Source organism: Moschus berezovskii, chromosome 7 (assembly GCF_049115385.1).
Source record: "Moschus berezovskii isolate FMDL1 chromosome 7, NW_MosBer_1.0, whole genome shotgun sequence".
Lineage (NCBI taxonomy): Eukaryota > Metazoa > Chordata > Mammalia > Artiodactyla > Moschidae > Moschus > Moschus berezovskii.
Window position 1 is genome coordinate 117,444,380 of NC_142466.1, and position 51,762 is coordinate 117,496,141.

The 51,762-nt window shown below is 44.3% G+C and overlaps 2 protein-coding genes across 2 annotated transcripts; one reads left to right on the forward strand and one right to left on the reverse strand.

The window, feature by feature from the left end:
• Window positions 1-11,827: 11,827 nt before the first annotated feature.
• On the reverse strand, window positions 11,828-46,132 carry FBXW2 (F-box and WD repeat domain containing 2). Its single transcript, XM_055427766.2, has 8 exons — window positions 46,012-46,132; window positions 45,801-45,909; window positions 39,823-40,332; window positions 30,436-30,630; window positions 28,321-28,454; window positions 23,608-23,694; window positions 22,820-22,989; window positions 11,828-17,075 (listed from the first exon to the last, which is right to left on the reverse strand). The coding sequence occupies exons 3-8, from the start codon at window positions 40,310-40,312 to the stop codon at window positions 16,787-16,789; spliced, it is 1,365 nt and encodes a 454-aa protein (XP_055283741.1). The 5' UTR covers window positions 40,313-40,332; window positions 45,801-45,909; window positions 46,012-46,132; the 3' UTR covers window positions 11,828-16,786.
• A 3,456-nt stretch (window positions 46,133-49,588) lies between these two features.
• On the forward strand, window positions 49,589-50,731 carry B3GALT9 (beta-1,3-galactosyltransferase 9). The gene is given in 1 exon segment (XM_055427735.2): window positions 49,589-50,731. A coding segment is annotated over 1 exon segment (1,143 nt).
• Window positions 50,732-51,762: the final 1,031 nt, after the last annotated feature.

The following is a 51,762-nucleotide window of genomic DNA, read 5'->3' on the forward strand; positions in this document are numbered from 1 at the left end:
GCCGTATTTCGTCATGTATTCCTGCTGATGGACTTTCAGGCCGTTTCTACCTTTTGGCTACTGTGACTGATACTCTACAAGTACCGGCATACAGGCATCTGTGTCTGTGAATGACACTCTGAGTACCGGCATACTGCATCTGTGTGCTATCTGCGAGGCGTCTGTGAGCCTCTGCTGCAGCTCTTTTTGGTGCTCACAGGAGAGTGGCACAGGACAGCACCATGTGGTCCTCCCCCCCACGCCCCCTGCCCGCCTTTTGACTGTGGGAAACCTTAGTCAAAGATTAAGTTCAATCAGACAAATGAGAACATGTGGAAATAAAGGAAAAGTCACGCACTCATTAAGTACAGTCAAGGACCTTTAGTTACTTCTCAAGGGCCGTGCGTACTATTCTGAGCCATGTCCTGTGAGCTCTTATAGACGCTGAGACACCAGGCGGGACAAGGTAACCACAGGAGGACCAGACTACCTGCCAGACACGAGCTGCCACAATTCTAAGAACCGGCCTCAGGAAGAATGGGAACAAACAGACCCTGGAACTGATGATAAACTGCACCTGGAAGAATCACAATGACGCTGGTCAGACCACCGATGACCAATCTGAAGATGACTGTCAGAGCTGCTTGTTTCTGCATGAAGTCCCCCTCACCCCCAACAACTCCGTGTATAAAAGCTCTCACCTCCTGCTTGTTGAGGGGACGGGGAGTAGGCCTTTGGACAGATTCCACCTTCCTCCCCAGTTGCTGGCATCTCAAATAAACCCAGCTTTCCTTTCTACCAACCTGGCCTGATTTTTGGCTTTTGAATAGCGAGCAGCCGGACCCCACACCTTTTGGTAACAAGAGTGGAATTGCCAGGTCATATGGTGGTTCTATGTTTAAATTTTTGAGGATTCTGACCAGCATGTTTTCATAGATGCTATACCATTTCACATTCCTACCAGCGATGTCCGAGGGTTCCAATTTCTCCAGCAACTTCTCAACACTTGTTATTTCTTATCTTTTCAATAGTAGCCATCCTAATGAGTATAGGGTAGTGTCTCCCTTTGCTTTTAATTTACATTTCCCTAATGATTAGTGATGTTGAGCTTCTGTTCATTTGCCTATTGGCTATTTGAATAGCTTTTGGGGGAAATATCTATTCAAGTTCTTTGCCCATTTTTAACTTGGTTGTTTGAAATTTTCCTATTGAGTTGTAAATGTTGAGTTTCTATTGTAAATGGAGTTGTTTTCTTCATTTCCTTTTAAGACTGCTCATTGCTAGTGTGTAGAAATACAACTGATTTTCATGTGTTGACTTTGTATCCTGCAACTTTGTACTCATTTATTAGCATTAACAGGTTTTGTTGGTAAGTGAATTCCTTAGGGTTTCCTAGATATAGTTTCTAGATATAGTCTTCAAATTTAGTTCAGATGGCTTTTATTTCATTTTTTTGCCTGACTGTTCTGGCTAGAACTTCCACTACTGTGTTGAGTGGAAGTATCACGCCGCCTTTGTCTTACCCCTCATCTTAGAGGAAAAGCTTCCAGTCTTTCACCATTGAGTACGAGGTTAGCCTTGAGGTTTTTTAATTATTTATTTTTGATTGTGCTGGATGTTTGTTGCGGTTTTCTCTAGTTGCTGTGCCTGGACTTCTCCTTGGGGGCTTCTCTTGTTGTGAAGATGGCCTCGGGCGGGGGCTTCCAGCAGACGCCGCTCTCCGACTTAGTCGCCCTGCAGCGCGTGGGATCTTCCCGGACCAGGGACTGAACCCGTGTCCCCTGCACTGGCAGGCGCATTCTTATCCACTGGACCACCAGAGAAGTCCTAGCTGTGAGTTTTTCATAAATGCCTTTTGTCACAGTGCAGACGTTCCTTTCTATTTCCAGTTTATTGAGTGTTTGGTTGTTGCATTTTTAAGCATGAAAGGTTGTTTGATTTTATCAAATGCTTGTTTCTGTATCAACTGAGATGACCATGTGATTTTTCCTGCTTCATTCCGTTAGCATTATATATATATCGCATTTATTGAATTATGTATGTTGGACCACACAAAAAAAATTATATAGATTAAAATCTATATCTTTGGGAACTAATAAATTATTAAGTAACGCTTGAGTTTAAAAGGAAATTAAGAGGGGTACTAAAAATTGACTGATAATTAAAACACAACAGGGTTTCCCTGATCGTCTAGTGGTTGGGAAACCACCTGCCAGTCTGGGGGGACTAGGGTTCGATCCCTGGCCCAGGAAGATCTCACGTGCTGTGGAGCCACGTGGCCCAGGCAGCACAACTGCTGACATCCTCGTGCCAAGATCCCGGGCTCTGTGACAAGAGAAGTCACTGCAAGAAGCCACGCACCACAAGGAAGGGTGGCCCCGCTTCACTGCAACCAGAGAAAGCCGGCTCACAGCGACAAGTCCCAGGGCAGCCAAAATTAATCAATCAATGTTTTAAAAATATAAATAAAGTAAAACACAACAAGTTGAAATTGGACACAGCTAAAGCAACACTCAGACCAACAGAACAAACACAAAGAAACAAGAAAGAATGAAATACTAAGAAGCAACAGAGAACAACGGAGAGAATAGTAAGAAAATCCAAAGCTGGTCTACTGAAAAGGTTCTTAAGAGAGACAGACCATCATCCAACTGACCAAAGAAAAAAGAGAGAGAAAGGCTACCCAAAAGCTAAAAAAGCAGCAGAACGGATAAATCACTGCGGACACAACAGATTTAAAAGATCATAAAAGGGTCAGAAGAGGTGCTGTGCTGTGCTGTGCTGAGTTGCGCCGACTCTTGGTGACCCCATGGACTGTAGTGCATCAGGCAACTCTGTCCATGGGGATTCCCCAGACAAGAATACTGGAGCGTGTTGCCATGCCCTCCTCCAGGTTATCAGAGGTATACACTGTTAAATGTGAAAACACAGATGAAACGGACAGAACACTACAAAAAGTAAAAAGTGATCAGAACAATCATCTGGTAAAGGGCTGCGCCACACGGATGATGCTGAACGCTGGCTGTAAACCAGGGACAGAGGCAAAGCACTTCTCTGAGTGCACCCAGGACACACAGGCGGCCTAGGGCGGGAAACGCCACTTCTTAAGGGGGAGGATCAAGGATTCGTTGACATACGTTAAAACCATCCCATACAATTGCACAGAAGCAGGCGATTCCAGAAGAGGAAACCTAAAAGCCCAACAGAAGGCAGTTCATAAAGACACTCAGTGTCACTGAACGTCAGAAGAATAAATAAAGCAATATCACTGTCACTCTACACCTGCTGGGGCTGTTTGCACTGTTTACTTACTAAGTCATGTCCGACTCTTTGAGACCGCATGGACTGTGGCCCTCCAGGCTCCCCTGTCCATGGGATTTCCCAGGCAAGAATACTGGAGTGGGTTCCCAATTCCTTCTCCAGGGCAACTTCCTGACTCAGGGATTGAACCCGGGTCTCCTGCTTGGCAGGCTGTTTACCACTGAGCCACCAGGGAAGCCCTTCATACCCCTTAAGCAGGCAACAACAACAACAAAAATGAGAAAAGTTGCTAATGACAAATGTTGAGAAGACTGTGGGAACATGGAAACCCTCACTCATTGCTGGTGGGAGAGGCGACGGGAGTGCCACTCTGGGGTAATCTGACAGTATTTAGTCACACGAGGCATTCACGCCACCCCTTGCCCCAGCCTCTGCGGAGAAGCTGATTTGAGCCCTGGGAAGGCAGCAGGCCCGAGACCCAGCATCCAGGGCCAAGAGAAACTTGGGCCAGAGCTGCTCTCTTGGCCCGCAGCAGCGCTCCACCCCGGTGCATCCTGTCTTGGACAGTTCTGCTTCCCCAAGGGGCACCTTCACCTCTTACCTGGACCACACCATCCCGTGATCTCATCCAGGTGCTGGGGGGAAACATCGTGGCGCACAAATGCCCGGGAAGGCATAACAAATCACTTCTGTGATTTGGAAGCCACGAGACAGATCGAAAAACCTCTGGCTTGCAGATCAACAGATTTCTGCTCACTAGTATCCCCTTGGTCTCAGGCAAACTGAGCTCTCTGAGCCTCAGTTTTCCAATATTAATGGGACAAAACATAGAGGTGTGTGACTCAATCCTAATTCTGATGACCACATTTTTGACACTCTGGTGCTGAATATCTGGGGACACAGGCTCCTTTTTCTTGTTCCCCTGTGGGATAGCTCTAAGCAGTTTTTCCTATGCTAAACCCAAATCTACCTTCCCTAATGTTAAAAAATTTAAATAATGTCAAAATAAAATTATAGACAGCTTGAAGAGAAAAAATAGTTCTACACTCAGAATAAACGCATTTAGAAAGAAACAATACATTTGGAATAAAACCAGTAGTCTCTGCCCTGTTCTTTTCCATCCCTGAGGTCTGCTCTACAGAGCCACAGAGCTGATTGGCCCCTCTCCCCCTCGTTTAACTCTGTATTTTAAAGTAATGTGTTGCTACTGCTATTTCTTTCTTGGCAGTTTACCTCCTGTGTGAGGGTTTAGCGCAGCTGAACGAGCTGTCCCTTGAGCACCCTCATCCCCTAAGTCAGCCACCACCCTTTCACTCACTTCTGCTCTCCGTATCCAAAGTATCCCCGCCAGTCTCTCATTGATGGGCGCCTCCCCCTCAGCTCCCTTTGCCCTTCTGTGTTTCTATACTGTTTTTTGTTTTTTCTAAATTTTAACTCCTTTACTATCTGCTGGGTGTATAGAAGGGGAGAAGACAAAGGCAAGACGAACTTGCCATCATTTTAAGCAGATCAATGAGAGAGCTTCTTGGAACCAAACTTGACTGAAAAAAAAAAAACTAGCCATTTTCGGTCAGTAGTTGATTCTTGGTCATTACATCTGAAACTGTGGTTAAAAATCCTTTGCCCTTGCTGAATATGTACATGTGAATTATTCTCCAATCTTGTTAACATTAAAACTAAAAATTTGAATTGGCTTACTGATGAAGAATTTATCTTCATCTTAAAAAAAAAAAAACAACGAAAATGGAACTGAACATTCCTTTAGTATTATCTGATCTAAACAATTTCTTCTCTTAAGGAACTGATTTTCAGATATGCATTTTTGGTGACTGATTTGTTATCACTTGCATTCCACTGGAACTTAATATCTGTAGTTTAAGTGAATAGCCCTATTTGAGTCCTGGGCTTCTCAGGCAGCACGGTAGTCAAGAATCTGCCTGCCGGTGCAGGAGACACAGGAGACCAGGATTCACTTCCCAGGTGGGGAAGATCCCCTGGAGGAGGAAATGCCAACCCACTCCAGTACTACCGCCTGGAAAATTCCACAGACGGGGAGCCTGGTGGCTACAGTCCATGGGGTTGCAAAGAGTCAGACACGACTGAGCATACACTCTTATTTCTTTTTAGAGGCTTCTAACTTTGGCATTTGCCAAAATCAGAGATCATTTAATTTCCTCCAGGCTAGACTTTTAAAATTCTTTTAAAGTAAGGAATGGGGTGGAAATATCAGGACCTCAAGACATTTAGAGAGTTCAAGAGTTTTCTATTGCTCTTTTTTTTGGGTCTCACAGTGAGGCATGTGGGATCTTAGTTACCCTGCCAGAGATGGAACCCATGACCCTTAGAGAGGAAGCAGAGGGTCTTAACCGCTGGATTGCCAGGTAAGCTCCAGGGGTTTTCTATTACTTTTTATTCACTACCCAAAAAAATTGTTTTGCAAGAGTCAGATATTATCTCATTGGATTCAGCCCTCCTTTGGGAGAGGTTTTTTTCTCCATATTACAGCAGACCTTTGATCAGTTTCGAGGAGAAAGTCAGTTTTGTCAAACAGCTTCAGAATTGGGGGGAAGGGCCCTGGCCCGATTTATAACATCAGATGCAGAAACAGATCTTATTCAATCAAGATTCCATTATTTCATTTCTGGCAGGTTAAATGGGCAAGCTGTCCTCTGCTGTTTAGTAGCAACTTTAAACAGTAGGCAGCCACAATTTGGGGGTTAAAATTTCTCACAGAAACTTTGCAAACACTACATGTTTGTTTATTGCAATGATGTAGAATAGATCTGAGAAAGGTCCATGTGTATTTTTTATTTTGGGATTACAGCTTTCTTTTAAGTAAAGTTATTTTACAATGTTGTGTTAGCTTCATGTGTACAGCCAAGCAATTCTCACACACACATTTTTCAGATTCTTCTCCCTTATAGGTTTTTACAAGATATTGAATCATGGTGTGCACCTTTTATAATTCTTTTTTTTTTTACCTTGCTCTTGCATTTCCCCACAAATTATTCTTCATAGCACTATTTGATACTGTGTATTATTCTAGTGTATGGTAAGATAAATTCTGTACAAAATTAAAGGTATTTATTTATAAAACAATAGGGAAGTTTATGGAGTTCGCCTGCTGAGGTCTTGACATGAAACGCTCTGTAATAGCTGAATGTAAAGTAAGGCAACTCTAGTCTCAGAGCACGTTCAGAGCGGCTGTAACTGTAAGTGCAACAAACTCCTTGCTGTGTCAGTCACTCAGGTGTGTCCGACTCTTTGCAGCCCACCAGGCTCCTCTATCCACGGAGTTCTCCAGGCAAGAACACTGCAGTGGGTAGCCATTCCCTTCTGCTGGGGGTCTTCCTGACCCAGGGACTGAAGCCAGGTCTCCTGCATGGCAGGCAGGTTCTTTACCATCTGAGCCACCAGGAAGCCCTTCGGTTCGGTTTGGTTCAATCGCTCAGTCGTGTCCAACTCTCCGCGACCCCATGAATCGCAGCACGCCAGGCCTCCCTGTCCATCACCAACTCCCGGAGTCACTCAAACTCATGTCCATCGAGTCGGTGATGCCATCCAGCCATCTCATTCTCTGTCGTCCCCGTCTCCTCCCACCCCCAATCCTTCCGAGCATTAGACTCTTTTCCAATGAGTCAACTCATCGCATGAGGTGGCCAAAGTTTTAGTCTAATTCAATTTTATTCAACAGCAACAGAATTCTTTCTACTCATCACCAGATGCTATTCCTAAGAATTCCACTAGGTGGCAGGACAGGCCAGATAATAGATAATAGCCATGGTTCTCAACCTTTGTAGGCATGGGAACCACCTGCCCAACTCCAGCCTCAGAGTTTCTGATTCATTAGTCTGCAGTGTGGCCCCCAAATTTGCATTTTTACCAAGTTCCCAGGTAATACGAATGTGCTGGAAGGATATCACACATGTTGGGAACACGGGATTATAGAAATCGATGTAGACCAATCCTGGGCCCATTCACCCACACGTCCATCCAGCCCCTCCCTCTGAGTGTATGCCAGTTCCAGGCCACACGGGCACAGAGAGGAGTGAGACACTGCTCCTGTTGGCGAGACACGGCCTTATGGTGGAGAAAAAAGAAACTGAGAAAGCAACACCGTGTTTTTCCAGCTTAGGCTGGCACAATATTCTTCCTAAGTGTTCTTTGTTTTTCTAATTCCATCTCAGAGTTCAAGCAGGAATTCCCTGGCAGTCCAGTGGTTATGACTTGGAGCTTTCACTGCAGTGGCCCATGCTCAATCCCTGGTTGGGGAACTAAGATCCCACAAGCAGAGCAGCACAGCCAGAAAAAAAGAGAGACAGAGTTCAAGCTTTGTGCCCTTAAAGCTTGAATGATCAACCAGCTTGAGAGTCACCTCACACAGCTAAGTCTGCTGAACTAGCAAAACTCAGGAATGTTTGCTCTCCTGCAAAACCTCACAGATGGAAAATTTCCTCTTTGAACTCACAGAGGCCTGAAATAAAAGGCACGCCTGACAAACCCTCCCTGACTCTGCATTACTGCGTAAAATACTAGGGCAACTATGCTCTTAGAATCTGCACTTGGTTGCCCCTGAATTAGTTCCTTAAATTTCAACACATTAATTTTGGGAAACATTTTTTTGATTCATGATTGCCCACATTTTCCTATAAATACTATTAATCACCTGTTACACATCTTCAATAGGAAAAGTTTAAATTAAAAACACAGTTCTAGGACTCCCCTGGTGGTCCAGTGGTTAGGATAGCACACTTACAATGCGGAGGGCCCAGGTTCAATCCCCAGTCGGGGAACTAAGCTCCCACATGCCATATGGCGTGTTCAAAATAAAAGACACTTCTATGTATCCTGGACTGATGACAGGTTGACGGCCAGCCCTCTTCTCAAGTACTGGGACTAGACCTACTTTGACAGGCAGTGCAGAGTTTCTGACACAGCATGTGAAGAAAAACCCACTCCAGGACTCTTGCCTGGAAAATTCCATGGATGGAGGAGCCTGGTAGGCTACAGTCCAAGGGATCGCAAACAGACAGACACTACTGAGCGACTTTACCGGTTCACTGGATGTTAATTACTGGGATATAAACAGTGATTGTTGAAAGGTTCACTTGACATCAATCTTTTTTATGGACAGAAAATTTCAATGTATGTCTTGGGTTGAATTCTTACTTCTAAATTAGTGATGCCTAGATCAGTGAAATTTTATTCGTGACTATAACTCATCTCAATGTTTCCCAAGTTTTTGAAAATGTAATAAAAAAAAATAAGATGGGTAAAAGAGGAAAACAGAATTCAGAAGAAATACAAATAAGCACACATAAAAATATCTGGGGACTTTCCTGGCGGCCCAGCGGTTAAGACCTTGCCTCTCAACACAGCAGGTGTGGGATCGGGCCCTGGTGGATGAGCTAAGATCCCACATGCCTCATGGTCAAAAAAACATAACATAAACAACAGAAGCAATACTGTACAAAATTCAATAAAGACTTAAAAAATATATATATCTCCACATGCTAAAGAAAAGACAAAATTAAAGCGACCTTGAGATACCTTCTCTATACCTACTGAATTGGCCAAAGTTTAAAATAACTACTCAACACTGACGACACTGTGTTGAAACAGGTACACTCAATCCGGCAAGGTGACAACACCCTTTAACTCATTTGGAAAGCATATGACAAACATGAAGCAAAAGCCATAGAAGTGTTACTTCCTGGAAACAGAAGAGGTTTCTGGGGAGCCAGAAATACTCTTTCTTGACTTGGAGAGTGGTTATACAGCTGTTCACTCTATAATGACTCAATAAATTGTGTGTTTTATGCTCTCTTCCATGTCTATAACAATTTTTTATAAAGTTAAGAAAAAAGGTTCCTTTGGTTTTACCAATCAGTCATCTATTAGGAACTTGTTCTAAGGAAATTATGCACAAAGAAATTCTCCGTAGAATTATCTAAGAAGCAAAACTGGAAACTACCTAATTATCCACCCAAACAGGAATGGTTTAGCAAATTATATGTAATAAAGGAATATTACAAAGTATTATGGCAATTGCAAAGACTGAGAGCACAATTCTGACAGCACAATACAAAGGAATGATTTGCAATTACATAAATCTACACATACATGCGGAAGAATTAGAAGAGTAAAGACCATTATGATAAATGAGTCTGAGTAATTTTCTCCAAAAGTTTCTGTTGTTGGATGAGCTCTGCCACAGAGAAAAGAACACGTGGTTAAAATGCAAAGGAGCGGAACATCGCACTGGCAAGGACTTCCCACGTCTAACCAAAGAGTGATCACCAAACGTCCTGCTCTGATGTACTCAGAATACATGTTTATAGAATATGGCAGAACAACGCACCCTACGTTCACAGCAGTACTATTCACAACAGCCAAGACACGGAAACAACCCCAACGTCCACGGATGGAGGGAAGGGTAAAGATGTGGTAGATATCCACACAGCCACATAAATGGATGCAGTAATTATTTCAGCCATTTGCAGCAACACGGACGGGCCTAGAGAGTACACACCAAGTGAAGAAGTCAGACAGAGAAAGACAAGGACCCCATCCTACCACTTACACGGCGAGTCTAAAATACAATCCAAAAGAACTTCTGTCCGAGACAGACACGGACTCACAGAGAACAGGCTCGCAGCTGCCAGGAGGCGGTAGGATGGGAGGAGGATGACTTGGGGGTTTGGAATGAGTAGATGTAAACTGTTTATACAGGGGAGACACACAACAAGGTCTTATTGTAAAGCACAGGAAACTACATTCAACATCCTGTGATAAACTGTAATGGAGGAGAATATGGAAAAATATATAACTGAATCACCTTTCTGTACAGCAGAAATTAATACAACACTGTGAACCAACTATTCTTTAATAATAAGTGAAAAAGGACATGGCAGAACAGGGAATTCTGAAAAGGGAGGGCTGTGTGTAACTGGTCCTTCACTTTGCTTCCGTGCTCTGACATCTTCAAGTTATCTTTCCTTCGTAACACACAGATTATCCATGAAATTTATTAAAATATTAAGACTGTATTGAGCATCACGTAAGAACACAATCTTAAATGGTTGCTGGCGAGCCAAAGCATTCACCTAATTTTGAAAAATGTACAGATCAAGGGTAAAAGCTAATGGTTTGCCAACTGCAGAAGGTACTACGTGATGAATTGCCAAATGAATTGCACAACTAAGTACTCAGGAACAAAACACTGAGTCAGGCCCAGCGGGGGTGTCGGGGTCAGCAGACTAACCGCAGTGGGCGGTCAGTGGGATCCTGCGGGCTGGCCTGAGGACAGATGGAAAGGGCACAGAGGGCTTCCCCATGAGGACGCGGGGAGACCCACGGTGCAACGACGGGGACAGAAAGAGCAGGAACTGCCCGAAGAGGTGAGTCGGGCCTCAGACCACACTGACAGCCCTAGACGCCTCTGGCTGGCAACAGCGGCCACTAAGGTTGCTGGGCGGGGCTACCCAGGAGGCTCAGTGGTAAAGAGTTTGTCTGCCAACATGGAAGGCCCAGGTTCGATCCCTGGACTGGGAAAACCCGCTGGGGAAGGAAATGCAACCCACTCCAGCGTTCTTGCCCGAAGAAGTCCATGACAGAGGGGCCTGGTGGACGTGGTGGTGTCCTGCAGGAGTCGGGCATGACGTAGCGACTGCACAACAAGGCTGCTGGACAGAGGACACGCGTGCGCGAAGGCGAGGTTGGGGAGACGCCCCAGCAGCGGAGTCCACGGTGGCGCAGGGGTGCGCATGAGTGGTGAGGGGGCTGGGCAGCGGTCCAGGTCTGGGCTGAAGAAACTGGAGGAGGCAGAGAACGGCAAGAGAAACAAGGAAAGGCAGGAGAAACCCATGTCTGAGAACGCCAGACATCAGGCCTCATTGTCGCCACTCACTACTCCTGTAAGCAACCAGCCACCCTTCCAAGCCTCAACTTCTCGCCTGTGAAACAGAAGGGCCCCGTGTGGCCCTGCTGGGGAGCAAAGGTACAGGGCCATGGATGATGACAACGAGCCCTACGCAGTTACATCAAGTAGAAAGGACAAACCAACTTGGGGACGTGCTGATCCTCAGGTTGGTTCAGAGGAGCCAGAGAGGATTCCAAGGTTTGGACTCTGCATCAAGGCATTTTCCTCCCCATTTCCATCTATTCACGAAGGTCATCAAAATCCTTCCTTGCATTTTGCTTTTAAATTGATTTCCACTCTTGGACCTCGTTCAGAGATCATTACGTTGTTAGACTGACATTCTAGAACATACAGAAACTGCAGCAGAACGGATTCGCTTTAGATCATTTGAGGAGCAATTCATTTCAAACACACTTGCTTTTGAAAAGCTTCCTTGGAATTGGTTGGGGGGAAAGGTTGGGGGTGGGAGGAGAAGGGGACGACAGAGAACGAGATGGCTGGATGGCATCACCAACTCTGTGGACATGAGTTTGAGTGAACTCCAGGAGTTGGTGATGGACAGGGAGGCCTGGCGTGCTGTGATTCACGGGGTCGCAGAGAGTCGGACACGACTGAGCAACTGAACTGAACTGAAAAAAACAAGAAAGTAGTCTTCATTGCAGAACGTAATTTTTAAGGAAATGCAACTTTATTTCTTTCAAGTACAAACAATAACTTGGGCTTGGCAAACCAAATGTTGCCTGATCAAGGGAACCTGCTTTCATGTATGGAGATAAATGATTTCTAGTTAGCATAATCACTCACAGGTGGAAGAATGCTTCTGCGACGCATGAAAATAACTTCTCATCTTATGACATGTTGTTCCACAGGCACTCCACTATTTGCTTAAGCGACCCCTTCTCCACCGCCCACCCACCCCAGACAGTGCCAAAATAACCTTCACCTCACTCCCCCGAGACCACAACATACATCAAATAAGTGAAACAGAAGTTCCACGCTGCCACAGTTGGACTGGTGAGAACAGCCTGTTTCAACCTGAGCATTCTCATCAAGAGAACTAAGTCTAAATGAATGAAATGTGTCTGTTCACAATGTCAGTATATGGACTCCAACAGCAGTGAGGTTTTATCATCTGAATTAATAATCTGCCAGGTTTAAATATGCAAAAACACATTTTTATTTGAGTACATTCATGAAGAGGAGAAGTTAGCTGGATTTCTTAAGCTGCAACCATTAAGCATGTCACACTAGTCAAGACTGTAATACAAGTTGTAAGCAACTGGGGGAGACTGGAAACACACTGAAACAACTTGGCAGCAAACACCTTTTTGCACTGAGCACGGCCATTCGGCCTCATCAGGCTGCAGGGAGTGGTACAAAGATAACTGGTAATCCATTTGATGATTTACCCTGAAAGAAACTCAATTTCCGAAAGTAAGCAAAAGGAGCTGCAGATCAGGAAACAAAGGTGGCTTGCAGGCATTTCTGTCAAGAGTGCTAACCTGTCCCCTCCGTCAGACACTCGATCTAGGGACTGCAGAATTCTCAAGAAGGTCGTGGTCATCTTAAACATCTTGGCAAGCACCAGCATAAGCAGGTAGGAAGGCTGTGCCTAAAGGACAGACCGGGGGCCTCTCCCCTGTGCTGACAACCCTATGGGCTGAAGGCAAAGAGGAGCGTGTGCCCTGGCCCAGGCTGTTCCCAGGACAGGAGTCTGACTACACACTTCCCTACAGACAACGGCAAGCTGTTCGGACACCAGGGCCCGGCAGAGGCCCAGACAAGGAGGCACAGAGAGCTAGGAGCGGGACGGAGGGGAGACCCACCGTCTCTAGGCACCCCAGAAGTCGGGGCAACAACCACGGCTTCAGGCGGTTGGCTGGGTGAGGTCGAAGCAACGTGTCAAGCTGGGCTCCACTCTCCTTAGCCATTCCTGTTCAGTTGAAACGCCTCACCTAGCAGAAAAAATTTCTTCATGACTAACGTAATACTGTTTGCAGAAGTATTTCTGTATGACAAATGCAGAGCAGTAAACATTCTCCTGAGAGCAAATACTGGCATGATCATCTAATCCTCACTCATGTTTTCCTGAGCATTTCCAATGGCCAGAACAGAGTAACTTTGAACTATGAAAAAGGAAGTGAACACCTTAAAACCGAATAACAATATTCCATTTCTTCCACTTAAAAGCTATTCAAACATGTGTACTTCCTGTGGAACTTGTTCAAAGTCGAGCCCCTCCCCTGGAAGAAGTCTTTCTTCCTACTTCTCCAACGGGTCTAAGAGGTCAGGTGAAACCCAGCTGTGACATCACTTATTATAGTCTTCAAATACCGGGGTGTGCTGGGGGAACCAGCTTCCTTTGGAATGGGAACCGAGTCTGCTGGAACCTCACACCCCCTCAGCTCTCGGGCCCCCTCCTCTCCCCAGAGCCCCAGGTTCTTATGAGTCCCTCCACAGACCCGAGCAGAGAGGTATCCACCTTCTACCACACTAGGGTCACCGGAGAAATCCAAGGCTTGTGAAGACAGACGGAGTCTACCTGCTCGTGACCTAAGAATTTTTCAGAAAAGAGAATACTCACAAAAGAGGCAAAGGCAAATCCCTAGCCTCTGAGCTACGGAAGCAGAAGTCAGTGTGCGGGAAAGAGCGCCCCCGACTCTGCGAAAGAAGCCTGAGTTATCCCTACCCACTGCGCTCACCAACTCCCCACCTCACTTATTTTCTTTCCAAAGGATGAGTTGGTTTTCCATTTTTACAGAAGCTGCTGCTGTTCAGTCACTGAGTCGTGTCCAACTCTTTGCCGCGCCACGGACTGCAGCACACCAGGCTCCTCTGCCCTCCACTATCTCCCACGGTTTGCTCAAAGTCACGTCCACTGAGTCAGTGATGCCATCAAACTATCTCTTCAGCCCACTTCTCCTTTTGCCTTCAATCTTCCTCAACATCAGGGTCTTCTCTTAATGAGTTGCCTCTTTGCATCAGGTGGCCAAAGTATTGGAGCCTCAGTTTCATCATCAGTCCTTCCAACGAATATTCAGGGTTGATTTCCTTTAGGATTGATTGATCTCCTTGCTGTCCAAGGGACTTCAAGAGTCTTCTCCAGCACCATAATTCAAAAGCATCGGTTCTTCGGTGCTCAGCCTTATTTATGGTCCAACTCTCATTTCTGTAAATGACTACTGGAAAAACCAGAGCTGTGACTCTATGGACCGCAATACTACGTGAAGAGGGACAAAGAAAGGACTCCGAGCGCCGAGGTCAACACCAGCTGCACCACCATGATGGTGACTCTGGTATTCACCACTGAGGAGTAAAAGGAGACGCGCCATACGAGCTTTTGCTCTGTCGTTTCAAAGTTTTCCCCACAGACTAGAGAATAGTGTGGTCTTCAGAGCAACTGCATGTATGTTGGAAGGTGAGGTGGGACTATGGATGATCATCAGACCTGTGATCTCAGTTCCATGTTCCGGGTGGAGAAAAATGAGAAAAGTCATTTTCCCTCACCATGGCCCAAAGCCTCCTGAGGTTCCTGAGAAATAGATTCCAGCTTTGAACCTAGTCCCATTTCGTGAAAGGACCAAGCAGCGCTCACCCACAGAAATCAATGTGAGATGGATCTGGGGTATGAAGATCTTGTTCTTTCACCTGATTTCTTCAGTCTCAGCATGGATATTACCTAAATCCATCCTTGGAACCAACCGTCAATTCTCTAAAACCCTGACTTTGCAGCATTTGGAGGTCCTTTGTCAGACTCTAGGGTGATAGGATTTGGGAGAGCAGTGTCCCCCCTGTACTTTGAATCATTCTCAGCTCTGCCAGCAACCCTTTTCCTACCTGAAAAATGGGTTAATATCAAAGTTAACAAGAAGAAAGAATCCCTCATATTTCCAGGCCGAGCCTCCCACTCAGGTTCCAGCTCTTAAATTCATCATCTGACTATTAATACTTTCCTGTAGGTCTGTGAGTGGAACCCACCCGCCCCCCATCACACAACAGGGAACTCCTGAATTTTTCCCAACACTTGTTCCCTCAACTTTCTCCTCAATGTCTGTGACAACTACATTACAGCACCGCCACTGCCGAATCACAGCATCGTCTCACTTGCAGGAAGAGGAGGTAGGGATATGAACTGGCAGCCTGCAGACTCACTTCATTTAGTAGCCCACTATATTTTACGTCATCTCCAAGTCACTGTCCACATTTTTAAAATCAGGGAATTACAAATATAATTCTGGACGCCTACCTCCATCTGAATCACCAAAAGACCTGCGCCAGCGCTGGGCTTCCTCCTGCCTGACACTCAGGGCTCCGAAGCTGCCCCATCAGCTGAGCCTCCCTCGGCACAGCTCCATCCTACCCAGAGCGCTGCGCTCACTCACGCCATCTGCATGGCTCCCCGGGCCTGTGAGCTTGCAAACCCTAATCTAGCGCAATTCCTTCATTTTCAACAGAAGTTAGCCTGCCTAAGGCGACGCGTCAAGGTAGACACAGAGGAGAAGGGGAGTCAGGGTGGGGGTCTTTCTCTCTGATCTGGTGCCCTGCCTCTCCAGAGAACCCCAACTCCTCTCAGCACTTCTTCCACCAACTGCTTACATTTTTAAAACCAGACTATGTGAACATTTCCCACATTCCCTTTTATCCATTCTTTTTTTGCTTGTTTGATTTCCTTATAGATGACAACTTTGTATGATTTCCAAACGCCAAGAAACAACGAATTAACAATCGGACAAAACTGAAGCATCAACTTTTGCACAGCTCAGCAGACACAGGACCAGAGAGAATCCCAGAAAACAGACGACAGCCTACCAACTAGCTATACAGACGGCGAAAACAGGGCCCAGAGAACCACACTCCTGGGCTGCAGGGTTCCCGGGTAACAGAGCCAGGCTTCGGGCTGCCAGCTTGGAGCCTTCCACTGTACCATGTCACCTCTACGCAGTCGTGGAGGTGGCAGGTGACCACGGGCCAGCTTGTCCCACAGAAACAAAGACTACAGAAGTCCATGCATCTCGGGCACGGCCAATCCTGGCTCTGACAAGAACTAGGGTTTAAAGCGTGTCACAAACCATCAATCCACAGAACTGGATTTGCACTGAAGACATGCTTTCTTGAGAACGGGTATTTGGTGGACAGCATGAATGTCACAGAGCCTGGTGGTCCTTGTAACACGGTTGTTACAGAAGCTGAGCCCCATGTGAGAAAAGTTGCTGTAACAACACCATAGCACCTTTGCGTCAATTTCAAGAGAGAAAAAGGCAATGGTAAAAAGCTTTAATAACAGACTGTGTTTTTATAGGCAACCAATTAGCAGATTAGTGAGCCATTTAAATTTCTTTACTTAAAATCAATATTCAAGAAAGATGAACCCCAGATGCAGCCTCTCACACTGACCCACAAACTAAGAACAAATGAAGCCAACGGTGCGCCCCGCAGTGTGCTGCGGTGTGTGTCAACAAAACGAGCCCCCCGCCCCGAGCCCTGGCCCCCGGCAAACAGAGACATGATTGTGCACTGCGTGATGATACCATGAGGTGAGAACTTTGGTTCATGCAGTCGGCTGCCACAGAGGCTATACCCTAAACCCGCGGCCCCAGCAGTCAGCGGGCGGAGCGGCTCACGGCATCAGCCGTGCTCCTTCCACAACACCAGGTGGATGCTGTGGTCGGGCATGCTGGTGGCGAAGACCAAGCCCGTGTCGTTGTGCCCATCCAGTCCGTTCAGCCAGGACGCTTCGCCTGCCAGGAAGCTGGAGCCCCTCTTGGATTTCCTATACTCGGGGAGAGGCCAGCGGCTAATCAGGCTCTCTGTCCGCAAGTCCAGGATATACAGGTAGCGGTTGTCAAACAGCAGGGCAAAGATATCTCCAAAGCCAAGCAAGGCCAGGTTTGCTATCTCAGGAGTCTTGATGACCCTGCAAGGATGAGAGTTAAGAGACGTGAGCCAGGCATCAAGGCCACTGTGCATCTGTCTGCTGTTGCTCAGTCGCTCCAGTCGTGTCCGACTCTGTGCGACCCCACAGACGGCAGCCCACCAGGCTCCCCCGTCCCTGGGATTTTCCAGGCAAGAGTACTGGAGTGGGGCACCACTGCCTTCTCCGTGCAGCTGTTCATGCTGCTGTAATCTTTTCTGGAGACATTTAAGACCAGCACAGGGAGTTTCCTGGTGGTCCAGTGAGGGCCCCACGACGGCAATGCAGGTGGCGCAGGTGCGATACAGTCGGGAAAGAAGACCCCCCATCCCGTGAGCAGTGCAGTCAGAGAAAAAAATCAATGCAAAATTCAAGCAGATTTAAAACTAAATGGACTTTCTTATAAAAAGGAAAGTTGAGGACATAAAACTCACCCTACTTTGGAAAAAAGGTGTGGGAAAAGAACCCTTCATAATAACATAACACAGGCATATAAGGAAATGAACACTTATAAAAGCATAAAATGCCCATCTAAGCTGCAAAGAATCTTTCAGATCATCTCATTTAATATCTTCATTTCTAAGATGTGAAAACTGAAGTCCAGCCAGGGTAAATACTCTGGCTAAAGCTTTACAACTAGCTAGTTACTAGTCAGAGGACAGTATAACACTCCTTTCTGACTTTCTTACCACCGGGTAAAGGCTGCTATACTCATCCCTTGCTTCCTGAACCCCTCAGATACCAGAATCTGAGGATGCTCGAGACCCTTAGACAGAATGGAGGAGCGCGGTCGGCCCTCCACGGCCATGGATGCAGAGCACAGATATGGAGGGCAGACTGCACTGGCCAAGGGGAACCCCCGAGTCCGGAGGAAAGACGGAAAATCAAGTGATTGGTGCCGCTCTGCTCTGCAGGCAGCAAACACAGGTTCCACTCAAGATAGTCCAAAGGCTATATATATATATATATATATATATAAAGTTTCCCAAATAATTCCGAAACATTTAATAGTCACAGATTCGTAGTAAGTTAGAGAAAACTGGGAGAGCAGGGAGGACGGCTTTAATCTTCTCAGGCTGGCGGTTCATAAAACACTGATGACAAAGGCACGAGGTGGGAGAGACCTTGCTGAACAGGAGCACAAATTAAAACAACAACTCTCAGCCTCTGCACGCTTAGTAAGGTAAAACATCAACGTTCTCTTCAGAGGCACCGGGCAAAGAGCAACAAGACAGGGAGACCAACTCTGCCCTGACTGTGCGCTCGGGCCCAGGCAACAGTCCCGTCGGCTCGACTTCTGAACAAGGACGCCACCAACCAGCGTCTGTGCAAGACGCTAACCGGAGGAACAGGGAGAGAAACCAGTCATCACCTTTCGACAGCGAAGGATCCGCGAGGCCCCGCACGAGGGGCTCCAACAGGGAGGTCGAAAGGAAGGCGCGCACCCGGAACGGGACTCCAGCCCGGGACCAGGAAGGGAGGGCGGACACTCAGCACGAAGACAGACCTGTTCTTCACACTCATCAGGTCCAAAACGAAACTTTGTCGCCAAACCCGCTTCTCTTCCTTTCCTTGCTTGCTCATTCACCCAACCACTCACAACAGGAAATGCAGCAGCCATCCAACTCTAAAACCACAAACCCAATCACCAAGGTCTACTGCTTTACCTCCTGAATTTTCCTTTGCGTTATTCACTGCCACCTGAATCGCCACAGCTCTGATCTAGGACAACACCTGCTGCCTGCACTACTGCCCAGGGTTTTCAGCTGGTCTCCCTATTCTGCTTTTGGGCAGTGCCAAGCATTTAACCTCACAGTTAAATTTACTCCTATTTCCACCTGACTCAAACTCTCAACCCCTTCCCTGGCTCTCCACTGTACCCCCATCTGCCACGCTGGCCTTCTTCCAGTCACTCAAGCGCACCGGGCTCCCGTGCAGGGCCTTGCAGCAGACTGCATGCTCGGGCTACCATTCTGCACCACACACTCGCAGCCCCAGCACTTAGCTGGAGGCATCTCCTCACCCTTAACAGCTTGGCCTCACCCTCCTCCTCAAAGAAGCTTCCCTTTACTTCTCAAACTAGGCAGGGTCTCAGAGTACCCCATTCCATGTTGCTCTTCTCCCAACCATTAAAGCATCTGCATGTAGTCAGCTGTTTAATGTCAGCCTTCCCTGGTTCGTCATGTCTGCAAGTTTGGTAAGTGCTTCCGCTGGTTCCCAGCGTGCATCTCAGTGCCTAACACACAGCTTAGATAACTAAGTATCTACTAATGACTAGAGCAGCGGTGCAGTGAGCACGGGAAAATACAAATTCCTACAAGACAGAGTCAAAGACGACTGGGGAAACCAGGAGAGTCTAAAGTCCCACATCATTGACACAAGCAGAAAGTGACCAGAAACTTGGAAAACTGAGTGGCTAGGGGATAAGACTTGAGGCTGGGAAGGATGAAAGTGAAAGTCACTCAGTTGTGTTAGACTCTCTGTGACCCCATGGACTATACAGTCCATGAAATTCTCCAGGCCAGAATACCAGAGTGGGTAGCCGTCTTCCCAACCCAGGGATCAAACCCAGGTCTCCCACATTGCAGGTGGATTCTTTATCAGCTGAGCCACAAGGGAATCCCAAGAATACTGGAGTGAGTAGCCTATGCCTTCTCCAGGGGATCTTCCAGACCCAGGAAATTGAACCAGAGTCTCCTGCATTGCCGGCAGATTCTTTGCCAGCTGAGCTACTGAGGAAGGTCTAAACTGACTTCAAAGACTAAAGCACAAACATGCTGCAGGACTGAACACAGGTCTTGACAGGTTCACAGCACCCTGTACTTTGATTACTTTAGAACTGCAAACAGACATCCCTGCTGTGCCGTCTGCGCCCTTAAACCTATGCACCCCTGCCTGCTGCACTGAGATAACCTCGCTCAACAGAGTGCATCACATCTTAGCTTTATGGAGCAACACGCTGCTGTTGGTGCTTTGTGTCTTTTCAATTACCATCGAAGCTTAAGGAACACAACCCAGTACTAGCAACTGAGGCCACAGTCACAGAACTGTTCAACCCCTTGAAGAGAGACTGTTTTACTCATGTGAGGAAGAGGAGGGAAGAGATAAAAATATCTCCTTTTCAAAAGAAAAAAGTCTGAACTTAGCACTTGCAAGCAGCAAGCAATTGCCCAGGTTTATTGTTACAGCTAATATATCCAAACAGCAAAAACTAATAGAACTTTCATCTGGAATCCGGACTCCATCTGCCATTCTGAGAAAGAGGCACACAGGAGAAAAGCAGGTGCAGGATCAAATGAAACCTTCATAGACTCTAAGCATGAAAAAGATTACAACACCTTTCTTCCACCCTGCCTCAGCACCCCTCTCTTCCAAACTTTAATTCAAACAGAAACATTAGTAAACCATCAAAGATCTGATTTTCCCATGGTGACGACAGTCGTATCTGGGGGGAACTGGCTGCGGAGACCTCTCAGATACCCAAACACATGGCTGCTCAAGTCCTTCGCGCAGAATGGTGCAGTATCTGCATATAACCTATACACATCCTCCCACATATTTCAAATCATCTCTAGGTTACTTGTACCTAATACAGTGTAAATACTATGAAAACAGTTGCTGATGCATGGAAAATTCAAAATTTCGCTTTTTGGAACTTCCTGAAAATTTAAAAAAATTCTCCATTCTCAGTTGGTTGAATGCTGCTGCTGCTGCTGCTAAGTCGCGTCAGTCGTGTCTGACTCTGTGCGACCCCACAGATGGCAGCCCAACAGGCTCCTCTGTCCCTGGGATTCTCCAGGCAAGAATATTGGCGTGGGTTGCCATTTCCTTCTCCACAGTTGGTTGCATCTGTGGGTGCAAAACCCATGGCCAACTGTACTTGAATTTCTTACTTTGCAAAGAATCCAGTTCTTTCAAAAGTTCCTTCTCTCTGGCTTGCTGGATGGTCCAGCCATGGACGGATGGAGGGGTGGGTGGGTGCTGGGTGAGGGTGCATTGCAGGATATTCGGCCCCTAACCTCTCTCAACTTCAGTTCCCAAACCTGTGAAATGAAGTGCCTGGACAATGTTTTCTAGGATCTGTTCCCGTCTGTTTTGTCAGCATGCAATTATCAATTATTTCCAGAAATTATTCTGATAGCTTGGAAATCTAACTGGTTAGGAATGTAGATCTGGAAAAAAAAAAAGTAGCAGTGTATGTCTGACTCCAGGAAGACAATAATGAGGCCGTAACTGTACGACCAAAGATGGGCTGTCAGCTGCTCGCTGGCAGGAGCTGACCTCTAAACAGTCACACATAAAAACAATGAAGATAAAATGTTCAATTTCTGTCTCCAGGCAGTCCTTTCTGAAGCACGCTAGGAACACCAATTCTGTGAGCTGTCAACAGGCGCTCCTCCAAGCAAGGGCACCATGCCAATGTGTGTGAGGTACACAGGTTAAACAAATTAAAACAGGTTTCTTTCTGCAGGACTTCTCAGACACGGTAATAATACAGATCGGCAGGTCCTGAGCTAGATCCTCATTCAGTTTAGTCGCTCAGTCAAGTCCAGCTCTCTGCGACCCCATGGACTGCAGCATGCCAGGCCTCCCTGTCCATCATCAACTCCTGGAGTTTGCTCAAACTCATGTCCATTGAGTTAGTGATGCCATCCAACCATCTCGTCCTGTCATCCCCTTCTCCTCCTGCCTTCAATCTTTCCTAGCAGCAGGGTCTTTTCAAATGAGTCAGCTCTTTCCATCATGTTGCCAAAGTACTGGAGCTTGAGCTTGAGCATCAGTCCTTCCAATGAATACTCAGGACTGATTTCATTTAGGACTGATCCTCATTAGAGGCAATTAATTTAATCTCTACAGGTGAGACAACTGAGGCACAGAGAGGGTAAGAAACTCACAGAACTAGGTCTTAAAGCAAGGTTGATTTATCACCAAGTAAGTTCTCTTAATCACCACACAGCACTGACTTCCACCAGCCTCCAATATGCTACCATATACTGCCATCTCCAAGAGGGGTCTATGGTATGCAGTGAATCACAAAACTGTCTACAGGCCTGTCTCACTGGAGAGAAAGCCCGCAGCCTGTAACCTCCACTAAGCACTCTGTCTTTCTACTAGTCAACAGAAGGTCACTTGATCCCTTAATGCACAGTTTCAAATTTCCAGGAAGTAGAACTTAAAATATTACAGCTAGAGGAAATCTGAAAGATCTTTTCATCTAAACTCTTCATTTTCCAGAAAAAGTGGCAGGAGAATTCAGACATTGTGAACGGGGAAGTTAACTCAGTTAAGAAATGGGGTTGGGCTTGTCTGGCGGTGCAGTGGCAAAGAATTCACCTGCCAATGCAGAAGACTCAAGAGTCGCGGGTTTGATCCCTGGGTTGGGAAGATCCCTTGGAGGAGGAAATGACAACCCACTTCAGTATTCCTGCCTGGAGAATTCCATGGACAGAGGAGTCTGGAGGGCTACGGTCCATGGGGTCTCAAAGAGTCAGATGCAACTGAGCACACAGCACTTAAGAAGAGGAATTAGAAGCTAGAACCTCTACATTCTAACATATAACTCTTTCTAATTTAATTACTGCCTTTAAAATATTTTTGTATGAGAGTTTCAGCACAGAATCATTCACAACTGATGTGAGTAAACATTTCCCCAAAGCAAGTTATTAACCAGTTTATCCAAATACTGTTTTGTCTATATTATTAAACTGCAACAGACTATTAACGGTAAAGGCCCAGTGAAATATTACCTGAGAATATCATAACTGGCAAAGTCCCACTGGTAGAGGCCCAGTGCCGAACTACAGACAATGTATTTGCCATCAAAATGAAGTCTTGGCTGCAGGCAGATACTTCTATCCTCAGAGACAGACAACGTCTTTAAGCACTTACAGTTAATTTCTCTCCCAATTGGCCAAATCTACAGATAAAAGAAAATTAGAAAAGATGACAGATCACACCACCATAGAAGAGCCTGTTCTTAAACAATGCGGCGTGTGTTTGCTTAAGTCAGAAACAACGTGAAGTAAACTGGAGGCACCACGAGTTTCACAGCCGAAGCGGGGTCTCGAGTTCTCATCTGGCACCTACGTGTTGTGTAATCTCGGGTAAAATATTCAACCTCTTCTGAACCCGAGTTCCTGCAATGAAGATAGACAGTGCCTACTGTATGGCACATTTTAGAAGATGCACTAAAAATATATGTCAGAGTGCTCTGTAAACTTCTCGCAAATTGCTTTTATTATTATACAAATAAATGTTTATGTTTTCATACTTCAGATCTAAGAATGGAGGAGGGCAGGAGATATATGTCTTAAGAAAATGGTAAGAATGCATTGAAGATAAATTTCTGTCGATTTTTTCCCCCTTCATTTATAAATCAGAGTTAGAAACCACCTAGAACACGGAGAAAATGAATTAATTTTCTTTCCAATGGGTTTAAGAGGGCTTACACTAAAGACATTCCTGCCTCCCTTGAAATACTTCCCTGTGCCACACTCTTTCATGAAGCAAATTCATCAAAGGAAAAAAACCTCACCTTGATTTCATATTTGTCTGCACTTAAGAGGATGTAGTCTCCAGGGCTGTGCAAGAGAGACTTGACTTTGCACTTCTGCAAGACCACCTAGAAATAATACATATCCATGTTATAGAAAAGACCTTTTTATATACATTCCTTTTAAGTGAAATATGAAAGAGAGTTCGAAAGGATAAGGTATGTGGGTAATCTATAACTCTATGTTAACTATAACTCAAGTTAACCTTTACTAAGAGTTTTATTATAACCAGATTCTCTAGGCTATCAGCAGGATCTAAAAGTGTCTAATATTGGCAGTATTTACCCTTAGCTTTGGTCTGGAAGCAAGCACTAGGACTGATTTTTAAAACCATAAAATGACAAAGAATAGGAAAGAAAAAATCCATACACATAATAGGTACAAATGGCCTGTTTTCACAAGTACGTGCGTCACAGAGAGAAAAGACGTTCTTCTTGCGACCAGAATCTGTCATATGCTGACTTTGCAACCTTGGGCGGGACCATCTAAATTCTTCATCTCTGTTTCCTCATCTTTAAAAACAGAGGTTGGGGCACCTATTATCTCAGATAATCACACTGAAAATGAAATAAAACAATGAAAATAAATGTAGTAGAAGCTAAAATCCCATGAGCACTTGGGACAGTCTGTAAACACCAGGATCTGGTTCCGTTCCGTTCCGTTGCTCAGTCGTGTCCAACTCTATGCGACCCCATGGACTGTAGCCTACCAGGCTTCTCCGTCCATGGGATTTTCCAGGCAAGAGTACTGGAGTGGGTTACCATTTCCTTCTCCAGGGGATCTTCCCGACCCAGGGATCGAACCCGGGTCTCCCGCATTGGAGGCAGACGTTTTAACCTCCTGGTTATTTTAGCATTAAATCAGCAAAAAGTGAGAAGGGAGGCCAGGCTCCCTCACTCAGAAGCCTGGGCTGCAGAGACAAATGAAACTTGCAGAGAGCTGTCCCATCACCTCACTTAACATTCATAAGGACACTGAGCAGATGATGAAACTCAGGCCCTGAAGGGAAGAGTCACTTGTCTAAGACATCAGAGTCAGGTCCTAGCCCCAAATCCACTGTTCTTTAACTAACACTAAATTGTCTTATATAACTTTTCTATTTAAAACTGAATGTGCCCAGTACAGATTTTTCTTCCCAAGTCTTTGTTTTTTTTAATTGTGGTAAAATACACAGAACATAAAATGTAGAATCCTAACCACTTTTCAGTGCACAGTTCAGTGGTATTAAACTGGTCTTCTCACACAGTCACCCACGCCACCCAGTCTAAAAGCCACTCGTCATCTTTCTGCTTTGTTCCCCATAAGTTCAGCTGGCTTTACCTCACAGACACAGCCTCTGCATGTGTCTCAGCCCTTCTCCTTCCTTCGTGCCATCCGAGTCCATGCCAGGGTCTCTCTTGCTTGGGCCACTGCACAAATCTAACTGGCCGCCGAGCAGCCACTTGTGTCCACTGGTGCCCCACTCGAATTCATGTTTTCACTCAGCAGTTATTTTCTTAAAACATGAATCACGCCAGACTCTTGCTCAGAACTCATCAATTGCTTGCTACTACACTTAGAATCACATAAAATGCTTAATAAGGTCTAGTAAAGCACACCGGACGGCCCCGCTCCCACACCTCCTCCAACTGCAGCTCAGCTCCGCTGGTCTCCAAAGCATCAGATTATCAGAAGTTCGGGGCTCTTTGCCACCCCAGGGCCTGTGCACACACCGTACCCTCTGAACGCTCCTCTAGTCTTTACACAGCTGCCTCCAATTCATTCCTCATATTTGGCACCTTTTCTAAAAGCTTTCCTGCAATCAAACTAAATCAGACACCTTCCTAGACTTTCTCAGAGAACACTACACTCTTCCTCCACAAGCACTTAATACAATTTGTGATTATGTATTTATCTGTGAAATTACTGATTAAGAACCATTTCCCCTACTAGACTAACACTCGTGTTAGGCTGGGTCTGTTTTGCTCACTCATGTATACTCAGCCCCTCACAGAACAGCACGATAGGCTCAGGAACAGTTTTTCTCCATGGCATTTCCATTAACACGGCTTTTGATATTCACGGCAATTCTTTTCTTTAAAACTAGAAGATATCACAATGTTCTCTAAAAGATGCTGTAAATTTTTGTTTCACTTCTTGCAAGATTTCCTCCTGCTTCCTCCCTCCCTCCTGCTCTCCTCACAATTTAAGAAAGCAAGACCAGTTTACCCATCTCTCCCAGTCACCACATCCCACCCTCTGCTTCTCACAACCACCAACCTGTTCCCTGTGTCTATGAACTTGGCTGCCCCCTCGCCGGTACGGTTCACTTTTAAGAGGTTGTACGGTATTTGCCTTTTTTTGACTTATTTCACTTAGCATAATGTCCTTGAGGTCCATCCATGTTATCATAAATAAGATTTTACTTTTTTATGGCTAAATAATACTTCAATATACGTATATATCCAGCCAGCCATCAATGAACACTCTGGTTGTTTCTGTATCTTGACTATTATAGATAATACTTCAATGAACATGGGGATGCATGTATTTTTCTGAGTTTTCAATTTCTTTGGATAGATACCCAGAAGGGGAATTGCTGGAGCAAGTGGAAGTTCTATTTCTCGTTTTTTGAGGAACCTCTAAACTGTTTTTCACAGTGGCTGCACCAATTTACATTCCCCTAAAAGTGAACAAAGTTCCTTTTTTCTCCACAACCTCACCAACAATGTGCTACTTCTTGTCTTTTTGGTAACAGCCGTCCTAACTGGTGTGAGGTGATATCTCACTGTGGTTCCGATTTACATTTGCTTTGTCCTGATGATTATGCTGAACATCTTTTCATTTACTTGTCAGTTGCTGTTTTCATTCATCTATACATCTTTTCTGGGAAAATGTCTGTTCAGATCTTCTGCCCATTTTTAATTAGACTGTTTGGTTTTTTGCTCTTAAGTTGCATGATTTATCTATTTTGGATATTAGCCCATGACCTATGATTTGTAAGTATTTTCTCCCATTCAGGAGGTTGCCTCTTAATTTTGTTGATGGCTTCTTTTGCTGTGCAGAAGCTTTTAGTATGACGCAGTCCCACTTTATTCTTGCTTTTGTTGCCGGATTCAAAAAATCACTGCCAAAACCTATGTCAAAATGTTCACTACATTTTCTTCTGGGAATTTAGGATTTCAGGCTGTGTTCAGTTCAGTTCAGTCGCTCAGTCGTGTCCGACTCTTTGCAACCCCATGAATCACAGCACGCTAGGCCTCCCTGTCCATCACCAACTCCCGGAGTTCACTCAAACTCATGTCCATCGAGTCGGTGATGCCATCCAGCCATCTCATTCTCTGTCGTCCCCTTCTCCTCCCGCCCCCAATCCTTCCCAGAATCAGAGTCTTTTCCAGTGAGTCAACTCATCGCATGAGTTAAGCCTTTAATCAATTTTGAGTTAATTTCTATGTGCAGTTTAAGACAGGACAGTGGTTCAGTTTCATTCTTTTGACGTGGCTATTCAGTTTTCCCAACAACACTTATGGAAGAGACTGTCCGTTCTCCATCATATATTCTTGGCTCCTTTGTCGTAAATGAATTGACCATAGACACAAGGGTTTATTTCTGGGCTCTCAATTTCGTACCATTGATCTAAGCATCTGTTCTGCTAACATCACATTGCTTTAATTACTGTATCTTTGTCACATAATTTGCCTGCAGCTTTGTGCTTTTTCAAGGGTTTTTTTCCCCCACGGTTCCACATGAATTTTAGGATTATTTGTCTTATTTCCTTGAAACATACCATTGGAATTTTGATGCAGACTGCATTGACTCTATAGGTTGCTTTGGAAAGTATGGACATTTGATTGTTCAAATTTGTGAGCATGAAACAATTCTCCATTTATTTGTCTACTTCAATTTCCTTCATTAATGTCTCATGGTTTTCAATACACAGGTCTTTCTGTTATATACTGATTAAATTTATTCCCAGGTTATTTCATTCTTTTTGATGCAACTATATATGGGACTATTTTTTCTTTACTTCTTTTTCTGATGGTTCTTTATCAGTGTACAGAAATGCAACAGATTTTGTATACAGATTTTATATGTTGCAATTTTACATGTTTTAGTTCTAACAGATTTCTGATGGCGTCATCAAAACATCATGCAAATACTGAGAGTTTTACCTCTTCCTTTCCAACACGGATGCCTTTTATTCTTCTGCTGCTCTGGCTACAGCTTCCAATTATATGTTCAATAAAAGTGGCTAGAGACCAGCACAGTGGTGTTTTAAACAGCCTGCATATTTGTCCCTGTTCCACTTCCAGCAAGCGCTTTCTTTTTCAAAATGAAAACTGCTTTTCTGATTTAAAAAGAAACGTGCTTATCCTAAAGGGAAAAAAGTACTCACAACTTCACAAGGAATAATCACCTTCAACATTGCGATGCAAAAACACATTCAGAAACTATCACCATACTCTACGCAGCTTCTGACCTAACCTGTTTTATTCACTCCCTCTACCCACTGAATATACTGCGAGCACCCTCCCACGTCCACAGCCATTCGTTCACGAAGTTACCGAGTGCCTCTCACATGCTGGTCACTGCTGCACGCCGCCAGGCCTCGGGGTGGCGCCTACTCCATCGCATGACTCCTCGACCACTTACGAGTCAGCGTCCAGCACCCTCCAACCCGGCCCAGCTCCCCCACCCTCAGTGAGTCCTCTTACCTTGGTGACCCATTCCGTGTGCCCGGTGAGTGTGTTCAGGCACGTCCCAGCGGACAAAGCCCACACCTTCACAGTGAAGTCCGCAGAGCCACTCACCAAGATGTCCAGGTCGTCACTGTAGTCGACACTAAACACTAGCATACACAACACACACAGAGTTAAAATACGCCACTGCCTGCGGGTCTTTCACAGTAGAGTTCAATGACACTTACTCGTCCTAGCTGCCCAAATGTATAACTTTCTTAACCAGAACTACTGTAAGAAGGGTGCTTTCTCAACTAGCAATTTTTTGCTTAAAAAAAAAAAAAAACCCATTTCAAAATTCTCATTATTATAGTTTATTATTCTAAGGATGGAAAGTCCCTGGAATATACCATCTCTCATATTTGTACCAGCTTCAGAGTCAGAGACAAACAAGTGTAGGAGATACTGGCATTACTTCTCAGGACCGAGAAGAAAAACAGGTGGACCTACTGAGATTTGAACTATTTATTGTGGTAAGATAAAATGTCAAGAGTATTCATACTCAAGAAAAACCAGTGTAATGAGAAAAACAAAGATCTTAAGTTCAGACTGAGCCATTCTCTCAAACTGTCTGATTTTCTTCAGACCTATATCCCTGGCACCTAAAACAGTGCCTGAGTATAACGAGTACTTGTTTTCAAATGCCTGTCAAGCTCTAAAGAGACACCAGGGACCCAGATGAAGACACTGCTCTTTTCTTTAAGGAACTCTAAGTGAGGGATGGAAAAGGAAGTCCAAAAAAAAAGTAAATGTTTACCTCTTGCTAGGGAAACACCAAGGAGAATGACTAACTCTGCCCAGGGGTATCAGGGAGGACTTCAGGGAAGAGGCGTTTTGGAGGTGGGCCCTAAAGGATGAGTAGAGTTTATCAAGAAAAGAAAGAGAATACTGCAGGTAGAGGGAACAGCAAAGGCATGGAGTTAGGAAAAGCCACAGCAATGTCTTGGCAACAGTAAGGAGGAAATTTTTTAGAACAAGGCTGTCAAAGCTGACCAGGTATCAAATCACCTGGAACAGGTGCAATCCTTGACACTGTGGAATATTACACTCAGTTTGATACATAAGGTCCATATTAAATCATATATCTTCAAATATTAATTACTACAAACAAGTGGTAGCAGACTGAAAAATGTACAGGATGACAAACAAAATGGGGGGTGCAGATTCGGTGGGGTTTATTGTGGGTTTTTTTTGCTATAAAAGAGCTGAATTTACTTTAAAGAGTTACTGAGCACCATGCAAGGACTTCAGGACCTAAGGGTGAGTAAGACAGGTGGGATCCCTGTCCTCCCAGAGCTGACAGGTTGGTGGGGAACCAGTTACCATACTCACTTGTATGACGGGTGTTACACAGGTTACTGGAGGCCTACAGCAGAGAAACTCAACCGGTTTAGGGTGTCCAGGAAGGCGCTCACAAATGTGATGCTCAAGAGCACAGACTGCGCCTCTCAGAGGCTAATGCAGTGGGTAATGGGGGCGGGGGAGGAGAAGGGAACTAGATCACATGAACTCTGCACAAAGCTCCAGGATACAACGCAGCAGAGGAGACACTCTGATCAAAGGGCTTCATTCAGATGACCAGTTTTACAAACCAAGGCTGCTGCAACCTTATTAGGAAATATTCAGGTATCTCCTTTTCATCTTGTCTCTCAGCAGTGAGATTATTATCATCAGCCAAGCTCCAATTTGATGTAATCTGTATAGTCACTACTAAGGATTTCCAGTCCTAATTCTACAAATAAAGTGGACTAAATTTACATTTACTCCATTTGGAGGTATGGAATTTGATCAAAACAAAGGGGGGCAGACTGTGCAAACAGGAAATAAATGGAACGGGAGAAGAGAAGAACTGCCTCTCCTAGCCCAAGGGCATAAGGGCATTACAAGTTAAAAAATGGGCAAGGAAAAGCAAAATCTGAGGTAAAATTGTAAGCAAGAATAACCTGAATAAAGCAATTAACTGTACTGACTAAAAAAAGAGTAGGGGGAAAGACAAATTAAAAAAAAAAAAGAGGGATCACATTCTTGGCCCCTGGCTTTAAGCAATGTGGTTAAAGTAACTGTGGAAAGCTTTGAAGAAAGGCAACCCACCCGCCCCCGTGTGCCCCCGGAAGTGCTGGGTCCTGGCTCCGGAACTCCATTCCCAGCAGGCCACAGTGTTGTCAAAGGAGCCCGTCACAAGCTTCTGCTCATCAAACTTCACCGCAGCACAAGTGTGGGTCTGGATGCCATAAACACATTGCCCTGTGCTCACATCCCACAGTTTTGCAGACAAGTCATCTGACCCTTCAAGAGAAAAACAGGGAGGTTAATAAGAAGACAAATACTAAAGAAGTAAAATAAGTCCCCAAAGGTGGCATCCTTAAAGGAGAACCTTAACCTCCTCCAGCTCTCCCACTCTATAGCTGGGGAAAACCAAAGCAGACAAAGAGGAACACAGCCTGTTCTGTGTCACCATAACAGTGCTAGCAGGCCTGGGACAGACTCCAAGCCTTGGTTTAGTCCTTCTCCCCAAACGCTCCAGGTTATAGAGCCAGGTTTGACTGGCGCATCCCTTGCTGCATCCACTTGTAAACCTCCCTAAATCTGTGGCTATCAGGAGCTCTCTGCCTTAAGCTTAAAATGATGGGTATTACCTATCATTGCGTGTATACACCTGCCTGCCTGTCCATTATCCAACTCTGAACAAACAAAGAACGCTGAAATAGTAAAGTTGTAGGCTGGAACACGCTCCACTCTAAGGCAAGTCAGAGACAAGCCCCGATCACTGGTTAACTTCTATAAAGGCTAACTGCTAATTTCTTGAGCCATCACGAAATGTGTGAAGGAGCTTCAAAGAAAACAAAACATAAATTATTCCCAGACATTCAGAACAATTAAGCAAAGAGCTTGTAAAGTCTCTTAAGATTATGCAGGATAAAAGGCAGGTTTTACTTCTGCCTCTGATGAAAACTGTGTAACAATTCACAACATTACTGTTTAATAACCAAGTCATGGCTGATTCTTTGTGGCCCCATGGACTGTAGCCCACCAGGCTCCTGTGTCAATGGTATTTCCCAGGCAAGGATACTGGAGTGGGTTGCCATTTCGGGGGACCTTCCAGACCCAGGGTTCAAACCCATCTCTCCTGCACTGCAGACAGATTCTTTACCACTGAGCCACTGGGGAAATCACATTTAAAATCCTAATGATTATTTCATGTTTCACAATTTATCTTTATAAAATATTAAGAATTGACAAAGAGAAAGTCATTTTGAAGATACATAAATGTAATTCCTGTAATAAGGACATGGTATCTTGGAAAAGCACCAACTGATCAGTTTTCAAAAAGCTTAAATGACTAAATAAAAGCCAGCCACAATTCCACCTTTAAGGACTGATCAAGACCCACTGTTTCAGACAATGGAAAAACATCCATCAGTTATGAAAGAGCAGAGCAGAAATTTCAACCTAGGAAATCCCTGAGAGCAGACTGAAATGAAGACTCTATTTGTTGTTATTTTACTAATTAGGGATTCAGTTTCCTTTCTATAAAATCAAAGGTGAGACCTGGCTGGTGGTTCTCAACGGCATATGAGGCATCAGAACAACTGCAGAGCTGTATCAAGACACACACGCCAGGCCTATCGTCCGCGACTCTAACTCAGGACATCCGAGAGCTGTATCAAGACACACACGCCAGGCCTATCGTCCGCGACTCTAACTCAGGACATCCGAGAGCTGTATCAAGACACACACGCCAGGCCTATCGTCCGCGACTCTAACTCAGGACATCCGAGAGCTGTATCAAGACACACACGCCAGGCCTATCGTCCGCGACTCTAACTCAGAACATCTGAGGCAGGAGCCAACAATCCTAAGAACCTGCCAGGTGAACTTATTAGCAATGCACTGAGGACCAATGATCTAGGAACAATACTATCCGAGAGACAAGCCATATACGCGATATAAATTTGTCTAATATTTACTTTAAAAAGTACAAAAAAGGGGAAATAATTTAATTTTTAACTCAGTATGCCAAAAAACATTATCAGCTAATGTAACCAATACAGAAATTTACGAATGAAACGGTTTACATCATAAGTCTTCAGAACCCAGCAAGTGCTCCCCATCTCACAGCTCGGTCTGAACGAGCCCTGCCTAGGGCGCGCAAGGCCGGGGTGGTGAGTGGCCGCTGTGGACGGCACAGGTCAGGGAGCCTTAAGGTCCACGCAGGTTCTTAGCAGAGTCAGCATTTGGGGACTGTATTTCTAGGAAGCTAAAGAAGGAAAAGAAACCATGTTTGGTCCTAACCGAGCTTGGTTGTGATTTACTGCCAGTGTTTCACAGGGTCGCCTTCATTCATTCAACCCATATTTAGAGAACTTTTATGTCACGCAGGGATCCTGCTCTTACAGTGCTTGGTCTTCCAAGGAAGACAGAAAGGCGAAACCAGCAGTAACAACTCAGTCAAGTGGTGGGCAGTACCAGCCCACAGCAAGTAAGAGGCGGGGATGAGAGGAGACAGCGCCCGGAAGGAGCTCCGCTGAGCTTCCTGCTGCGCTCCTCAGCATCGAGGTGCGCCACAGACACACCCCAGGAGAAGGCACGCCTGGCTCCACACCACACGCTCTGATTCGCTGTGAAGCCAGGCCTTGATAGCACTGTTTGAAGAAGGAATTTCATGGCTTAAAAAATACCCAAACTTGGGACTTGCCCGGCGGTGCAGTGGTTAAGACTCTGAGCTCCCAGCGCCAGTGGCACGGGTTCAATCACTGGTCAGGGAACTAAGACCTCGCGTGCCACGTGGCACCACCAAAAATAAATATTCTACAAATTAAAATTTTTTTTCAATATTAACAAGTTGAAATTTAAAGGATGAATAAAGTGATCAGCACCCTCTCCCCAATCAAAAAAAATAAAATATCAACAGTATATGCCAGAGCTCAGCCAAACTTTTTCTGTAAAAGACTGGACAGTAAATATATTAGTCTTCTTGAGCCGCACAGTCTCTGGGGCAACTACTCCACTCTGCTGGATCTGGCCCCTGCGGTTTGTGGTTTACCAATCCCTGGAATGTAACTATTTAAGTACCTATTAAATACCTCTATTTATTATATAAATATATGTGAACACGCATTAGGGTCGATTCACAAAGAACTCCTTGAACCCATTCCATTAATAAAAACTATCTAGGAATTATTGACAATGCTTGTCAGAAGGCACCGCCTCAAACAGGGACGCTGACAAGAGTTCAGTGTGACTGGGAAGTAGTGGGAAAGGTCAGGATGGCGAACTGGGTAGGGAGGACGCTTAACTATGACCTCATCTGCATTTCTGAAAGACCTCTGTGGCAGTGTCACAGGAAAAGATTTGAAGGGGAGCAAAGCTGGAAGCAGGAAGGCCACTTACAAACTAGGACGGAGGATACACTAAACGAGGCCTATACGTCAAAGGGTTTCTATTCAGCCTCAGAAAGGAAGGAAATTCTGACACGGGCAACAACACGCAGGAAGCGTGGAGACATTGTGCTAAGTGACGTTAAGTCAGTCACAAAAGGACAAATACCGCTCAGAGTGCCCCCACGAGGTCCTAGAGTACTCACATTCAGAGAGAGCAGCACGGTGGCTGCCTGGGGCTGTGGGAGGAGGGATAGGGAGCCAGTGATTAACGAGTATGGTGTCAGTTTGAGAAGAGGCAAAAAGTTCTGGAGGCAGACGGTGGTGAAGTCTGTGCAACAACAAGAATGGACTCAGTGGCACTGAACTGTGCACGTAAAATGGTTAAAAGGGTAAATCTTCTATTTTCCCACAATTTGTTAAAAAAAAAAAGTGGGGGAGGAGATTATCCAATGTTACAGAGGAAAACATTAGGCCATTCCATTTTACACCATGATAGTGGTGTTGGAGAAGACTCTTGAGTCCCTTGTACTGCAAGGAGATCCAACCAGTCCATTCTAAAGGAGATCAATCCTGGGTGTTCATTGGAAGGACTGATGCTGAAGCTGAAACTGCAATACTTTGGCCACCTCATGCGACGAGTTGACTCACTGGAAAAGACTCTGATGCTGGGAAAGGTTGGGGGCGGGAGGAGAAGGGGACGACAGAGAATGAGGTGGCTGGGTGGCATCACCGACTCAAGAGACATGAGTTTGAGTGAACTCCGGGAGTTGGTGATGGACAGGGAGGCCTGGCATGCTGTGATTCATGGGGTCGCAAAGAGTCGGACACGACTGGGCGACTGAACTGAACCGAACTGAACTGAAAATGTCAGAAAACAAGCAGGCTGGGCTGCACTCTGTTTTACAAGGCATAAGCCTGACTTCAACTGCAGAGCCTGTAGGAGCCATCATTCCCTCCTCTTCCGCTGTCAGCCTTCTTCAAAGACTCATCTGCTGTGCTGACCAACCCAACATGTTTACAAAGAGCTCACCGATGCTGTGCAGAGACGAAAGTGAGCTAAATAAATGTAGACTCTTTTACATTACATGAAAGGGGAAAAAAAATCCCTCTCAATTCAGAAAAGAGGGTGAAAACAATCTTTGATATAAAAATTAAACATGGGTAATGTAACAAAGGAAAGCAGAAAAATGAGCTGTAGCACAAATAGAGTAAGCTATCTCATCGAGCTAAGTTTAAATATTTAACTGGTAGAATCAGATCCCAACCACCTGAGTGGTTTGGCTCTGTTAACCAACTGAATAAACATTTACTAGTGCCTCTTTAAGACAGGCAACTTTCATTCTCCTTTTTAAAACTCTCTTTAATACCCTTCTGTCTCTTTACCTCTCCCTTTTCTCTGGGTACACACTCAAAGGATCCACCCTACACTGTATGCGTTCTTTTTCCTCTCTCCATTTCCTTTTAAAATTTCACTTGCAGCCACAGCCATGATGTGACCAACTCCTAAATCATTCTAGCCCTGAGCACTCTCGAAAGCTCTTACCCTGCATTTCCAAACATTATGGAATCTCCACTTACACATCCAGTTAGATTCGGTTCATCCCACACTGAACTGCATCTATCCTCTTCAGTTTAGTCTCAGTTTCCATTCTTTTACTAGTACTATCTTCGCATTTACACATGCAGCTAGAAGACTTCAGTCATTTGTGAAATATCCCTATTCCTTGCCCCGTACCCAGTTCACTGCCAAATCCTGTCATTTCTATTTCAATAGCTGCTGTTCCATTCAACTGCTACTTTCAAACATCTCTACCCTTAGTATCCTGTATCCAGACCTATTTAAACTCATCTAAACTGCAACAGACTAGTAATTTAATTTGGAAGCTCAAGATCTGTCTGTTAAAAGGTATCAAAAGAATTAATATCTTCTAGGGGGAACACTTTAGAAATGGTGGGTGGCTTCACTGTCACAGTGAAAGGACATTACTGGCCTCTATACTCGGCAGAAACCAGGGATGCCGGACATACTGTAATGTTTGCAGTGCACAAAGAGAATCATCTTATACTCTGCATGACATTCCTGAAGGTCCTGCCAGATATCCGTAAGTGTAAAGCTTACTCTTAGTTACCGGAGCCTAATTTTTGCTGTTTTACAAAGCATACTAGCAGGTTAACTGTGTGCTTACTTTTCTATGAGTGTAACTATCAGGTAAACTGAGGGAAGATGTCCTTTCCTGGGGACTCTGCTAAGGGCTTTTCACCACGTGAAAAGATCAAGTCATGGGTGGTATCTGTGACACAAATACATTCTACATTCACAGCCGCCATGCTCACAATGGCTGTACACACAGGTGCAGACATCTGATTACCACCTACAATAGCCACAGTTGAGCATGTGTTCAATGTTACTTTAAATTACAGTTCTCTTATTTCTCCTCTGGGTCAGACTTTGGCTATTATACTGATTTTTAAAATGTGTATGTGTAGATAAGCTGCTTCCATGACTTTTAATTCATGAGAGAGGGATACTGTAAAATCTTGTAAAAAGAGGACCCAAGTCTGACAGAAACAAGAAACACTAGTTTCTTTGAAGTGGAAGGCTCTGAACCAGACTTTCTGCTCAAAAATCATCCCGAGTTCACAGAAAACTGTCCACATACATGTTCACGGCATTCCAGCCCAAACCTATTTCTTCAGATTATATTCTAAAAGTCTTAGAGTCCCCATTTATAGTCTAAGATTTCGGTATTTTCCTCCTCCATGCTTGGACCTTTCCATGCCTTTAGAATGCTTCTCTTCCTGTTGGAAAACCCTGACTGTGTATCTCAAATCTCTAAAATGTATACATTCTTCAAGACCCAACATAAACACTACTCTACTTTCTCAAATGAAGAAACCATTCCTTCTTTTGAACAACTACATAATTTTATTTTCCTCATACAATTCAACTACATCATTTTTTTGGTTGGTTTCTCTTTTAATTAAGATATAACTTACAGACAACATTGTATTAATTCTAGGTGTATAATATAACAATTTGATATCTGTATATACTGTGAAATGTTCACCACAACAAAACTAGTTAAATACATCATCTGATCATACCTCCTTTATAACTCGTTTTTCTCCTTTGCCTGCCTGTAAATCAGAGGTCATAATATAGCCATTTATAGGTGATACAACCACAATATTTTAAAAATGATTACTTTTTAAAAAATGAGGCCATTTTACAAAAACCTAGACTTCGGGCTTCTCCTAAAAAGTCAGATCTGACAATTCTGAGTCTGAATTCCACACGGGAATTATCTGCCACGGTGGAGCAGCAACTCCCCATGGCAGTGTTTTCTTATTAGCCACCATTCACACAGAGACTTCCACTCAATCAGGTTACCTTCATGATCATAGAGTGTACGTTCTTTAAGGAAAGAACAATTCAGCTACGCATGCTCACGCTGCCTGTCACACAGTAGGCATTTTATAAATAAATACCTACTGAACAGCACAAAGCACAATAGGTTCCTTTCTTACCATTTCAGAAATAAGCAGAATTTCTGAAATTCTGAACAATCTCATACAATCATACAATCTATACCATGCTAATTTTTAGCATTACTAATCCTTTTAGTAATACTGTTCACTGCTTGCTTAAGAGCTAATCTGAGAGTCACTAAGTTTATTGCCAAATTCAGAATCTTCCAACTCAACAACAGTGAAAAGACAAGGTCTTAAGTGACAAGGTGATTCAAACACACGTTTAACTCTATTAACAAATATTTCTTGCTAGTAACAGTCTCAGGAATGCTGCTTTAAACAAACGTTTTGAATCATTTGCAGTAGCATAATTTTTCATAAGCAAAGCCAGTGAATTTAATCATACTAAAAATAAGATAGCATACAGACTCACCTGGAGAATAATCTTAAAAGGCAGGGTTGTGTCCACAGTCTTTGTAGATATTAACTGCTCAGGTAATTAGGAAATTCAGTGAACGTATTCCAGTCACTTCTGTGCCAAGTATCTGAGGTTTTATTGCATTTCAAAAGTGAACTTTAACAAGACATTCAGGCTTGAGCTAGTTCTGAAAATGAGTCAATTGCCAGTACTGACCCAAGTGTGAGTAAGTGCCAAGTTCAAAGGCAATATGGCATCTTAATCTTACAAAAAAAAAAAAAAAACCTGCCAGTGATTATGAGGCAAAAAGAATATTGAAAAGTCATCCCCAAAGGTGGGAAAGTATATCAAGGTATAGAAGAACAGATGATGTTGTTCCAATAATCAGGCTTCTAACAGGACAGGGAAAATAACATGAGCATGGAGTAATCTCAGGATGACAAACAAAACCATGAAATACCTTAAATGTTTATTTTCTAAAACTGACAAAGTGTTGAGCATTTCAGAGAATGTCACCACATAAGAAAATGGACATCCTCAATGAATAAAAGAAATTCAATTTTAAAACAGCCTTGAGAAATCATACCTCTCTTAACTATTAAAAATACTAAACTGAGTATGCTAAGACTCTGAGGGAGAAGCAGGTTTACCTTAGACTTTGCTGTGGGCACAGCATCAATTCAACACATCTGGAAAGGACACTAAGAGGAGCTATAAAATCATTCAAACTGGATCTGGTGATTCTGCTCTGAGGCTTCCGCCTCAAATGAATAATCCAAAGGGAAAAAATAATGCAGACAAAAGTATCCATAAAAACCGAAACCACCTGAATAGCACTAATACGGAAATGGCTAAATGATGGCGATACATTTACACAAAGGAACAGTACATGGCAACTACGTGGTTGAGGTGACATTCAGCTTCTGTCCGAAACCATCCTGGAGGGAGAAACACATGGAACGGCTCGTGCCGCAGCACTGTGTTCAGTCGGTTCTGACTCTTTGTGATCCCACAGATGGCAGCCCGCCAGGCCCCTCTGTCCAAGGAATTTTCCAGGCAAGAATACTGGAGTGGGTTGCCACTTCCTACTCCAGGGAATCTTCCTGACCCAGGGATCAAACTTGTGTCTCCAGCATTGGCAGGTGGCTTCTTCACCACTGCACCACCTGGGAAGCCCAATACTGTGTATTATATATGATGGAAGTGAATACACTGTGATCACTGATAAGACGATCGAGAACCTCGGGCCACTCTAAACTTTGCTGAGTCATTCATTACATGCAACACGTACCAACACGTACTGCCTGAAACATGGGCACTAACTATACAATGTGTAGAAACACGTGCCCATTATAACTGGAAGATGCACATAATTCTAACCTTAATCATTACATTTATAATAAAAAGTTACTTAACTGTTTGTTGTTATTGTTGTTTAGTTGCTAAGTCGTGTCTGACTCTTTCATGACCCAACAAACCATAGCCTGCCAGGCTCCTCTGTTCATGGGATTTCCCAGGCAAGAATACTGGAGTGGGTTGCCATTTCCTTATCCAGGGGATCTTCTCGACTCAGAGATCAAACCCACATCTCCTGCATTTTCAGGCGAACTCTTTACCACTGAGCAATCAGGGAAGCCCTGCTTGCTGAGTTTTAAAATATCCAGCTATTTTCATTCCCATGCCCAAACTCCTAAATTCTTCTCAGAACCACAGGATCTTAGAGCAAGGGAAATAGCTCCCTTTGCATATTTTAAATACAAGGAAACAAACACAGAGAGGTTTCATAATTCTTTCAAAATGAATTATTTGCTAGGACAAGACAGCAACTTTTCTACAGTTTTTTTTTTCCCAAAAAATTACTGGTGATAAGAAAAAAGAAAACCAACACGAGGGACTGTATATGGGAAAAAAGCATAGAAAAACGTAGTCAGAGCTTTCAGACTCATATCACATTAAAAGAATGTTTGGAGCTTTCTTCTCATAAAATTTTATAGAAATAACTGTGCTCAGAGTGAAGGAGGATGCAGGGGCGGTGGGGAGGGGAGGAGCCCATCGGGATGGAGCCCCTGTATATGCTGCCACAGACATCTCAGATAATTAACGACTGCCGCTCTCAAGCCTGAGGGGTATTCCGTTCTGTCTGTAAAGATTACACTCCACGAAACGCACAAATTAAAAAAACTTAAAGAAAGGTCCAGGCTCTCTTACCTGTACACAGAAGTCCATCTTTGTAGTAAAGTGCATACACTCTGGCACTGTGTCCAATTAAAGATGAGGTCTCAAAGGCTTCATGGTCCTCCAGTTGCTTCATTCTCAAAATAGCCTTCAAATAAACCTTCTTCCAGTGCAAAGCGTCCTGAACAGAATCATCTATCTGCCAGCCCAAATTTTTACAGGCAGTCTGCCACACCTCTGTACAGGCACTTATCACCTTATTCCACTGTTTAGAGACGAGGCAGCATGTGAGTAAAGTCTGAGGGTCGAGCCATTTTAACAAATAAAAACTGAGCTCCAGGGGAAGGAGTTTGAGGAAGTCCCGCTTGAGCAGAGTCTCCAGGTTATTGGAGAGGTGTCTGAGCTGGACTGCCCCACTCAGACTAATCAGGTGATCCAGAGTTTCATTTTTCTGCAAGTCCGTCAGAGAAAGAAATGTAACAGAAATGTTATCAAGCCATGTCTCAAAGTCCTTTCTCTCCATAAGGTTATGGAAAAATTTACCTGTGGCACATCAAAATATTGTATTAGTTCTGCTCAAAAAGACCGTTCAAGCAAGACTGCTAACAAATGAAGTATTAAAAATTAGTGCAAAAAACTGTTACAACTTTAGAGCTTAGTTACATTACAACTTTACAGTTAATACATTGTATTTATCTGAAATAATTTCCATGCTCACAGAAAACACACTTGAGAAAACATACTTTAACAAACCATGACCTCCCAAACATAACTCGTGAAAACAATTCTGGTGAGCGCCTTGCACCTTCTGAAGTCCAGCCCACGCTACACGCACCCTCACAGGAAAAGATTTACAAAGCATTCATTCTTTATGAAACAGTGTATTCCGTATGACAGAACCCCCATCAAGATTATCATGGTACCATTTTCTTATTACACTCTATTTGGGCAAGAAATTCACAAAAATAAGCACAAGGATGTGACACCCAGAAAGTAAGTCTCTTAGACCAGTAACTTGAGACATCAGTTATTAGGCTAGGTATAACCTGACCTGTTACAAGAATCACAGAACTGACTACTGGCTTCTGCAACAGGTGTTTCGGCAAAAAGCCTTGGGGAAGAAAAATAAGCAGATGCAGTAAGCTATATGGCTCAGGTGATCTGGTTCTTCCACTTCCTTTACGGCACTGCCTGTTAGAACATGAATTACCAAAAGCCTTATCTTTCCTTACATGGTCTGTTTTAATAAGGTTCATATGAGCTGGTGACACCTCTTAACCTCATGTGTCCCCAAGAGCCATGAGGGTCCTTGGAGGTATGCGGAGAGTCGGACACGACTGAGCGACTGAACTGAACTGAACGCTTACAAGACGCACAGAGAAAGGTACCATCTCCTTCACTCTGCACCTGAGGAAGCTGCAGGTCAGAGAAGGTCAGCGATTTGCCGACAGCCACAGCGCTACTGAAACAGCAACAGAACAGACTGGAAGCCAGTGCTCTCGAGACCAGGACTCTTCCAGACACACCAAGCTGTCTCTCTCTCTCTGAAGCTAGCTACCAACAGGAGAATCACAACCTGGTGATAAGATCTGGGAGCACTGAGTCCATCTGATTTTACCATCTTCCCCTTTAAGACTAACTGGAACCCCCCCCCCAAAAAAAAACACAAGTATCCATCAATCCACACTGTGTCAAGGTGTCTGCCCACTCTTAACAATGGTGACTAAACTAACGGGAAGAGAAGAGCAAGTAAAGCAAATCCGTGAAAACCACCTTTCCCAAGATCAGCCATGTTGACAGATATTAGTGCTGGGCAACAGGTACATGGGGTTTTTTTTTTAAATTAGATTTTCATGTGCTGAAACATTTCAATGATTAAAAGAAAAACCTTTCCTTGTAATCTGACCAATTTCCCATCATACTGTCATACTAATTTAAAAACCTAATGTCCAAATTAAAGTGAAAGAGGAAAATAAATTCATTTATCAGTTCAGTTACTCAGTTGTGTCCTACTCTTTGCAACCCCATGGACAGAAGCACACCAGGCTTCCCTGTCCATCAACAACTCCCGGAGCTTGCTCAATATTATGTCCACTGAGTTGATGAAGCCATCCAACCACTCATCCTCTGTCATCCCCTTCTCCTCCTGCCTTCAATCTTTCCCAGCATCAGGGTCTTTTCCAGTGAATCAGTTCTTCACTTCAGGTGGCCAAAGGACTGGAGCTTCAGCTTCAGCATCAGTCCTTCCAATGAATATTCAGGACTGATATCCTTTAGGACTGACTGGCTGGATCTCCCTGCAGTCCAAGAGACTCTCAAGAGTCTTCTCCAACACCACAGTTCAAAAGTATGAATTCTTCAGCGCTCAGTTTTCCTTATGGTCCAACTCTCACATCCATACATGACTACTGGAAAAACCAAAGCTTTGACTAGATGGACCTTTGTCGGCAAAGTAATGTCTCTGTTTTTTTAATATGCTGTTTAGGTTTGTCACAGCTTTTCTTCCAAGGAGCAAGTGTCTTTTAATTTCATGGCTGCAGTCACTATCTGCAGTGATTTTGGAGCCCAAGAAAATAACGTCACTGTTTCCAGTGTTTCCCATCTGTCTGCCGTGAAGTGATGGGACCAGATGCCATGTTCACTTACCAGGTTTACACAGACAGTCAGATCTCACTGTCCAACTTCATTAATATTAAGGTATGTAAAGATCATTTTCATTAATTTCCTAATATCGAATTTGGCAGGAACATTTGTTATCAGACAAAAAGCAGTTAAAGCAAACAAACCACTTCTAATCACATCATCTGGTGTCTAATGTTACTGAATAGTGAATGGACTTTTAAGTCTCAGGGTTTGGGCTTGGTAGGATTTATTAATTTAAGGATTTACTTGGCTGCCAAAAGCTAATGAGTCCACGGCAAGTTATATGAACTTAACATAAGGTAACAAGTGTCCTGGGAATTTCCTGGTTGCCCAGTGTTTAGGACTCTGCATGTTCACTGCCAGAGGGCCTGGGTTTGATCCCTGGTCAGGGAACTAAGGTCCCACAAGTTGCTTGGCACAGCAAAAAAAAAAAAGCCACCAACAAGATTAACAAGTCTTCTTTTCCTGAATCCTAACAACCTTTTATCTGTAATATTTCTGGAAAAGTTTTACTTTAAAAAAAATCATTCACAGCAAGACAAGAAAAATGTTTCCGTGGACAGTCACAGAATATCGCCAACAGCTGACTAATCCTGGCCGATTAACAATAGAACCAAAACACGTGCCCAGGAGCCCTTGTTACCATGAAGTGGGGGGAGGGGCTTCTTCGATCACGCCTGCCCGGCCACACACACAAAGCGTGCCACATACACATCTCAGGAATACTGACATTTGTGTACAATGAACTGCTACTTAAATGGACACAAGGCAAATTTATAATACCCACGAAAACAGTATCATTACCAAATAACTAGGAGACATCGTATAGCACACCCAATCAGTGAACCCATGACACCACAGAGATTATGGGATGTTTGCCAATGAGCACCTTTAAAAACCCAGGCATTTCTGAGATTTACACATTCTCCTAACAAGAATTTTTCTTCCAACTCTTAAAGACTGCCCTTTAAGCTACTGAACCCTTTATGGGAAGGTCTTATTCAGTTCTTCATCTCTCACTATCATGAAAAAGGCATCTTTCTCTGATGCTGGGAAAGGTTGGGGGCGGGAGGAGAAGGGGACGACCGAGAATGAGATGGTTGGATGGCATCACCGACTCTGTGGACATGAGTTTGAGTGAACTCCGGGAGTTGGTGATGGAGAGGGAGGCCTGGCGTGCTGTGATTCATGGGGTCGCAGAGAGTCGGACACGACTGAGCGACTGAACTGAACTGGACTGAACTGAACTGAACTGAGGACCCATTAGCTTTGCAGAATGCTCTATTAAAAAAAAAAATCAGCTTTTGTTTCTCTAAAACATGAACCGACTCTGGAGAGAACTTTCTTAAGGTCACAGGTCTAAACTGAACTCTTAGAGCCTCTGGAATATGATGTACTGGCAGCACAAGGCCCCACAGGGAATACTTCAGGAAGCGAGATTTCAATTCAACTGAAGGAGGAGCTTTTAAAACATCCGAGCTTTCCAATGATGGAACAGCTGCCTCCAGGTTGGTGAGCTTCCCATTACTGGGAATAGTCAAGGACAGCTAACTATAGAGGTGGATTGAGGTAAAGGAAAATGCTTTGAAGTCAATCAGACCTTCCACAGATTCAGCCACTTCCTATGTGATCATGGACATACTCAACTAAGTTCTGAGCTTCAGTTCTGTCATCTGTAAAATGGAAGCTAGCTCACCTTGAGCGCTGCATGAATCACAAACAGTAGGGACAAGCTTAGAACACAGCCCAGTAGGGTAACTCAAATGGCACATTTTGTTAGTTTTATTACTATGAGTACCCGGCAGGAAAGCTCCCAGTAACGTCCCTTTCAACCCTAAGACATTACCAGTTTCTCTTTTTTGTCCATCCCCCCACCGCCATTTCTCTTAAAATGGATTAAAATATACAGGAAAAAAAGAAAAACCTCAAGTGCGCAAACTTACTGGGCATTTAACTTTATAATTAAGGGCAGTGACTGACAGGAGGCTGATTTCCCAGGAGAGGCACTCCCTTTCCACCCTCTCCACACTCCATGGTGTCCCATCCTCCCCCACAACGCCAACTTCAGACTAAACATAAAACTTGCCCTTTTGCCCTCAGTATTAACAATCACAAAGCTCTGAAACAGATGTGAAAAGATTCCTAAACTGGGAGATGGGAGACCTGGGTTTGGTCTCTGGTTCTGCTATTAACTCCCTACGTTCCCTCAGGTAGCTCTCATCTCTGTACTGGTTTGAAACACTAGAGTACTACTCATAGATGATACCTCACATGATTTTCACGACCTTGTGGAAGGTATGAGAACTGCCCTTAATAAGTGAAGAAATTTATGGCACCCAAAGTGGAGTGACTTTCCCTGGGTCTCACAGGAAGGAGCAGGCACAACATCTTGCCCAGCCCCAACCCTTCTCAAAGAAGCAAACAAAACTTATACTTCCAGGTCTTACTAAAGATAGAACATTCTTGAGTGAACATGATGAATGCCAGTTACCTCTCCTCTCTCAGGACCTGGCCTAATCAAGAGAGAAAACAAGACATTTGCTATCTTTGGGAAGGAGGCTTCATCTTCTCTGTCTTTTCTTATCAAGCACAACCAGGATTAAAGAGAACAGAGGCTCTGAGCTTATCTAAATAAACTTACATGTACATAAAATATCTTTTGAATACTCAAGAAGCTGGTTAATACTGGTTGTTTCCAGAGAATACTGGAGAGTGGAGGAATAGGAGTGAAGGTCCCCTTTATGAATTTAAGACCGTATGAATATCTGTTTATATACACCTTCAGTTTTAACATGAATTTTTAAAAGCTTTAAAGGAATACAAATAGGGTTTCTAAAATGGGGCTTTGCAAACCCCACTTGTTGCTGGGTGACCCTGGGCAAATCACTTCACCTTCAAGCCCAACTTCCTCACTGGTAAAAAGTAACCACTAACAGCATTATCTACAAGCGTTTTTACAAGGAATAAACGGGATAACGCACATAAAACGTTTAGCACAGTATCCGCACAGGGGAAGCCTACAAGAAACGCTGGTTACCACCATTATTCAGCATTAACCTTGCTATCTTTATTGCAAGCAGCACTCCACATACACAGCTGCTTCCATGGCACACCCACAATTACGGCGCAGTCCCTCACATTAGTACAGCGCTTTGTACTTCATAAACCGCCTCTCCACACTGCTTCATCCTTCAAGCTCATTAACAGCCCTGGGACATCACGGTTAACTCATTTCGCAGCTAAGGAAACTGAGGCTCCAGGAGGCAATCACTCCATTCTCCCATCCCTAAATCAACTCCAGATCCCTTCAGCCCGTTCGCCGCTCCCAAGTGCCCTCCTCCCGGAGCCGTGTTCCGCGCGGCACTGACCTGAGCGAGCGCCCCGGGGCCCGGGACCTCGCGCCGGGCTCACACCAGCGAGGCGCGCTCGGGCCGCCAGAGCCCCGCAGCGGCCGGGTCCGCTCCGCAGCCATGGCGCCTGCAGGGAGAGAAACGCAAACAGCCCGGGGCGCGGCGAGTCAGCAGAGGCGCGGGCGCCAAGCAACCCGCTCCGCGACCCGGCCCCGCCTAGCACACAGACCTGCACCGGCGGCCGCCGCTCCGGGCCCGCAGCCTCGCCGGGGAGCGGCTTCCGGCGCTGCCTGCGTCATCTCCGCGCGCCCCTCCGCCCGCGGCGCCCCGCGGGCGCGGCTGCACTTCCGGCCCCGCCTGCACTTCCGGCCCCGCCTGGAAGCGGAAGTTGGGGGGCCGCGGCGCGTGGAGGGAAGCGGAGCAGGCGAGGGACCGCCTAGTCCTGTGGCAGCGGACCGAGGTTTACTTCCGGGCGGCATAAACAGATTGTCCAGTGAATTTATGTCCGTCGCCCAATCTGATATTGCACCGACTTGCGACACTTTTTCTTATTATGCTCACTTTACGAGGAGAGGGGGAATATAAGAGACGTGTCCAAAGAGCAGCTACTCGTATGACAGAGAGTCATGTGCTATTAGTGGTGGAGCAGAGCGAAGGCTCCATGCGTCCGGAGGACATCCGAGGCACTGAACACATGGGAAATAAAAAGTTGATTCTTTGTGGTGGTGGAAACTAAGTATGGAGCTCAGAAAGTCAGGTCTTAGGAGAGCTGGTTTGGTTTGGTAGACAACAGGAAGACCGAGAAAGAACTTCTAAGCCGGAGGGTGACTGATGATGATATTACAGGAAAATTTAGGAAGCCGAGGGTTGACATGTCAGATTGGGTGAGCTTATGAAACAGAAGGCAATGCTAAGGTAATCAAGAAAACCAGGCACTTCTATTTGCAGCAAATGATCTCTAGTACCGTAAGAGTTTGCTGAATCAAACTGAAAATCCTAGATGGAGCTGGCCCAGAGATAATATTGTTTGAACCTCTTATGGACAAAGAAACCAAGCTGTCTAAGTCCAGAGGATATCCAGGAGCAAAATTTATGGCTCATTAAAAACATGAAAAGAAAATTGCAAAATGGAATTTGTATTTAGTGAAATCCAAGACCTATGTAATCATTCAATTTTGTATATGTAAAAAAAATTCTCATTTGAATTTTTTTAGGATGTATATTCCCCACTTTGTAAAAAATCTCCAAGAATCCACAATGATTGTTGAGAAAACATAGCCAGTTTTAAAATGCAATGAATTATTCCTAGTCAAGTAACTACAAAAACTGCTATGAATGGCAGGCAGGAAGAACACGCAAAAAGAGAAACATGAAACATAGCCTGGCATAGGAACAGAAGGTTCAGTGCAACTGTTTGTGACAGGAACATAAAAATATGCTGGATGTTGTTTCTTTCTTTCTTTAATAAACTTGCTGATCAAATGGTATTTAGAGTAATTTCTACACATAGAGACAGTAGAAAAATTGCAAACATCAAATACTTAGTTTTTCCAGTTCAGGATAAAATGGATTACAGGCTGTTTTCTATTTTGAAATAAAGTTGCCTGGGAGAGGTAGATGGATGACATAATTGATTTAAGAACAATCTTACATGGCCTATACTGCTGCTGCTGCTGCTAAGTCACTTCAATCGTGTCCGACTCTGTGTGACCCCATAGACGGCAGCCCACCAGGCTCCCCCGTCCCTGGGATTCTCCAGGCAAGAACACTGGAGTGGGTTTCCGTTTCCTTCTCCAATGCGTGAAAGTGTAAAGTGAAAGTGAAGTCGCTCAGTAGCGTCCGACTCGTAGTGACCCCACGGACTGCATCCTACCAGGCTCCTCCATCCAAGGGATTCTCCAGGGAGGAGTACTGGAGTGGGTTGCCGTTCAAAATCCTTCCTGATGAGACATGTATCAAACTACACCGTAAGTTTCTTTGGGTAGAAAAAACGCACCCACCAGGGATGACAAGTATCCGTTGATATTTAACACATTTCTTGCACGTGCATGTACTAGGGAGCAGAAACTAGTTTCTTGAGATACACTCCCTGTGTGATGATGCTATGGAGACATATGTGTGGACTGTTCTCTCAACTCCCACACATACTTCATGTAAAGACAAGGGGTCAGTTTCAAGAGTACACAAGGTTGGAAGCATTTGAAGAGGTTTGCTTTCTATTCTTTGTTCTGGATTCACTCTAGCTGTAACATGATCAGCACTTGCTCTCCTATAGAGCCAGAAGGTATTCTGGGACAAAAGCTCAGGTTGAATGACAAGAAACATTATCCTGAAGGTCTCAGGCAGGAGGTATTGTACTTCAATTGCTGTTAGACTGAGTGATCCTGAGATACATTTGGACACTTTGACATCTGGACTCAATAATTTCCAAAGCCCCCAAATTGTTCACAGACAACATGCAGGTAAGTTTCCTATAGTCTTTGTAGCATTTTGTATCTACTAGAATAAGCTTTGAGTAGGCTGAAGTTTCTACTTTGTGTAAATCATCAGATGAACTGAAAAAAAAATGGAAAGGAGTTCAGATTATAATTGTGGGAACTTGTTTTGCTTTGTTGTTTTTTTCTTATTAAAAAGACATGGAAAAGTAAAAGATGGACTTCAGGAGTCTCTAGTGGTTAAGAGTGAGCTTTGAAACGGACAGATTTGAGTTCATATCATGGCTCTATCTCACCCTCTTCTTACTCACTGAATGATCTTGAGCAAATGCCTAAACCACATGGATGCTCAGATTAAGTCTGAAGATAACCTATCTGAAAGGGATATTCAGTTCAGTTCAGTTCAGTTCAGTCGCTCAGTCGTGTCCGACTCTCCGCGACCCCATGAATCACAGCACGCCAGGCCTCCCTGTCCATCACCAACTCCCAGAGTACACTCAAACTGAAAAAGTTAAGGCATGTAAAGTGTTTAGCACAGGGCTTGACTCACAGCCAGTGCTCAATAAGACATTATTAAGTGTCACTATGGGAGTCTTTATTGATTTAAGCTCCAATGAACAGAGACTTAATTCTTCTACTGTCTCTGGCTCTGTTATATTGCAATACTGTATTGTATATGTTCTTCCAGATGGAAAATTTCCATCTCCTTTAATGAGATGGAATAAGCTTGGCATCAGATATGTCCTAGATCTCGGAAAAGGTGCTGTGCAGATAGCAGGAATCTGCCCATATTGAAAGACATGTCAGGAAGATTAGGGGACACTGTCAAAACAGATAATGTCAGAATTCAGTATTAAATTGAAAACTCTTACTAGAAGAATGTAAATGTTTGATCGCAGCCATTGTTCAGTGGTCAACAAAAGCTGCCACTCCATTGACGAATAGCCCCTGGACCTTTGTAATCAGAGAAGAAACTGACCCAAGCGCATTGGTTCTGGAAAGGACCGTCATATATTTCCCTGTAAGTTTTTAGCATAATGATACCAACTGTTACTTTATATTCATGTGTCTATGTCTGATTCCTCTTTGTTTTCCCAGTGTCTAACACCGGTGCCTTAAATATAGTAAGTAGGGTCTCATCCAAGCAAGAAAACAGCCAACATTTTGTTCCGTTTCCACCTTGTGCTAAATACTGGTCTCAGTAGTACTGGAGAAGAGAGAGGCATGATGTCCAGGGGACCAAGATCTAGAGAGAGAGACAGGGGAAACACTAATAATAAACACTTAAAACAGGGGACTGTTAAGTGCTTTCAGGTGTGCACACAGTGTCCCGGGAGTATACACACAGAAATGGGGATGAAGCTTGAATGAATGAGTGTGTGTTCTTCCATTGAGGTGACTTTCTGCAGACTTCGGACTCACCGGTGCTGTCTCATCCTGTTTAATGTTATTCTATTTCATGCCTCGCTTTTTGGGGCTGATTTTGTGGAAGAATATTTTCTGCATGCTTTGCCTTATGTAGATATGAAAGTTCTTGAAATTAAGGATAAGGCAAGAAAATTGAACACGGAGCCCTTGAGAAGCAATCTTTCCAAATACTATATCCTGAGCCAGTCGGAGGTGTGTAAAGGGAAGAGCATATTTTTGCTCTCTCTTATATTCAGTACCCCAGAAAATGGAACAAGGCGGGATCTCATCAGGAAAACCTGGGATAACGTGACCAATGTCTGAGGGCACCCCATTCTCACATTATTTGCTTTGGGAATGCCTGTTTTGGTAACCACTCAGCAGGAGATAGACAAAGAGTCCCAAAAGAATAATGACATAATTGAAGGCATCTTCTTGGACAGGGCTGAGAACCAGACTCTGAAGATCATCACCATGATGCAGTGGGCTGTGACTTTCTGCCCTAATGCCCTGTTTGTCCTGAAGGTTGATGAAGAGATGTTTGTCAATATACCAAGCTTGGTGGACTATCTTCTCAATCTGAAAGAACACCTTGAAGATATCTATGTTGGAAGAGTTATCCATCAGGATACGCCCAACAGAGACCCTAATAGCCAAGAATTTGTCCCTTTCAGCGAGTACCCAGAAAAGTACTACCCAGATTACTGCAGCAGGGAGGCCTTCGTTATGTCCCAAGATGTGGCTCGGATGATGTACGTAGTTTTCAAGGAAGTACCCATTGTAGTGCCTGCTGATGTGTTCCTAGGAATTTGTGCTAAGTCCATTGGCCTTATACCCATCCACAGTTCAAGGTTTTCTGGGAAAAGTCACATCAGATACAACAGATGTTGCTATAAGTTCATTTTCACATCCTCAGGAACTACAGATGCTGAAATGCCCCTGGCATGGAAGGAAATTAACGGTGGAAAAGAATGTACGCTGCTTGAAACCTATTATGGGCTTGGTTCCTGCAAACTTCTGACGTATCTTGACAGCTTTAAACACTTTCACATGGGTACCATAAAAAATAATGCCATATCTTATGATGATTGCTGCTGCTGCTGCTAAGTCACTTCAGTCGTGTCCGACTCTGTGTGACCCCATAGACGGAAGCCCACCAGGCTCCCCCGTCCCTGGGATTCTCCAGGCAAGAACACTGGAGTGGGTTGCCATTTCCTTCTCCAATGTGTGAAAGTGAAAGTGAAGTCGCTCAGTCGTGTCCGACCCTTAGCGACCCCACGGACTGCAAATGTCCCTCCTTCCTTTTGTTTTTATGTAGTTTGAATATTTAATTGTACTCAGCAAGTTGCAAAGAGTCTTATTGCTCTGATGTACTACACTGAATTGAGATCCCATTTTAAGAAATTTAAATTGGTGTAACGTGATTCTCTTCAAAATAAAACCTTCTGTCTAGAAAAGAGAGGACATATAATTGAATTGTAACTCAGAAGTCTTGTTTCGCTTTCATAATTAATGGGTTTCCAAAAATCACATTCTATGGAACTGTCATGACTCAGTGATCACAGCAGTGACTGACTTTTTAGAATGCTCATAATTAAAGAGAAATAATAAATAAGCAATTTAACAAAATGTTCATCTTGTCTGCAAGCAGGAAACATTTTTCGTAATCTGGATGGTGGGATCACATTTAAAAGTTTTAGCTACCTAGTATATATTAACTATTTCACTAAGACTTGGCTGTCTTTCGGCTAAACAATTTCCATCAAGTCCTAATTAGGCAGTGTTTTACAAATGGGATGCAACAAATATGCATCTCATGTTATGTAGACACTCTATTGGGCTTCCCTGCATGGTTCAGTGGTACAGAATCTGCCTGCCAATGCAGGAGACAGGGGTTTGATCCTGGGTTGGGAAGAATCCCTGAAGAAGGAAATAGCAACCCACTCCAGTATTCTTGCCTGGGAAATCCCATGGACAGAGGGGCCTGGCAGTCCACAGGGTTGCAAAGAATTGGACATGACTTAGCGACTAAATAACCACCATATACTCTTATTAGTTTCCTAGAGGTGCTTAACAGAACACAACAAACTAGGTGGCTTAAAACAACAGAAATTTAGTGCATTAGCAGTAGGAAAGGA

Excerpts from the sequence above, each read along its gene's own strand:
- FBXW2 (XM_055427766.2), bottom strand. The coding sequence starts at position 40,312 with ATGGAGAGAAAGGACTTTGAGACATGGCTTGATAACATTTCTGTTACA. Across the intron at positions 23,695-28,320 it reads ACACGGAATGGGTCACCAAG|GTGGTCTTGCAGAAGTGCAA; the intron begins GTAAGAGGACTC and ends TATTATTTCTAG. Across the intron at positions 17,076-22,819 it reads GCCAGTTATGATATTCTCAG|GGTCATCAAGACTCCTGAGA; the intron begins GTAATATTTCAC and ends TCATCCTTGCAG.